The 60,948-nt window shown below is 43.0% G+C and overlaps 1 protein-coding gene and 1 non-coding gene across 2 annotated transcripts; both read right to left on the reverse strand.

The window, feature by feature from the left end:
- Positions 1–15,656: 15,656 nt before the first annotated feature.
- On the reverse strand, positions 15,657–60,171 carry LOC121567769 (CMP-N-acetylneuraminate-beta-galactosamide-alpha-2,3-sialyltransferase 4). The gene is made up of 11 exons (XM_041878030.2): positions 59,879–60,171; positions 36,307–36,378; positions 28,816–28,888; positions 28,391–28,480; positions 25,718–25,815; positions 23,365–23,428; positions 22,779–22,874; positions 20,336–20,525; positions 19,814–19,951; positions 16,281–16,433; positions 15,657–16,150 (listed from the first exon to the last, which is right to left on the reverse strand). Exons 2-11 carry the CDS (start codon positions 36,326–36,328, stop codon positions 16,061–16,063), a joined length of 1,014 nt encoding a protein of 337 aa, XP_041733964.1. The 5' UTR covers positions 36,329–36,378; positions 59,879–60,171; the 3' UTR covers positions 15,657–16,060.
- A 166-nt stretch (positions 60,172–60,337) lies between these two features.
- Positions 60,338–60,409, reverse strand: trnaa-cgc. Its single transcript has one exon. It is a non-coding gene; the product is annotated as a tRNA-Ala (tRNA).
- Positions 60,410–60,948: the final 539 nt, after the last annotated feature.

A 60,948-nucleotide genomic window follows, 5' to 3' on the forward strand; every position in this document is an offset into this window, starting at 1 on the left:
CAATTATGTAACTCAGTCAGTTGCATAAGAGAATAGAGAGAGAGTGAGAGAGCAGCCCATCAAGCATGACATGGTGAGCTCCACTCATCAACACATCAACACCGTGGCTGTTACGTGTATCAACAAACATCTGATTCTTTAGTTGTGACCAGTTGTGTCTCAGACAGAATATAGAGGGGACGGGGAGAACCCACTATAAGCTTTTAATCAGTCAATCCCCTCAACATATAATGGTAGTGCTCTGTGCCCAGTTTATCTGTCGGATAGGATTAAATGCAAAGAAATAGAATGAATAGAAAGGAAGAATCATTGACTTGAATGGGGACTCCCGTTCTATTAATTATATTTCTTTGCATTTAATTCTATACGATAACTGAAATCTGGATATTATAACTTTTGAAAAACTGGGCCCTGGAGACTGAAATTGAGGGGTAAAATGGATAAAGTGAATTCTTTGTTTGAACAGGCAGTATTAAATTGGTTTTAAATTGCATGAAATGGTGACGCTACAGTATCATACTCACAATTGTTACTGTTGATAAGGTGGGTGGTGAGATTAGCCTGGTCTCCTCAGCGAATGGGAGGTCTCTTCTCTTGCTGCACCACACGGTTATTGACAGTGTAAACAGATGGGCCAAGGCACAGAGACACAGAGGACATGCCTTGATCGAGCGGCAATGCATTTCAGACTCCATTTCAACTGAAATAAAAACCCTATTTTTTAATTTAGCAGTTTATTCATTTATGAGCAGCACAGATATGAGCCACAGGAGAACCTTTTTTTTAAAGTCTTGATACATCCTGTATTGAATAGAAAGCTGATAGACTGTATACAGACTACAGAGAGTATATATGACAGTCTGTGTGTCCCTGAGCAGCCTTTGCTCATCATCAGTTCACTCATTACAGCGGAGAGAAGCACTTAGATGTCTTTGATCCAGAAGAAAATAAATGTCCCTGTAATTGTAATCTATTTGTGCATCTCCTGAGTAGAGGGACATGGGCATGTGTAAGCACTGGCGGACTTACCATGAGGCAGAAGAGGCAATTGCCTCAGGCCTTACATCATTAAGGGGCCTCATGAGCTGGGCTCCGTCTCAATCGACTGCATCTGCCAATGTCGGCCTTCCACATCTGCGGTGGAAAGTGGCCGAGTTACAGCGGTTTTTGTCAGACCAGGAGACATCACGAAAATCGGTCTTCTCACAAAAATGTCTGTAGCGTCCGAGCACATTAATATGACCCCTCTATGGAAAGATGAGACTCTCACGAATACTTCAAAACATACTTCCTTTTGATTACATTTTTTACTATCTGTTTTTCCATGTATGAATCATTTGTTATTCAATGCATTTCTATGGGCTAATAGCAGTAAGGCCAAATTCAATGTTTCATCAAATACATTTTGTATATATATATATATATATATATATATATATATATTTATACTTACAGGGGTCTTAAAATTCAAAATAAAATAGCTAAATGATCCTTGGTATGACCATCTTAAAACAATTCCATATGTTAGCTTAGTAGAAACCCAGCCCCAGCCCCAGGCCCTTAAACTCTAGGGGGATACAATACGCTTCTCTTTAGTAAAAAGACAAGTGCTGCTGATAATACTGCCATTGTTGTCGAGGCAGAGGACATGTACTGTACGTGTAGCCCATAGAAAGTCTACACCTCCTTGAACTTTTTTAAAATTTTGTTGCGTTACAAAGTGGGATTGAAATAGGTAGAATTTGACTTTTTTTTGTCATTGATCTATACAAAATACTACATAATGTCAAAGTGAATTGAACATTCTACAAATGTTTACAAATTAATAAAGATTGAATAACATAAATAGTCATTGCATAAGTATTCACCCCCTTTGTTTAGGCAAGCCTAAATTAGTTCAGAAGTAAAATGTGGCTTAACAAATCACATAATAAGTTATATGGACTCCGTGTGAAATAATAGGGGTTGACATTATTTTTGAATGACTACCCCTTTCTCTGTCCCCCATACATACAACATCTGTAAGGTCCATCAGTCAAGTATTGAATTTCAAGCACATATTCAACTACAAAGAGAGGGATCTTTTCGAAAGCCTCATAAAAAAGGGCAGTGATTTGTAGATGGGTAACAATAATAAATCAGACATTGAATATATCTTTAGGCATGGTCAAGTTCATAATTATGCTGTGGATGATGTATTAACGACTTAAGGATCTGACCCTTTTTTTCAATTTTCACCTAAAATGACATACCCAAATCTAAGTAACCGTAGCTCAGGACCTGAAGCAAGGATATGCATATTCTTGATACCATTTGAAAGGAAACACTTTGAAGTTTGTGGAAATGTGAAATTAATGTAGGAGAATATAACACATTAGATCTGGTAAAAGATAATACAAAAACAAAAAAACATGTGTTTTCTTTGAAATGCAAGAGAAAGGCCACAATATAATATTGCAGTTGAGGCGCAATTTAGATTTTGGCCACTTGATGGCAGCAGTGTGTGTGCAAAGTTTCAGATTGATCCAGTGAAGCATTGCAATACTGGACTATTTTGTATCAAGTCTGCCCAAATGTGCCGAATTGGTCAATTGATACATTTTCAAGTACATAACCATAGAGAACATACGAAAATGATATGGTAATATAAAATGTAAGTATACACACTCCCAGGAATGTTATACATGATGGATCATTAGCTTATACACTAATTTTCACACATCTAGATGGCTGGGCGGGGTGGGTGTGGAGCCAGAGACAGAAGGGGTTCAAACTGTAGAACCCAGTTCCTACATTTGAATATAAAAATGGATTTTATCACACAAAACTATGCCACATTTTATCTCTGGGACCCTTAGGATGACAAATCAGAGCAAGATTACTGAATGTAAGTACATTATTTACCTTCAGAGGTGAATGTATCAAACCAGTTGCCGTCATAAGTTTTTTGTTGTTGTGCACTCTCCTCAAACAATAGCATGGTATTTTTTTCACTGTAATAGCTACTGTAAATTGGACAGTGCAGTTAGATTAACAAGCATTTAAGCTTTCTGCCCATATAAATTTATGTCCTGGAAAGTTTGCTGTTACTTACAACAGTCATGCTAATCACATTAGCGCACGTTAGCTCAACTGTCCCGTATACGGGACACCGATCCTGTAGAGGTTAAACCACCCAGACACATCAAAGATGCAGTCGTTCTTGAGCTGCAGGACATGAAGGAAACTGCTTAGGGATGTCACCATTTGTATTTATTTCATTTTACCTTTATTTAACTAGGCATGTCAGTTAAGAACAAATTCTTATTTACAATGACGGACGACACTGGGCCAATTGATGATTTTGCCATTGATGATTTTAAAACATTAACAGAGTTCAAAGGCTGTGATGGGAGAAAACTGAGGATGGATCAACAACATTGTAGTGACTCCACAATAATGATTTAAATGACAGTGTGAAAAGATGTATACAGGATAAAAATATTCCAAAACATACAGTCATTGAAAAAGTAAGAACACCCCCATGAAAGTTGTCATTTATTTGTACATACAGTTGAAGTCGGAAGTTTACATACACCTTAGCCAAATACATTTAAACTCAGTTTTTCACAATTCCTGACATTTAATCCTAGTAAACATTCCCTGTCTTAGGTCAGTTAGGATCACCATTTTATTTTAAGAATGTGAAATGTCAGAATAATAGTAGAGAGAATGATTTATTTCAGCTTTTATTTCTTTCATCACATTCCCAGTGGGTCAGAAGTTTACATACACTCAATCAGTACTTGGTAGCATTGCCTATAAAATTGTTTAACTTAGGTCAAACGTTTCGGGTACCTTCCACAAGCTTCCCACAATAAGTTGGGTGAATTTTGGCCCATTCCTCCTGACAGAGCTGGTGTAACTGAGTCAGGTTTGTAGGCCTCCTTGCTCGCACAATCTTTTTCAGTTCTGCCCACAAATTGTCTATAAGATTGAGGTCAGGGCTTTGTGATGGCCACTCCAATACCTTGACTTTGTTGTCCTTATGCCATTTTGCCACAACTTTGGAAGTATGCTTGGGGTCATTGTCCATTTGGAAGACCCATTTGCGACCAAGCTTTAACCAAGCTGCCAACCCCGTGCTTCACGGTTGGGATGGTGTTCTTCGGCTTGCAGGCATCCCCCTTTTTTCCTCCTAACATAACGATGGTCATTATTGGCAAACAGTTCAGAGGACATTTCTCCAAAAATATCTTTGTCCCCATGTGCAGTTGCAAACCGTAGTCTGGCTTTTTTATGGCGGTTTTGGAGCAGTGCCTTCTTCCTTGTTGAGCGGCCTTTCAGGTTATGTCGATATAGGACTTGTTTTACTGTGGATATAGATCATTTTGTACCTGTTTCCTCCAGCATCTTCACAAGGTCATTTGCAGTTGTTCTGGGATTGATTTGCACTTTTCGCACCAAAGTACGTTCATCTCTAGGAGACAGAATGCGTCTCCTTCCTGAGCAGTATGACTGCTGTGTGGTCCCATGGTGTTTATACTTGCGTACTATTGTTTGTACAGATGAATGTGGTACCTTCAGGCGTTTGGAAATTGCTCCCAAGGATGAACCAGACTTGTGGAGGTCTACAATTTTTTTTCTGAGGTCTTGGCTGATTTCTTTTGATTTTCCCATGGTGTCAAGCAAAGAGGAACTGAGTTTGAAGGTAGGCCTTGAAATATATCCACAGGTACACCTCCAGTTGACTCAAATTATGTCAATTAGCCTATCAGAAGCTTCTAAAGCCATGACATAATTTTATGGAATTTTCCAAGCTGTTTAAAGGCAGTCAACTTAGTGTATGTAAACTTCTGACCCACTGGAATTGTGATACAGTGAAATAATCTGTCTGTAAACAATTGTTGGAAAAATGACTTGTGTCATGCACAAAGTAGATGTCCTAACCGACTTGCCAAAACTATAGTTTGTTAACAAGAAATTTGTGGAGTGGTTGAAAAACAAGTGTTAAATGACTCCAACCTAAGTGTATGTAAACTTCCGACTTCAACTGTATTTGGACAGATGAATATGTAATCTTCACCTCAACACTATTGACAGATAAAGGTAACCTAATTTAACCAATGACATTGAAAGATTATACTTTGCAATCATTTAAAAAAATCTAGAGCAATATAATTCCATAGTGCGGAAAAAATAAGTACACCCTTAGCATCAATAGCTGGTGTTGCCCCCTTTGGCTGAAATAACTTCATGTAGCCGTTTCTTGTAACTGTCTATCAGTCTCTTACATCGACTGGGAGGAATTTTTGCCCAGTCTTCTTTACAGTACTGCTTCAACTGTGCCAATATGAAAAAAAGTTATGCACTCACTAACTGTAAGTCGCTATGGATAAGAGAGTCTGCTAAATGACTAAAATGTCAATGTAAATGTTCGAGGGCTTTCTTGCATGCACGGCCCGCTTCAAGTACCCCCACAGCATTTCGACAGAATTGAGATCTGGGCTTTGACTCGCCCATTCCATAACCCTCCATTTCTTATTTTTGAGCCATTCTGTTGAAGCTTTGCTTGTGTGTTTTGGATCATTGTCCTGTTGCAAGATCCATGTTTGGTTCAGCTTCAGCTTTTTGACAGATGGCCTCACATTCTCCTCAAGAATTCTCTGGTACAATATGGAATTCATGGTTGACTCAATGATGGCAAGTTGGCCAGGCCCTGAGGCTACAAAGCAGCACCAAACCATAATGCCACCTCCTCCATGCTTTACAGTTGGTATGAGGTTCTTCTGTTCAATGGCAGTGTTTTGTTTTCACCAATAATGGCATCTGGCATTGCGGCCAAACAACTCCACCTTTGACTCATCTGTCCAGACCACATTGTTCCAGTAGTTTTGATCTTTACCCAGGTGTTGTCTGGCAAACGTCAGTTGTGTCTTGATATTCTTTTTTGAGAGCAGAGGTTTCTTCCTTCCTGACCTCCCACGTAGGCCAAGTTTGTGCAGTCTCTTTCTGACAGTTGACTCTTGCACTTCGACATTGATTGTGGCAAGAGAGGCCTGTAGATCCCTTGATGTTACCCTAGAGTTCTTAGAGACTTCTATGAGCATCTTTTGGTCAGCTCTTGGGCTGAATTTGGTGGGACGACCTGTCCTAGGGAAGATTGCCAGTGGTCTGGAATTTTCTCCATTTGTAGGTGATCCGTCGGACAGTGGAATGATGCACTTCAAATTGCTTGGAAATGGATTTGTAACCCCTCCTAGACTCATGGGCATCAATAATCTTTCTTCTGAGGGCCTCGGATAGGTATTTTGATCTTGGCATGATGTGTTACCACACACCCATATGGTTAAGACCAAACCAGACCAAGTTTCTAATCTTTATGGAAGGCTGGACCCTCCCAAGTTACTCTAATGATTTTCTAATCATTTGTACCCGTTTTGGTGCATCTGATTCTAATTTTAGCCATTTTATGTGATGGTTAAGGTAGGGGTGTACTAACCTTTTTCCGCAGAAGGAATTACATTTTTGTTTATTTTAATTGCATAACATTTTCAAAGTAAAACACTTTTTGTGTGGTTTGTTAAATTGGGTTACTTTTTATCAATGAATGTGGTTGGAATTTAGCTCCAATATCCATGTGTCCAAATATGTTACAAAACTTTCCAGACGGTGTACTTACTTTTTCACATGATATATATGCAACAAGGCACTAAAGAACAACTTTTAAAAAGGAATACACTTTTTGGCCTAAATGCAAAGCCTTATATTTGGGGCAAATCCAACACAGCACATCACTGAGTAACTGCTTCCTTATTTTCAAGCATGGTGGTGGGTGCATCATGGTAAGGGTATACTTGACATCGGCAAATACTGAGTGGGGTGTTTTTCAGGATGAAAAGAAAAGGTATGGAGCTAAGCATAGACAAAATCCTAGAGGAAAACCTGCTTCAATCTGCTTTACACCAGACACTGGGAGAGGAATTCACATTTCAACAGGACAATAACACAAAGCCAAAATTTGCACTGGAGTTACTTACCGACTTTAAAAATGCTGTCTATACATGATCCCCAACACCTTGACAGAGCTTGACCATTTTTGAAAAGAATAATGGGCAAATATTGCACAATATACAGTTGAAGTCGGAAGTTTACATACACTTAGGTTGGAGTCATTTAACACTTGTTTTTCAACCACTACACACATTTCTTGTTAACAAACTATAGTTTTGGTAAGTCAGTTAGGACATCTACTTTGTGCATGACATAAGTAATTTTCCCAACAATTGTTTACAGACAGATTATTTCACTGTATCAAAATTCCAGTGGGTCAGAAGTTTACATACACTAAGTTGACGGTGCTTTTAAACAGCTTGGAAAATTCCAGAAAATGATGTCATGGCTTTAGAAGCTTCTGATAGGCTAATAGACATAATTTGAGTCAACTGGAAGTGTACCTGTGGATATATTTCAAGGCCTACCTTCAAACTCAGTGCCTCTTTGCTTGACATCATGGGAAAATCTAAAGAAATCAGCCAAGAAAAAAATGATAGACCTCCACAAGTCTGGTTCATCCTTTGGTAGCAATTTCCAAATGCCTGAAGGTACCACGTTCATCTGTACAAACAATAGTACGTAAGTATAAACACCATGGGACCACGCAGCTGTCATACCGCTCAGGAAGGAGACGCGTTCTGTCTCCTAGAGATGAACATACTTTGGTGCGAAAAGTGCAAATCAATCCCAGAACAGCAAAGGACCTTGTGAAGATGCTGGAGGAAACAGGTACAAAAGTATCTATATCCACAGTAAAATGAGTCCTATATCGACATAACCTGAAAGGCCGCTCAGCAAGGAAGAAGCCACTGCTCCAAAACCGCCATAAAAAAGACAGACTACGGTTTGCAACTGCACACGGGGACAAAGATTGTACTTTTGGAGAAATGTCCTCTGGTCTGATGAAACAAAAATAGAACTGTTTGGCCATAATGACCATCGTTATGTTTGGAGGAAAAAGGGAGATGCTTGCAAGCAGAAGAACACCATCCCAACTGTGAAGCACAGGAGTGGCAGCATCATGCTGTGGGGGTGCTTTGCTGTAGGAGGGACTGGTGCACTTCACAAAATAGATGGCATAATGAGGAAGGAAAATTATGTGGATATATTGAAGCAACATCTCAAGACATCAGTCAGGAAGTTAAAGCTTGGTCACAAATGGGTCTTCCAAAGTTGTGCCAAAATAGCATAAGGACAACAAAGTCAAGGTATTGGAGTGGCCATCACAAAGCCCTGACCTCAATCCTATAGAACATTTGTGGGCAGAACTGAAAAAGCGTGTGCGAGCAAGGAGGCCTACAAACCTGACTCAGTTACACCAACTCTGTCAGGAGGAATGGGCCAAAATTCACCCAACTTATTGTGGGAAGCTTGTGGAAGGCTACCCGAAACGTTTGACCCAAGTTATACCATTTAAAGGCAATGCTACCAAATACTAATTGAGTGTATGTAAAATTCTGTCCCGCTGGGAATGTGATGAAAGAAATAAAAGCTGAAATAAATAATTCTCTCTACTATTATTCTGAAATTTCACGTTCTTAAAATAAAGTGGTGATCCTAACTGACCTAAGACAGGGACTTTTTACTAGGATTAAATGTCAGGAATTGTGAAAAACTGAGTTTAAATGTAGTTGGCTAAGGTGTATGTAAACGTCAACTGTAGGTGTGCAAAGCTCTTATGAGTCTTATCCAAGAAGACTCACAGCTGTAATCGCTGCCAAATGTGTTTCTAACAGGGAGGTGAATACGTATCTAATCAAGGTATATTAGTGTGTTATTTTTCATTAATATTTAAAGAAAATACTATTTTCTTTGACATTCCTGAGTATTTTGTGTAGATCGTTGACAAAACACAATTAAATATATTTTAATCCCACATTGTAACACAATAAAATGTGAAGAAATCCAATGTAGGTGTAGACTATCTATAGGCACTGTATCTGATGTTGTCTGGCCAAAAAGATTATGGCATGTCACTCTTTTTGGCCAGACAGCGTCAGATGCAGTGCCTTGCAAAAGTATTCATCCCCCTTGGCGTTTTTCCTATTTTGTTGCATTACAACCTGTAATTTAAATGGATTTTTATTTGGATTTCATGTAATAGATATACACAAAATAGTTCAAATTGGTGAAGTGGAATGAAAAAAATAACTTGTTTCAAAAAATTCAAAAGAAATAAATAATGGAAAAGTGGTGCGTGCATACAGTGGGGAAAAAAAGTATTTAGTCAGCCACCAATTGTGCAAGTTCTCCCACTTAAAAAGATGAGAGAGGCCTGTAATTTTCATCATAGGTACACGTCAACTATGACAGACAAAATGAGAGAGAAAAAAATCCAGAAAATCACATTGTAGGATTTTTTATGAATTTATTTGCAAATTATGGTGGAAAATAAGTATTTGGTCAATAACAAAAGTTTCTCAATACTTTGTTTTATACCCTTTGTTGGCAATGACACAGGTCAAACGTTTTCTGTAAGTCTTCACAAGGTCTTCACACACTGTTGCTGGTAATTTGGCCCATTCCTCCATGCAGATCTCCTCTAGAGCAGTGATGTTTTGGGGCTGTCGCTGGGCAACACGGACTTTCAACTCCCTCCAAAGATTTTCTATGGGGTTGAGATCTGGAGACTGGCTAGGCCACTCCAGGACCTTGAAATGCTTCTTACGAAGCCACTCCTTCGTTGCCCGGGCGGTGTGTTTGGGATCATTGTCATGCTGAAAGACCCAGCCACGTTTCATCTTCAATGCCCTTGCTGATGGAAGGAGGTTTTCACTCAAAATCTCACGATATATGGCCCCATTCATTCTTTCCTTTACACGGATCAGTCGTCCTGGTCCCTTTGCAGAAAAACAGCCCCAAAGCATGATGTTTCCACCCCCATGCTTCACAGTAGGTGTGGTGTATTTGGATGCAACTCAGCATTATTTGTCCTCCAAACACGACGAGTTGAGTTTTTACCAAAAAGTTGACATTCTCCCAATCCTCTTCAGGATCATCCAAATGCACTCTAGCAAACTTCAGACGGGCCTGGACATGTACTGGCTTAAGCAGGGGGACACGTCTTGCACTGCAGGATTTGAGTCCCTGGCGGCGTAGTGTGTTACTGATGGTAGGCTTTGTTACTTTGGTCCCAGCTCTCTGCAGGTCATTCACTAGGTCCCCCTGTGTGGTTCTGGGATTTTTGCTCACAGTTCTTGTGATCATTTTGACCCCACGGGGTGAGATCTTGCGTGGTGCCCCAGATCGAGGGAGATTATCAGTGGTCTTGTATGTCTTCCATTCCCTAATAATTGCTCCCACAGTTGAATTCTTCAAACCAAGCTGCTTACCTATTGCAGATTCAGTCTTCCCAGCCTGGTGCAGGTCTACAATTTTGTTTCTGGTGTCCTTTGACAGCTCTTTGGTCTTGGCCATAGTGGAGTTTGGAGTGTGACTGTTTGAGGTTGTGGACAGGTGTCTTTTATACTGATAACAAGTTCAAACAGGTGCCATTAATACAGGTAACGAGTGGAGGACAGAGGAGCCTCTTAAAGAAGAAGTTACAGGTCTGTGAGAGCCAGAAATCTTGCTTGTTTGTAGGTGACCAAATACTTATTTTCCACCATAATTTGCAAATAAATTCATAAAAAATCCTACAATGTGATTTTCTGGATTTTCTTTCCACAATTTGTCTGTCATAGTTGACGTGTACCTATGATGAAAATTACAGGCCTCTCTCATCTTTTTAAGTGGGAGAACTTGCACAATTGGTGGCTGACTAAATACTTTTTTTCCCCACTGTATGTATTCACCCACTTTGCTATGAAGCCCCTAAATAATATCTGGTGCAACCAATTACCTTCAGAAGTCATAATTAGTTAAATAAAGTCCACCTGTGTGCAATCTAAGTTTCACATGATCTGTCACATGATCTCAGTATATATACACCTGTTCTGAAAGGCCCCAGAGTCTGCAACACCACTAAGCAAGGGGCACCACCAAGAAAGCGGCACCATGAAGACCAAGGAGCTCTCCAAACAGATCAGGGACAAAGTTGTGGAGAAGTACAGATCAGGGTTGGGTTATAAAAAAATATCAGAAACTTATAAAAAAAATGGAAAGAATATGGCACCACAACAAACCTGCCAAGAGAGGGCCACCCACCAAAACTCACGGACCAGGCAAGGAGGGCATTCATCAGAGAGGCAACAAAGAGACCAAAGATAACCCTGAAGGAGCTGCAAAGCTCCACAGCAGAGATTGGAGTATTTGTCCATAGGACCACTTTAAGCCGTCCACTCCACAGAACTGGGCTTTACGGAAGAGTGGCCAGAAAAAAGCCATTGCTTAAAGAAAAAAATAAGCAAACTCGTTTGGTGTTCGCCAAAAGCCATGTGGGAGACTCCCCAAACATATGGAAGATGGTACTCTGTTCAGATTAGACAGAAATTGACCTTTTTGGCCATCAAGGAAAACGCTATGTCTGGCGCAAACCCAACACCTCTCATCACCCCCGAGAACACCATCCCCACAGTGAAGCATGGTGGTGGCAGCATCATGTTGTGGGATGTTTTTCATCGGCAGAGACTGGGAAACTGGTCAGAATGGAAGGAATGATGGTTGGCGCTAAATACAGGGAAATTCTTGAGGGAAACCTGTTTAGTTATGCAAGCTCAAGTTTTTTTTGTTGGTCTTATTTCTTGTTTGTTTCACCCAAAACATATTTTGCATCTTCAAAGTGGTAGGCATGTTGTGTAAATCAAATGATACAAAGCCCCCAAAAAATCCATTTTAACTCCAGGTTGTAAGGCAACAAAATAGGAAAAATGACAAGGGGGGTGAATATTTTCGCAAGCCAATGTACATGGGCTACATACAGTGGGGAGAACAAGTATTTGATACACTGCCGATTTTGCAGGTTTTCCTACTTACAAAGCATGTAGAGGTCTGTAATTTTCTATCATAGGTACACTTCAACTGTGAGAGACGGAATCTAAAACAAAAATCCAGAAAATCATATTGTTTGATTTTTAAGTAATTAATTTGCATTTTATTGCATGACATAAGTATTTGATACATCAGAAAAGCAGAACTTAATATTTGGTACAGAAACCTTTGTTTGCAATTACAGAGATCATACGTTTCCTGTACGTCTTGACCAGGTTTGCACACACTGCAGCAGGGATTTTGGCCCACTCCTTCATACAGACCTTCTCCAGATCCTTCAGGTTTCGGGGCTGTCGCTGGGCAATACGGACATTCAGCTCCCTCCAAAGATTTTCTATTGGGTTCAGGTCTGGAGACTGGCTAGGCCACTTCAGGACCTTGACATGCTTCTTACGGAGCCACTCCTTAGTTGCCCTGGCTGTGTGTTTCGGGTCGTTGTCATGCTGGAAGACCCAGCCACGACCCATCTTCAATGCTCTTACTGAGGGAAGGAGGTTGTTGGCCAAGATCTCGCGATACATGGCCCCATCCATCCTCCCCTCAATACAGTGCAGTCGTCCTGTCCCCTTTGCAGAAAAGCATCCCCAAATAATGATGTTTCCACCTCCATGCTTCACGGTTGGGATGGTGTTCTTGGGGTTGTACTCATCCTTCTTCTTCCTCCAAACACGGCGATTGGAGTTTAGACCAAAAAGCTCTATTTTTGTCTCATCAGACATCATGACCTTCTCCCATTCCTCCTCTGGATCATCCAGATGGTCATTGGCAAACTTCAGACGGGCCTGGACATGCGCTGGCTTGAGCAGGGGGACCTTGCGTGCGCTGCAGGATTTTAATCCATGACGGCGTAGTGTGTTACTAATGGTTTTCTTTGAGACTGTGGTCCCAATTCTCTTCAGGTCATTGACCAGGTCCTGCCGTGTAGTTCTGGGCTGATCCCTCACCTTCCTCATGATCATTGATGCCCCACGAGGTGAGATCTTGCATGGAGCCCCAGACCGAGGGTGATTGACCGTCATCTTGAACTTCTTCCATTTTCTAATAATTGCGCCAACAGTTGTTGCCTTCTCACCAAGCTCCATGCCTATTGTCCTGTAGCCCATCCCAGCCTTGTGCAGGTCTACAATTGTATCCCTGATGTCCTTACACAGCTCTCTGGTCTTGGCCATTGTGGAGAGGTTGGAGTCTGTTTGATTGAGTGTGTGGACAGGTGTCTTTTATACAGGTAACGAGTTCAAACAGGTGCAGTTAATACAGGTAATGAGTGGAGAACAGGAGGGCTTCTTAAAGAAAAACTAACAGGTCTGTGAGAGCCGGAATTCTTACTGGTTGGTAGGTGATCAAATACTTATGTCATGCAATAAAATGCAAATGAATTACTTAAAAATCATACAATGTGATTTTCTGTATACAGGGAGGGAAAAAAGTATTTGATCCCCTGCTGATTTAGTACGTTTGCTCACTGACAAAGACATTATCAGTCTATAATTTGAATGGTAGGTTTATTTGAACAGTGAGAGACAGAATAACAACAAAAAAATCCAGAAAAACGCATGTCAAAAATGTTATAAATTGATTTGCATTTTAATGAGGGAAATAAGTATTTGACCCCTCTGCAAAACATGACTTAGTACTTGGTGGCAAAACCATTGTTGGCAATCACAGAGGTCAGACGTTTCTTGTAGTTGGCCACCAGGTTTGCACACATCTCAGGAGGGATTTTGTCCCACTCCTCTTTGCAGATCTTCTCCAAGTCATTAAGGTTTCGAGGCTGACGTTTGGCAACTCGAACCATCAGCTCCCTCCACAGATTTTCTATGGGATTAAGGTCTGGAGACTGGCTAGCTACTCCAGGACCTTACTGTGCTTCTTCTTGAGCCACTACTTTGTTGCCTTGGCCGTGTGTTTTGGGTCATTGTCATGCTGGAATATCCACCCACGACCCATTTTCAATGCCATGGCTGAGGGAAGGAGGTTCATCGTCCCTTTGATGCGGTGAAGTTGTCCTGTCCCTTTAGCAGAAAAACACCCCCAAAGCATAATGTTTCCACCTCCATGTTTGACGGTGGGGATGGTGTTCTTGGGGTCATAGGCAGCATTCCTCCTCCTCCAAACACGGCGAGTTGAGTTGATGCCAAAGAGCTCGATTTTGGTCTCATCTGACCACAACACTTTCACCCAGTTCTCCTCTGAATCATTCAGATGTTCATTGGCAAACTTCAGACGGGCCTGTATATGTGCTTTCTTGAGCAGGGGGACCTTGCTGATTTGTTTGACAATCAGATTAAAAATGTATGCACTCACTAACTGTAAGTCGCTCTGGATAAGAGCGTCTGCTAAATGACTAAAATGTAAATGTAAATGTAAAACATAATGACTGGTTCATGGCACTTTAAAAGATAATACATTTTTACAGTAAAATGTAATCTTTATTATAAATCCCATTATACTTTTTTTTTTGGCTTTAGACTGGCCTCTGCCTGTGGCCTCCAAATCACTAACTCCTGTGTGTAAGACTTACTGACTGCATAGGTTAGACTCTTACTGTGTGTGAGGCTGTGCTTGGCCACTTGCTGGCAGTGAGGATGTAGTGACAGGCAGAACTCTATTGATGTCAGCTCTAATAAGGATGGCACTGCATTTAGAGAGGTTAACAAACATCATTAGCATCTGTCGCTAGCAGAATTATTCAGTCACTCTGAATAAAGAGCATCTCACTGTCTTCTGGTGCTCCAGATGTTCAGGATTGGCTTTAGTACATGTACTGCACGGTACGTCTGGCTGCTAGTGCTGTTGTTGGAACTGCCCCAAGCTTCAGCTTCTATCTCTAAAGTGGCTGTGTTTGGGTGGCTGTGAACGGAGAGGCTACCTACCGAATCCTTCGCCACCTTTATGGAGTGCCTTAACGCCATCTAGTGGCCAAAATCTGAAACAGAACTTCCTCTGTAAATAGACTTTCGTGTTGGTAAGACAGGTCAACTATCGCTTTTCCCATAAACCAAATAACAATGAACTCAGCCACATACACTGTGTGCAAATCATTTAGAACACCTTCCTAATACTGAGTTGCACCCCCTTTTGCCCTCAGAACAGCCTTAATTCATCAAGGTATGGACTCTATAAGGTGTCGAAAGTGTTCCACAGGGATACTGGCCCATGTGGACTCCAATGCTTCCCACAGTTGTCTCAAGTTGGCTAGATGTCCTTTGGGTGGTGGACCATTCTTGATACACACAGGAAACTGTGAAAAACCCAGCAGCATTGCAGTTCTTGACACAAACCAGTGCATCTGGCACCTACGACAATACCCCGTTCAAAGGCACTTAAACATTTTGTCTTGCCCATTCACCCTCTGAATGACACACATACACAATCTATGTCTCAATTGTCTCAATGCTTAAACATCCTTCTTTTACCTGTCTCCTCCCCTTCATCTACACTGAAGTGGATTTAACAAGTGACATCAATAAGGGATCATACCTTTCACATGGATTCACCTGGTCAGTCTATGTCATGGAAAGAGCAGATGTTCATAATGTTTTGTACACTCAGTGTATGTCTCATAACAGACTAAACTATTCCAAACTAAAAAAACAACATCAATAAATTATGAAAACATTTGGAAAAATGTCTGACCATGGCACAGAAGAAATATCAGTCTTTGCTAAGAAATTGTAAACTGAACAGAGTGATATTTTCATTTAGATTTAATTTTATAAAAAATATTACATACAATAAAATATCCAGTGCTACCATTTCAAAGACAAAGATCTAAAAAAAATTAAGTTAATTAAAATAAGAAATTATTTTGTTATTTTCAATAAGAATGAGGTGAATTAAGATTGGCTCAATGAGTGAGTATGATGTTTGGACTGTATGGACCGTATTTTCAGCCGAGACGCTTCAAGTCCACAACTGACACCTGTGTGTAGCCCAGTCCATAAAACACCCGCTAGCCTCTACCATCTAGGCATGTGTGTAGATCTGAAGAAAAATAGGTATTAGTGCAGTGAAAATTCCTTGCAGATTTTGATGAAGTTCCTAGGAGGTAAGGGATAGAGGCTGTTTCTGGACTGTGTCCACGTGTGTATGTGTGTCAGGAGTGAGGGTGTAAGTACAGGATAGCGCCCGAATCCTCAAGTTTTTTTAAGGCTTCTGCTTCGTGGGTAAGGTCATGGTAGGAATCCTGGAACAGAACGAAAGCAGAGCCTAAACATAACATCACACTGTACTGAAAAATCTACTAGCATGGCGTATAACACTGAAGATTGTTGATATCTGTCATGGGAGTTGAGTAAACTCCCATGCACACTCACCTTCATGGATTTCATGGTGTCATATCCATAGTAGTGTATAGGATGCTTCTGGTTTTTGGACGCTGGATATCCAAACCCAGCTATGTGGACCACATCACAGTAGTTGAGTGCCACGAACACGGCTAGGATCCCTGTAGTGGGGTGTACTGGTTTCTGTAGGCGTGAGAACCAAAACCAATGAGACCTACAGTATCGTAAGACGTGTAGTATTATGTTTAAGGCACTAGGGGGCAGCAGAGACCTGTAAAAACTCATGAGTCATTGTTCTGCACTTTTAGTACATTAGTTGGCATGACTGGTATATTACAGAGCAGTGTGCCCCTTAATTACATTTACATTTACATCATTTAGTAGACTAATGTATACTTAGACAAATGGAGATGGTATTAGGCCTTTGGACTTCTCTCCAGTAAAATGTGAGGCGTGTCCCTGGTTTGTTTTCGCTATTGCTGTGTGTTAATGATTACCAATGTTCATAGGAGCAACAGAGGGGAATTGTTAAATAACATCCCCTTTTCCAAATGTTCCACTCTATTTCACTTTCCAATAGCCTTTCCATTCTGTCCTTTAGGGGACAGTGGGGTGAGTTGAGCCTTTTTTGACATTCAGCATCACTCCCATCAAGGGAAATACAGTATTCTTTCTAACAAAGATATATTTACATTTTAGTCATTTAGCAGACGCTCTTATCCAGAGCGACTTACAGTGAATACATATATTTTTTTTTATACTGGCCCCCCGTGGGAATCGAACCCACAACCCTGGCGTTGCAAACACCATGCTCTATCAACTGAGCTACATCCCTGCCGGCCATTCCCTTCCCTACCCTGGAGGACGCTGGGCCAATTGTGCGCCGCCCATTAATCTCCCGGTTGCGGCCGGCTGCGACAGAGCCTGGATTCGAACCAGGATCTCTAGTGGCACAGTTAGCACTGCGATGCAGTGCCTTAGACCACTGTGCCACTCAGGAGATGGTATCTACATATATTTCAGGATGTTGTGTATCCCTGGAAATAATCAGAATTCATGTAAACATTACAGTTTTGAAAAAAAGTGGTCTCTTGGCACAACTTATACCGGGTATGGGGTAAAATGAGCCGCGGGACAGAGTAAGTTAAGCCGCCTACACATTTCTGTACTGAATGAAATACTACCACTTCCTTTCTAAAACTATTTTATTTCCAAAACACAATTCTACACAACCACAACCGCTTTTTAACACAGGCTTAAGCATAATTTAACACAGGCTTAACACCTAACAAACAGTTTGTACTGAAATTATGACCTCTTCCTAAATATTTGGTCAAATGATTAATTGTGTATGGTTTCGTAGAAACAAGGGTGACTCAACTTACCGCCTTTGGCACAACTTACACCACTCTCCCTAATCTGTTCCATGTAATCATTACCATTGGTTTATTGAACTACCCACCATTTACAAGGAAGCTTCTTGTTCAGGCACATTATTCCACCCTACTTTCTCAATTCCTTCCAATAGACCCCTACTGAGGTGCTAGGGGTCTGCAGTATAAATCAGCGAAATAAAATGAAAATAAAACAACAATACATAAAACCTTCAAAATGGCAGACCAATACTGAGTGCAGGACCCTTTCCAAGGTAAATGTCTGAGTGAGGCACTTTTTAAATGACATCAATATTGTGACACAGGAATAAAACTGTCCGTCTGCTCCTCCTATAGGTACCATGCTTTCAATCTCTTTCCCCTGGCCAAGGTGAGACAGGTCGGATTCCTGCGTGGGAAAAGGATGCATCTGTCTGTCTGTCTATCTATCTATCTATCTATCTGTGAGCGTGGCCTGCAGGACTTTACAAGCATGCTGTCTGGCCTGGACAGCCATCCCCGGGCCCTAAAGAGAGAGAAACTGGACCAGACCAGCCAAGTTCTCAAACCCGTGATTCTCCTCTCTTCATCACACTGTACGGGACATTCCTCCAAACCTGGTTCCTAATGCACTTAGCATAAGTGCCTTTTTTCCTGAGCCTGGCTGGGCTAAATCTGACATTCTGTGTGCATTAGCCTCATGTGGTCGGTCACCGAGCGCTCCAACTTCTGTAGTGCTTCGCATAGTTTGGACATTGGCCCATGGAGCCTTGGTGGGGGGGGGTGAATATTGTCACTGCTGTTCGCCAACCAGACCAGAATGGTGGGAGTCGGACCTTTGTTTTGGAAGGGGGTGGGTTGGCGGTGGGGGCTGTCTCACTGGCAGGGGCATTAGTTAGCCCTCTAGCCTTCCTCATCTCAGTCAGCCTCTGTATTGTACCAGGGGGACTGCCTGCTGCTGCTGCTGCTGCCGCCTTCTCACAGGGCATGTGGATGACTGCCAACATGGCACCCACAGGGAGGGGTGAGAGAGGCCCGCTCAGACTCACGCTGGCAGCTGGCTGACCCAGGAAAGAGACAGGGGAGAGGAGAGAGAGGGGGGAGAGGAGAGAGAGGGGAGAGGAGAGGAGAGAGAGGGGAGAGGAGAAAGGGGCCAGGGCCGAGTGCTCGGCATGACACCCATCCAGCCAGGAGCCAGCCAGCCAGGGTTGAGCTCATCTGGCCTGTAGGGCCACGCAGATGGAGGAGGGGGGCTTTGGTCAGGCTGCCCCGTTGATCGCCTGCAGGACCCCTTCTTTCCCACTGTTCCCTCGGCACAGACACCGGCCAGTTGTGTTTGCGTTTCAGCAGTCCAAAGAGTGCACAGTCTCAGTCTCTGACACAGAGGCTTGCTGGGGGAACAAACTAAACCAAACTAAACCTGGCTTTGTTCCATCTCAAAGACAGCTCCACCATGCACTGAACAAGCCCTCTTGGCAGATGGACCTCTTGGCCAATGAAAACATAATTCCACATTAGTTATAGTTCAAATCAATGTATCATGTATTTCAAAACCCAGAATTCCTCAGCCAAACAGACAATTGTACTTCAATTTGTGAACAGAAAACAGCTCAATGGCTTACTATTCAAATGTCATCCGTCACAATATTCTATTCCGCAATCATTTTTATTGATTCCATTAGTTCTGTTGTTCCATTCTGCATATGTTCCACTGTTATTTTGTGGAATTCCCTGCAGTATCGTTTTTTCTTGCTCATCCATTTCTGGGTAATCAGTAGAGCGTTTGGAACTGACCTTCTCCTTTCCAAACTGCAGCTGGTAGAAATGTATACAGACAGCACAGAACACTGGCCCCTGTTCAACAACCAATTATTTCCTAAGGATGTACTGAGAGGCCTAGAAAACATTAAGGACTTATCTTGTAATGAGTTTGACGAAATGGCAAGAGGAACAAAATGTACATTTGTGTAGTTATGTGGTACAAACACCACTCTTGACCTCCCAAGTCAAAAAGCCTGTTAGCTAAATCATTTACAGCTAAATTATATTCACTTTTAAGTGCTGTCGCTAATAAAATATTGCACCTTTTCGAGTACTGCAGTCTTATTCAAGTCCACTTCACATGGATTTATTTTCTTCCCATTTCCTGGTTCCCCAAGTGGCTAGGAGTAAACTGAGCTGGTCCCTTACCTGTTTGCTCTTTGGGTGAAGGGGGATTTGTAGCAGACTGCTGGCCGTCCCATACAGGAAGTGAGGGTCCAGCACCCGGATGTGACTTGTCCTGCCCAGCCAGATCTGTGGAGGGGGCTTCCAGAAACCTTTCCTCACCTGACACACACACACACAGGGCCACACACACACACACGCAAACACACACACACACACACAGGGAGGGAAAAGGTGTGTTGATTAGTGAGTGCGTACACAGAGCCCGTGTCTACACAATTGAGGCCCTGTTTAAGTCTCATTCTCCTCAGTTTCTCAGGGCAATGAAGGAGTAACGACCCTGTTCCTAATCGTGCTAATAGCGACCATAGCAGCCTGAGCTAAACCAGAGAGTGGGGGTGTTGGGGCTGCTGAGACTACAGTTGCATTTTCAAGTAGGTTTGGCAAGGCTGCCATTGATACTGTCCATTCTGTCACTTCGCGGATGGATTGCAAGTACCAGGGAAGCAGCTAAAATTGAGGTGTGTGTGCGCACACATCCAGTACCCTCTTCTCGTCGTACAGGATCTCTTTGAGCCAGCGGAGGTCCTGCTGTTTGAAAGGCACTAGGACCATGAGGGTGTCGGGGTCGTTGTGCATGCTGGGGTTGTAGTAGGCCGACTCGGGGTAGAAGAGACGCATAGTGGTCTTGTTCCCCACATCGTCCTCATAACCTCTGACAGGGGCGTCATTCAGCCTGCACACGGACACAGAGAAAGAGAAACCTTAGCCATTCACTTCTATAAAAATAGTCATTAAACAGAGTAAAAATACCACCACACGGTTCCTGTAGTGTAAATAGCAACATTCCAACCACAAAGGGTTTTTCTTAGTGAGGCTTATTTATCCTCTTTCCCCATGACGTTCCTTGTATCCTGCACCTATGTAAATTTGTTGGATTGTGTGTATCAATTTTGAATAAAAAGCCATTAAAAGGGTTGCCAAGTAACAGTGCTACACTGGACAAAAATAGCATGTAGGTGTTGCTAAGTTAATTCTACCGTTGCCACCTTAACAGTCGCAGCTCAAGTAGCCTTGTGTGACAAGCATATCACTCACACCATGGCTGGTGAAATTTACTACAGTTCAAGTGACCTTCATACTCTGAGTGATAGCATTTTAAGTTGAGAACTGTTCTACCCTCCCTCTTATGTAACAGAATGCACTGTAGTATGTATCAAACCATGTATCAAAACATGAACAGGGGTGAAAACCCCTGTCTAGTTTCTAGTGTTTAGGATTTCATACTTTAATACAGGATTGCTCTAATTGTGTCTGGCATTTTAAGATTTCTCCAGCCTAATGCAAGCGTGGGGAACATCAGGCTTGGTAGGAGAACAGAGCACCAAATGTCAATTAACTCAATTTCCTCTGCCTGTGAGATTAGCTTCTGAGAATGGGAGAAGTAAGAGCTGAGCAGAACAGAGCAAAGCAGAACAGAGCAGAGCAGAGCAAAGCAGAACAGAACAAAGCAGAACAGAATAGAGCAGAATGTAGCAGAACGAAGCAGAACAGAGCAGAGCAGAACAGAGCAAAGCAGAACAGAACAGAGCAGAACAGAACAGAGCAAAACAGAGCAGAGCAGAACAAAGCAGAGCAGAACAAAGCAGAACAGAGCAGAGCAGAACAGAACAAAGCAGAGCAGAACAAAGCAAAACAGAACAAAGCAGAACAAAGCAGAACAGAGCAAAACAGAACAGAGCAGAGCCGAACAAAGCAGAGCAGAACAAAGCAGAGCAGAACAAAGCAGAACAGAGCAGAACAGAGCAAAACAGAACAGAGCAGAGCAGAACAAAGCAGAGCAGAACAAAACAAAGCAGAACAGAGCAAAACAGAACAGAGCAGAACAAAGCAGAGCACAACAAAGCAAAACAGAACAAAGCAGAACAGAGCAGAGCAGAACAGAACAAAGCAGAACAGAGCAAAACAGAACAGAGCAGAACAGAGCAGAGCAGAACAAAGCAGAGCAGAACAAAGCATAACAGAGCAGAGCAGAACAAAACAAAGCAGAACAGAGCAGAGCAGAACAGAGCAGAACAAAGCATAACAGAACAGAGCAGAGCAGAACAGAAAAAAAGCAGAACAGAGCAGAGCAGAACAGAGCAGATCAAAGCAGAACAGAACAGAGCAGAGCAGAATAAAGCAGAACAGAACAGAACAAAGCAGAACAGAACAAAGCAGAACAAAGCAGAGCAGAACAGAACAAAACAGAGCAGAGCAGAGCAGAGCAGAACAGAGTGCATTGTGCCTGGATATGACCTAACCCTGGATATGACCAGGCAAAATTGCCTGGGCTGTTGGTAAGAGGCTTATAAAAACCAAAAATGCATGTGTTCATTCAAAGGCTATAAATCTGATTTGAAGAGGACGCTGGGGTGTTTTTCTGCAGGGTAGACCAAATCCCCCTTTTAAGAGACTGAGTTAACCCAACAGTTGACTGATTGCATAGAGAAAGGCATTAAAGCAAGGTCACCAGTCTGAGCTGGCCATTATGGTACAGCCCATTGACTGCATTATGCTTTCATGGGCAATACGAATTAGACTATCCCTCTTTTGAGGACAATGCATCATAGAAAATATTTAGTTTTGTACTGGATTACGGGAATTGCTATGGAAAAGGGCATTGGGGGACTGGCTAAATGCTATTGCAGTTATAGAATGTACTCTGAGCCATATTTAGATATCAAATGATATGGCTCTTGACTGTACTGTCTGCAATATAATGCACTCTATATACTGATATTGATTAGGAACACCATTCATTGTGCAGGAACATCATTGGGTCAATGTGGAAATAGTCCATCATCAAACGTAGTGCATCAGATAGATCTGAGAAATAAAACAGAAGTGGTGAGTCGTAGCAACAGTTCAACAGAAGAGGAGGGAGGATGGACTTAATGAAGATTTTTGTGGTAGAAAACAGGACGGAACCATTAGGCTTTATACTTACCGGATCACCACATCGTACTCGTTGATGACGCCCCCCAAGGAGCTGTTTTTAATGGCAAACCCATTTCCTATGACTGCACACGTTCTGCAGTCTAGACTGAGGAAATAAAACAAAATAAATTAAGTTCAGTATAATTCACTGCTTCCTATTATTACAATCCATTTACTTTAGTATTGCCTATACTATCCTTTTAGAGTTCAAGACCACTTTCAGAGGGGTGGCTGTAACTGCACACTACAGTACATTTTCCAACACTGCCATTGTAATAGTGACTGGTCACACTGCTTGATTTGACATTTGGCATTCTTGCTTGACATTAAGTTAATGAAGTAAGGCAGCTTCCTTGTGGCACAGTAGTCCACCCATTAAACACACACCACTGGGACAATGAGTCATTATGTTAACACAGCATTTACACTACAATACATTTTGGAGAGTTATTTTTTTATATTGCTCTCAGACACATATCAGCCATCGGTGGTTCTTTGCAATCGTAACAATTATTGTAAGAAATAAAGTGGTTCATACGACACACCAGAGGTTAGCAGCCTTGCTAATGTGGCTAAGAAACACTCATCACACTTACCTATCAATGCTGGCTGGCATTTTGTAATTGGCAATAACGGCTAAAACCTTCAGCAGCAGTAACTCTGGAAAAGAGAGAGGGATTAAAAAAGGTGTGATCACTTGGACTTACTGTAGATGCTGAGGACAGTTTGTTTTCACATAGAGAAGTCCATATTGAGAGGACCAATGACCCAGTACTGTTTCCAACTAACTAGTTGTAAACTCAACACATGTCACACATGTTTTCTGGAAAGGGAGCATAAACCTAGTGGACATTGACTCCATAATGCTTCTCAATCAAATTTATTTTATAAAGCCCTTTTTCCATCAGCAGTTATCACAAAGTGCTATACAGATACCCAGCCTAAAACCCCAAAGAGCAAGCATTACTTTATAGCAGGGGAACAGTGGTGACTTTTACAGCAGTAAACAGTATTACAGTATATTAATAATATTAATGTGATTGGAGCCAATTCCTATACAGTGGAGAAAAAAAGTATTTAGTCAGCCACCAATTGTAGGATTTTTAATGAATTTATTTGCAAATTATGGTGGAAAATAAGTATTTGGTCAATAACAAAAGTTTCTCAATACTTTGTTATATACTCTTTGTTGGCAATGACACAGGTCAAACGTTTTCTGTAAGTCTTCACAAGGTTTTCACACACTGTTGCTGGTATTTTGGCCCATTCCTCCATGCAGATCTCCTCTAGAGCAGTGATGTTTTGGGGCTGTCGCTGGGCAACACGGACTTTCAACTCCCTCCAAATATTTTCTATGGGGTTGAGATCTGGAGACTGGCTAGGCCACTCCAGGACCTTGAAATGCTTCTTACGAAGCCACTCCTTCGTTGCCCGGGCGGTGTGTTTGGGATCATTGTCATGCTGAAAGACCCAGCCACGTTTCATCTTCAATGCCCTTGCTGATGGAAGGAGGTTTTCACTCAAAATCTCATGATACATGGCTCCATTCATTCTTTCCTTTACACGGATCAGTCGTCCTGGTCCCTTTGCAGAAAAAACAGCCCCAAAGCATGATGTTTCCACCCCCATGCTTCACAGTAGGTATGGTGTTCTTTGGATGCAACTCAGCATTCTTTGTCCTCCAAACACGACGAGTTGAGTTTTTACCAAAAAGTTATATTTTGGTTTCATCTGACCATATGACATTCTCCCAATCCTCTTCTGGATCATCCAAATGCACTCTAGCAAACTTCAGACGGGCCTGGACATGTACTGGCTTAAGCAGGGGACACGTCTGGCACTGCAGGATTTGAGTCCCTGTTGGCGTAGTGTGTTACTGATGGTAGGCTTTGTTACTTTGGTCCCAGCTCTCTGCAGGTCATTCACTAGGTCCCCTCGTGTGGTTCTGGGATTTTTGCTCACCGTTCTTGTGATCATTTTGACCCCACGGGGTGAAATCTTGCGTGGAGCCCCAGATCGAGGGAGATTATCAGTGGTCTTGTATGTCTTCCATTTACCTAATAATTGCTCCCACAGTTGATTTCTTCAAACCAAGCTGCTTACCTATTGCAGATTCAGTCTTCCCAGCCTGTTGCAGGTCTACAATTTTGTTTCTGGTGTCCTTTGACAGCTCTTTGGTCTTGGCCATAGTGGAGTTTGGAGTGTGACTGTTTGAGGTTGTGGACAGGTGTCTTTTATACTGATAACAAGTTCAAACAGGTGCCATTAATACAGGTAACGAGTGGAGGACAGAGGAGCCTCTTAAAGAAGAAGTTACAGGTCTGTGAGAGCCAGAAATCTTGCTTGTTTGTAGGTGACCAAATACTTATTTTCCACCATAATTTGCAAATAAATTCATAAAAAATCCTTCCATTGTGATTTTCTGGAGAAAAAAATCTAAATTTGTCTGTCATAGTTGACGTGTACCTATGATGAAAATTACAGGCCTCTCTCATCTTTTTAAGTGGGAGAACTTGCACAATTGGTGGCTGACTAAATACTTTTTTCCCCCACTGTATGTTCCAAGACAGACCAGAGATATGACCATTCTAGTCTATCAAAAGCTTTTTCTGCATGGAGAGATAATACAGCCCAAGGAGCTGTTGTTTCTGATGAAGCATCTAAGATATGTAATAGTCGACAGAGGACATCCGAGGAAAAACGCTTTTTAACAAACCCGCTTTGGTCCATGTGGATCAATTTGGGTAAGTAAGTCTTGAGACAACATTTTGGAAAAAACATTGAATATCGATGTTTATCAAAGATAGTGAGAACACTTGGTGGCATCCTTACCTTTTTTGAATAAAAGCGTAATTAGAATGAAATGCAATTTCATAAACATGTTCCATTAAAGGCTTTGTGGGAAAGAGAGGAAACAAAGCAATTACACAATGAAATGAGAGAACATACCACTTCCTTTAATACCGTAGGGTAACGCTAATGTGGACTGATGCTGTCGCCAGAAGAAATCATCCAGTTTGAAGAAGAGCTGTGTTTGTCTGCTAATACTGTATTATAAACAGGGGAGAAAATAATTCACATTACAACCCGGAAATACGCAAGGATATACTGTACAGTTCCTACAAAATATTCCATACTGCCAATGGCATGGGGATATAAAGTATACGACCTTAGCCGTAATTCCTTCTCATAGTTCAGTGTAATCAATCCCCATGTCTATTAGGCAGAGAAATCATATTCATTATACGCAAAGCCGATTTCAATAAATGTTTCCCCTCTCAAAAAGTAATGTGTTTACATGATGTCATTCAGCAAGCATGCCCCTGCATAAAATCAACTGTTGGCATTTTTCCTGCCAAGAAGAAGAAGAAAATAATAAGTTCCAGTGCATTGGGAAAGTATTCAGAACCCTGCACTTTTCCCACATTTTGTTACGCTACAGCCTCATTCTAAAATGGATTAATTGTTTTTTTATCCTCATCAATCTACACACAATACCACATAATGACAAAGCAAAAAACAGGTTTTTAGAATTCATTAGCAAATGTATTAAAAATAAAAAACGGAAATATCAGTACTTTGTTGAAGCACCTTTGGCAGCAAATACAGCCTTGAGTCTTCTTGGGTATGACGCTACAAGCATGGCACGCCTGTATTTGGGGAGTTTCTCCCATTCTTCCCTGCAGATCCTCTCAAGCTCTGTTAGGCTGGATGGGGAGCGTCGCTGCACAGGCTATTTCAGGTCTCTCCAGAGATGTTTGATCAGGTTCAAATCCGGGCTCTGGCTGGGCCACTCAAGGACATTCAGAGACTTGTCCCAAAGCCACTCCTGCGTTGTCTTGGCTGTGTGCTTAGGGTCGTTGTCCTGTTGGAAGTTGAACCCTCACCCCACTCTGCGGTCCTGAGCCCTCTGGAGCAGGTTTTCATCAAGGATCTCTCTGTACTATGCTCGGTTCATCTTTCCCTCTCCCAGTCCCTGCCGCTGAAAAACATCCCCACAGCATGATGCTGCCAACACCATGCTTCACCGTAGGGATGGTATTGGCCAGGTGATGAGCGGTGCCTGGTTTCCTTCAGACATGGCGCTTGGCATTCAGGCCAAAGAGTTCAATCTTGGTTTCAGCAGACAAGACACTCTTGTTTCTCATGGTCTGAAACCACTTTAGGTGCCTTTTGGAAAACTCCAAGCGGGCTGTCATGTGCCTTTTACTGAGGTGTGGCTTCCGTCTGGCCACTCTAACATAAAGGCCTGATTGGTGGAGTGCTGCAGAGATGGTTGTCCTTCTGGAAGGTTCTCCCATCTCAACAGAGGAACTCTGGAGCTCTGTCAGAGTGACCATCGGGTTCTTGGTCACCTCCCTGACCAAGGCCCTTCTCCCCCCGATTGCTCAGTTTGGCCGGGCGGCCAGCTCTAGGAAGAGTCTTGGTGGTTCCAAACTTCTTCCATTTAAGAATGATGCAGGCCACTGTGTTCTTGGGGACCTTCAATGCTGCAGAATTGTTTTTGTACCCTTCCCCAGATCTGTGCCTCGACACAGTCCTGTCTCGGAGCTCTGCAGACAATTCCTTCGACTTGGCTTGGTTTTTGCTCTAACATGTGGGACCTTATATAGACAGGTGTGTGCCTTTCCAAATCATGTCCAATCAATTGAATTTACCAAAGATGGACTCCTATCAAGTTGTAGAAACATCTCAAGGATGATCAATGGAAGCAGGGTGCACCTGAGCTCAATTTCGAGTCTCATAGCAAAGGGTCTGAATACTTATGTAAATCATTTCTAAAAACCTGTTTTCGCTTTGTCATTATGGGGTATTGTGTGTAGATGTAATCCATTTTAGAATAAGGCTGTAACGTAACAAAATGTGGAAAAAGTGAAGGGGTCTGAATACTTTCCGAATGCACTATACATTACTGAGACTCCATGTGAAAAATGACATTCTCATCATATGAATCACAATCAGTTGGTAAACAGTGAGAAAATGTAGCGTTGTTGATCTCTATATTTTACAGGTCCTGTCTGAACTGAGCTGAGGAGGCCAACTGAACTGCATCGTCTAGTGGTTAGAGAAACAAATGGCTGACCCCAAGGTTGCTGGGCCAGGAGAACACAGATGGAGCATATCACTGTTGCACCCTTGAGCAGGGCACACAAACAGAACAGTTCCAGTACATACCCAGTTGAATAAATTGATAATAGCATAGAGTAAAAATAAATAGAAGAAGTGTCCTGGACAAAGGTACTCAGCAAGCCAGAGAAATAGATTTGTCCATTGTCCTCCTGAAAAAGTTGAATTGTTTGAATCGAAAGCTCCTTTAAAAACAGACTTGCTCTTAGGGGTCTGTTTTCAATGACGATCCATCAGCAGTTTCAACTTAAACGATTGTTCCAGAAAATGTACTTTACTGAGTCTTTGGGTAGAAAATTATTTCCTTTCATAATAAAAAATTGTTCCTACTTACAAAAAAATGCTGAATTTTACTGGTGACTGGGTGAAAACAGCCCCCAATTTCCAAAGAAGCTGGCACCTCACATTCCAGTAAAAGCATTGGAAGAAATTAGTTAGACTGAAACCCATCATCCCCACCCTCCTCGTTTTAAAGACAGACACTCCATTACTCACTTAAAATGGAGGCTCTCCCACTTCTGCTTTAGCCAGCCGCCGCACAGTGACTTGCTCGGAGTTGTAGGAGACTTGCTGGTGCCTCCATAGCTGAAAGACAAGCACACAAATCACCACAGTTGGAACAGAAACTGCTGACTTTTTAAACACTCAAATGCCCAGTGACTGTGTGGGTATCTATTGAAGGCCTAAATTGACTGCCATTTACCCACTTAAAGCTGTGGGTAGAACAGATGCTAGGCTAGGTGAATGGAGTGGGTTGTCAACATGTTGTGACTCAGCAGCAGGCCTTATTTCAAGGTTTCTCTTTTAGTAAAGCATAGATGAGCATCTGTGTGATTGCTCTGCCTGCCACTCCACAGAGAGGGAGCTTCCAGGCAGTAGACCAGGGCTGAGGGCTGAGGGCCGAGCAGGAGAAGCCTTACCTCTGGAGGATAACGTGGGAGCAGTAGTAGGAGACTATGAACAGAACAACAGCGAACAGTCTAAAGCACCATGCTGGAGAGGGAGAGAGAACAACCACATGCAATAAATTAGAAACCATCATATTGCTTTTCTTGTATAGCCTGTGGTAAAATCCTATTTTAATTATGGCATGAGATTGCATGAGATCCAATCTGCAGGCAGGCAGGCAGATTTTCACTTCCTACAGTATCACTAACATAACATCCACTGGAGTGGAACGGAGGAGTGCTATTAATTGAGCAGTAAACAAACAAACAAAAAAGCAGCCCCTAGAACTATCAGTTCCCATATCAAACAACTCTGCCGAACAAAAGTCCCCTCTACCTCTACACCAGCAACATGTCAATGACCATAACCATTCTCTAGTCTGGTAGATAAACACTCCCCAGCCCAGACAGTGGTCTACATGTATAGGGGCTTGGGAGGGAGGGAGGGGGGAGGGAGGGCAATCCTCCAGCTCAAACACATACTTCCCACACGTTTGTTCCAGGAATACAAAAGGCTACTTATACATAAAGGCAAACATTTAGTGCCAAACTAAACACGGTCTCCATCGAGCTGAATCTGCTTTCTGGGACTGCCATTAACTGAGCCAGAGAAACCTTGGACTGGCTTTTCATTTTCAATACAGCAGCTATGATCAAACTGAAATGAGCTGGGCAGAAAAAGGTGTAAATGACTAAAGCAAGCACCCGGCTCTGAAGGCAAGGCCAGTGTATTCTGTCAAAGCTAAAATGAAGAGAAAATTAGAAGGCCAGATCAAGGCAGCGCCAAGCAGTGTGTTTCTGTATGATCATCATAACACATCCAGGAACATCTGGATTATACATGACAGGCTTGGAATGTGTCTAATAGTACAGTGGCTTGCGAAAGTATTCACCCCCCTTGGCATTTTTCCTATTTTGTTGCCTTACAACCTGGAATTAAAATGGATTTTTGGGGGGCTTGTATCATTTGATTTACACAACATGCCTACCACTTTGAAGATGAAAAATATGTTTTATTGTGACACAAAAAAACAGAAAACTTGAGAGTGCATAACTATTCACCCCCCCAAAGTCAATACTTTGTAGAGCCACCTTTTGCAGCAATTACAGCTGCAGGTCTCTTGGGGTATGTCTCTATAAGCTTGGCACATCTAGCCACTGGGAATTTTTCCCATTCTTCAAGGCAAAACTGCTCCAGCTCCTTCAAGTTGGATGGGTTCCACTGGTGTACAGCAATCTTTAAGTCATATCACAGATTCTCAGTTGGATTGAGGTCTGGGCTTTGACAAGGCCATTCCAAGACATTTAAATGTTTCCCCTTAAACCACTCAAGTGTTGCTTTAGCAGTATGCTTAGGGTCATTATCCTGCTGGAAGGTGAACCTCCGTCCCAGTCTCAATTCTCTGGAAGACTGAAACAGGTTTCCCTCAAGAATTTCCCTGTATATAGTGCCATTCATCATTCCTTCAATTCTGACCAGTTTCCCAGTCCCTGTCGATTAAAAACATCCCCACAGCATGATGCTGCAACCACCATGCTTCACTGTGGTGATGGTGTTCTCGGGGTGATGAGAGGTGTTGGGGTTGCGCCAGACATACAGTGGGGAAAAAAAGTATTTAGTCAGCCACCAATTGTGCAAGTTCTCCCACTTAAAAAGATGAGAGAGGCCTGTAATTTTCATCATAGGTACACGTGAACTATGACAGACAAAATGAGAAAAAAAAATCAAGAAAATCACATTGTCGGATTTTTAATGAATTTATTTGCAAATGATGGTGGAAAATAAGTATTTGGTCAATAACAAAAGTTTCTCAATACTTTGTTATATACCCTTTGTTGGCAATGACACAGGTCAAATGTTTTCTGTAAGTCTTCACAAGGTTTTCACACACTGTTGCTGGTATTTTGGCCCATTCCTCCATGCAGATCTCCTCTAGAGCAGTGATGTTTTGGGGCTGTCGCTGGGCAACACGGACTTTCAACTCCCTCCAAATATTTTCTATGGGGTTGAGATCTGGAGACTGGCTAGGCCACTCCAGGACCTTGAAATGCTTCTTACGAAGCCACTCCTTCGTTGCCCGGGCGGTGTGTTTGGGATCATTGTCATGCTGAAAGACCCAGCCACGTTTCATCTTCAATGCCCTTGCTGATGGAAGGAGGTTTTCACTCAAAATCTCACGATATACAGTGAGGGAAAAAAGTATTTGATCCCCTGCTGATTTTGTACGTTTGCCCACTGACAAAGACATGATCAGTCTATAATTTTAATGGTAGGTTTATTTGAACAGTGAGAGACAGAATAACAACAAAAAAATCCAGAAAAACACATGTAAAAAATGTTATGAATTGATTTGCATTTTAATGAGGGAAATAAGTATTTGATCCCTCTGCAAAACATGATTTAGTACTTGGTGGCAAAACCCTTGTTGGCAATCACAGAGGTCAGACGTTTCTTGTAGTTGGCCACCAGGTTTGCACACATCTCAGGAGGGATTTTGTTCCACTCCTCTTTGCAGATCTTCTCCAAGTCATTAAGGTTTCGAGGCTGACATTTGGCAACTCGAACCTTCAGCTCCCTCCACAGATTTTCTATGGGATTAAGGTCTGGAGACTGGCTAGGCCACTCCAGGACCTTAATGTGCTTCTTCTTGAGCCACTCCTTTGTTGCCTTGGCCGTGTGTTTTGGGTCATTGTCATGCTGGAATACCCATCCACCCATTTTCAATGCCCTGGCTGAGGGAAGGAGGTTCTCACCCAAAATTTGACGGTACATGGCCCCATCCATTGTCCCTTTGATGCTGTGAAGTTGTCCTGTCCCCTTAGCAGAAAACCCCCCAAAAGCATATTGTTTCCACCTCCATGTTTGACGGTGGGGATGGTGTTCTTGGGGTCATAGGCAGCATTCCTCCTCCTCCAAACACGGCGAGTTGAGTTGATGCCAAAGAGCTCGATTTTGGTCTCATCTGACCACAACACTTTCACCCAGTTCTCCTCTGAATCATTCAGATGTTCATTGGCAAACTTCAGACGGCCCTGTATATGTGCTTTCTTGAGCAGGGGGACCTTCCGGGCGCTGCAGGATTTCAGTCCTTCACGGCGTAGTGTGTTACCAATTGTTTTCTTGGTGACTATGGTCCCAGATGCCTTGAGATCATTGACAAGATCCTCCCGTGTAGTTCTGGGCTGATTCATCACCGTTCTCATGATCATTGCAACTCCACAAGGTGAGATCTTGCATGGAGCCCCAGGCCGAGGGAGATTGACAGTTCTTTTGTGTTTCTTCCATTTGCGAATAATCGCACCAACTGTTGTCATCTTCTCACCAAGCTGCTTGACGATGGTCTTGTAGCCCATTCCAGCCTTGTGTAGGTCTACAATCTTGTCCCTGACATCCTTGGAGAGCTCTTTGGTCTTGGCCATGGTGGAGAGTTGGGAATCTGATTGATTGATTGCTTCTGTGGACAGGTGTCTTTTATACAGGTAACACACTGAGATTAGGAGCACTCTCTTTAAGAGTGTGCTCCTAATCTCAGCTCATTACCTGTATAAAAGACACCTGGGAGCCAGAAATCTTTCTGATTGAGAGGGGGTCAAATACTTATTTCCCTCATTAAAATGCAAATCGATTTATAAAATTTTTGACATGCGTTTTTCTGGATTTTTGTTTTGTTATTCTGTCTCTCACTGTTCAAATAAACCTACCATTAAAATTAGAGACTGATCATGTCTTTGTCAGTGGGCAAACGTACAAAATCAGCAGGGGATAAAATACTTTCTTCCCTCACTGTATGGCCCCATTCATTCTTTCCTTTACACGGATCAGTCGTCCTGGTCCCTTTGCAGAAAAACAGCCCCAAAGCATGATGTTTCCACCCCCATGCTTCACAGTAGGTATGGTGTTCTTTGGATGCAACTCAGCATTCTTTGTCCTCCAAACACGACGAGTTGAGTTTTTACCAAAAAGTTATATTTTGGTTTCATCTGACCATATGACATTCTCCCAATCCTCTTCTGGATCATCCAAATGCACTCTAGCAAACTTCAGATGGGCCTGGACATGTACTGGCTTAAGCAGGGGGGACACGTCTGGCACTGCAGGATTTGAGTCCCTGGCGGCGTAGTGTGTTACTGATGGTAGGCTTTGTTACTTTGGTCCCAGCTCTCTGCAGGTCATTCACTAGGTCCCCCCGTGTGGTTCTGGGATTTTTGCTCACCGTTCTTGTGATCATTTTGACCCCACGGGGTGAGATCTTGCGTGGAGCCCCAGATCGAGGGAGATTATCAGTGGTCTTGTATGTCTTCCATTTCCTAATAATTGCTCCCACAGTTGATTTCTTCAAACCAAGCTGCTTACCTATTGCAGATTCAGTCTTCCCAGCCTGGTGCAGGTCTACAATTTTGTTTCTGGTGTCCTTTGACAGCTCTTTGGTCTTGGCCATAGTGGAGTTTGGAGTGTGACTGTTTGAGGTTGTGGACAGGTGTCTTTTATACTGATAACAAGTTCAAACAGGTGCCATTAATACAGGTAACGAGTGGAGGACAGAGGAGCCTCTTAAAGAAGAAGTTACAGGTCTGTGAGAGCCAGAAATCTTGCTTGTTTGTAGGTGACCAAATACTTATTTTCCACCATAATTTGCAAATAAATTCATTAAAAATCCTACAATGTGATTTTCTGGAGAAAAAAAATCAAATTTTCTCTGTCATAGTTGACGTGTACCTATGATGAAAATTACAGGCCTCTCTGATCTTTTTAAGTGGGAGAACTTGCACAATTGGTGGCTGACTAAATACTTTTTTTCCCCACTGTAGCGTTTTCCTTGATGGCCAAAAAGCTGAATTCTAGTCTCATCTGACCAGAGTACCTTCTTCCATATGTTTGGGGAGTCTCCCACATTCATTTTGGCGAACACCAAACGTGTTCGCTTATTTTTTTCTTTAAGCAATTGCTTTTTTTCTGGCCACACTTCCGTAAAGCCCAGCTCTGTGGCATGTACGGCTTAAAGTGGTCCTATGGACAGATACTCCAATCTCCGCTGTGGAGCTTTGCAGCTCCTTCAGGGTTATCATTGGTCTCTTTGTTGCCTCTCCGATGAATGCCCTCCTTGCCTGGTCCGTGAGTTTTGGTGGGCGGCCCTCTCTTGGCAGGTTTGTTGTGGTGCCATATTCTTTCAATTTTTTAATAATGGGATTGAATGGTGCTCCGTGGGATGTTCAAAGTTTCGGATATTTTTTTATAACCCAACCCTGATCTGTACTGCTCCACAACTTTGTCCCTGACCTGTTTGGAGAGCTCCTTGGTCTTCATGGTGCCGCTTGCTTGGTGGTGCCCCTTGCTTAGTGGTGTTGCAGACTAGGGGGCCTTTCAAAACAGGTGTATATATACTGAGATCATGTGACACTTAGAATGCACACAGGTGGACTTTATTTAACTAATTATGTGACTTCTGAAGGTAATTGGTTTCAACAGATCTTATTTAGGGGTTTCATATGCTGTCACGCCCTGAGCTAGAGAACTCTTGTTGGTTGGGTCAGGGTGTGAGTTTCAGTTGAGATCTATGTATTGTATATCTATGTTTAGATCTAGTTTTGTATTTCTATGTTTGGCCGGGTGTGATTCCCAATCAGAGGCAGCTTTCGCTCGTCGTCTCTGATTGGGGATCATACTTAGGTAGCCTGGTTGCCTACCTTAGTTGTGGGATCTTGTTTGTGTTCCTGTTTAGCTTGTTGTGTGTATAGCCCATAGGACTTCACGTTTTCGTTGTTTTTGTGGACAACACAGTATGTGAGAGCTACAGTTGAAGTCGGAAGTTTACATACACCTTAGCGAAATACATTTAAACTCAGTTTATCACAATTCCTGACATTTAATCCTAGTAAAAAGTCCCTGTCTTAGGTCAGTTAGGATCACCACTTTATTTTAAGAACGTGAAATGTTAGAATAATAGTAGAGAGAATTATTTATTTCAGCTTTTATTTCTTTCATCACATTCCCAGCAGGTCAGAATTTTACATACACTCAATTAGTATTTGGTAGCATTGCCTTTAAATTGTGTAACTTGGATAAAACGTTTCGGGTAGCCTTCCACAAGCTTCCCACAATAAGTTGAGTGAATTTTGGCCCATTCCTCCTGACAAAGTTGGTGTAACTGAGTCAGGTTTGTAGGCCTCCTTGCTCGCACAACTTTTTCAGTTCTGCCCACAAATTTTCCATAAAATTGAGGTCCGGGCTTTGTGATGGCCACTCCAATACCTTGACTTTTTTGTCCTTATGCCATTTTGGCACAACTTTGGAAGTATGCTTGGGGTCATTGTCCATTTGGAAGACCCATTTGTGACCAAGCTTTAACTTCCTGACTGATGTCTTGAGATGTTGCTTCAATATATCCACATAATTTTCCTTCCTCATGAAGCCATCTATTTTGTGAAGTGCACCAGTCCCTCCTGCAGCAAAGCACCCCCACAGCATGATGCTGCCACCCCCGTGCTTCACGGTTGGGATGGTGTTCTTCTGCTTGCAAGCATCTCCCTTTTTCCTCCAAACATAACGATGGTCATTATGGCCAAACAGTTCTATTTTTGTTTCATCAGACCAGAGGACATTTCTCCAAAAAGTACAATCTTTGTCCCCATGTGCAGTTGCAAACCGTGGTTTGCAAATGGTGTTTATACTTGCGTACTATTGTTTGTACAGATGAACGTGGTACCTTCAGGCGTTTGGAAATTGCTCCCAAGGATGAACCAGACTTGTGGAGGTCTACAATTTTTTTCCTGGGGTCTTGGCTGATTTCTTTAGATTTCCCCATGATGTCAAGCAAAGAGGCACTGAGTTTGAAGGTAGGCCTTGAAATACATCCACAGGTACACCTCCAATTGACTCAAATGATGTCAATTAGCCTATCAGAAGCTTCTAAAGCCATGACATTATTTTCTGGAATTTTCCAAGCTGTTTAAAGGCACAGTCAAATTAGTGTATGAAACGTCTGACCCACTGGAATTGTGATACAGTGAATTATAAGTGAAATAATCTGTCTGTAAACAATTGTTGGAAAAATTACTTGTGTCATGCACAAAGTAGATGTCCTAACCGACTTACCAAAACTATAGTTTGTTAACAAGAAATTTGTGGAGTGGTTGAAAAACGAATTTTAATGACTCCAACCTAAGTGTATGTAACCTTCCGACTTCAACTGTATAACACAAGGATGTTATTGTGTAACACTACATCTACCAAAAGTTGAGCGAATTGAAAGAATGGAACTGTACCGGGCTAGAGTTGTACAAATACTGTAAACCTTCTATAAAAAGAAAAGTAAAGAAAACAGAAGATAACGAAACTATCCCATGTTTTTCATTTAATGTACAACTACCACAAATGAAGAGACAGGGGTTAAATGTCTGATTAAAGTATTGTATGTACAGGTGTGTATTGACCACCTCCTGTAAGGAAGCAGCGGGGGAGCTTACTTTTAGCAGTGTTTAGGGACATCTTCACATGCTCCTTTGCCCTCTCATCTCGGTACCGCGCATGATGTTACCCTGGGGAAGGAGGAGGAAGAACAACCTATTAGCACCTCTAACATCTGGCTCAATCGGACAGGAGTGGCGCAAGCCAATGAAATTAACCAAGCGCCTTAATCGGCACAATAAATGACATCTTTCAGATGATAAATGAGAAGCAGGGAGTGAGATGAAACACCAAGGCAATATGTAGATTACACAGCCACTTCAGGGGACTCTGGAGCACTGACTGATGGTAATCGTTGCAGTGTTTCTCTGGCTCTGTGCTCATTGTGAAAAAAGTGGAATTGGCTGTGTCCAGTTACCATCCACCAGACAGTGTGGGGAGAGCCATAGAGATAGCAAGAGAGAGGCATAGGGAGCAAGAGAGGAACATAAAATTCGACATTTCATTTAGGATCTGGCTAAAAATACTTGAATCAGTTATAGAACCCATTGCCCTTTATGGTTGTGAGGTCTGGGGTCCGCTCACCAACCAATAATTCACAAAATGGGACAAACACCAAATTGAGACTCTGCATGCAGAATTCTGCCAAAATATCCTCTGTGTACAACATAAAACACCAAATAATGCATGCGGGGCAGAATTAGACTGATACCCGCTAATGATTAAAATCCAGAAAAGAGCTGTTCAATTCTATAACCACCTAAAAGGAAGTGATTCCCAAAATGTCCATAACAAAGCAATCACCTACAGAGAGCTGAACCTGGAGAAGAGTCCCTACTAAGCAAGCTGGTCCTGGGGCTCTGTTCACAAACACAAACAGACCCCACAGAGCCCCAGAACCGCAACACAATTAGACCCAACCAAATCATGAAAAAACAAAAAGATAATTACTTGATACATTGGAAAGAATTAACAAAAAAACTGAGCAAACTAGAACGCTATTTGGCCCTAAACAGAGAGTACACAGTGACAGAAAACCTGACCACTGACTTTGACTATGTACAGACTCAGTGAGCATAGCCTTGCTACGGAGAAAGGTCGCCGTAGGTAGACCTGTCTCTCAAGAGAAGACAGGCTATGTGCACACTGCCCACAAAATGAGGTGGAAACTGAGCTGCACTTCCTAACCTCCTGCCAAATGTATGACCATATGTTTCCCATGCCAATAAAGCCCTTTGAATTGAATTGACAGAGAGAGAGAGGCATAGCGAGAGAGGTACACCTACAGCTCATCCCTTGGAAGTAGTACTGTAGATTACTTTATCCCTGACCTCAACCCAGAGTCTCTCAGAGAGTTCCCAGTCAGCCCATTGACACCCCTATCAGATCACAGCAAAATCACAGTCTACTTGAACAGAGCAATACTCAATCATGAGGCATCAAAGCCAAAGGAACTGCATAATATTAAGAAATGCTATAGATGGAAGGAAATTAGTGTAGAAACCTACCAAAAAACAATTAGGCAACCACAAATTCAATCTCTTTTAGACAACTTCCTAGACAAAACGTTTCACTGTAATAATGAAGGTGTAAACTTGGCAATAGAAAACCTAAAAACAGTATATTTGACCTCTCAGGTTCCCTATCAAATCTAAAAATGTCAAGCAGAGAACCTAAGAAAATTAACAACAATGACAAATGGTTTGATGAAGAATGCAAAAACCTAAGAAAGAAAGTGAGAAACCTAGACAGTGTCACCAGCAAAGCACCCTCACACAATAACACCTCCTCCTCCATGCTTTATGGTAGGAAATACACATGCAGAAATCATCCGTTCACCCACACCGCGTCTCTCAAAGACACGGCGGTTGGAACCAAAACTCCAAAGGACAAATTTCCACCAGTCTAATGTCCATTGCTCGTGTTTCTTGGCCCAAGCAAGTCTCTTCTTATTATTGGTGTCCTTTAGTAGAGGTTAATTTGCAGCAATTCGACCATGAAGCCCTGATTCACGCAGTCTCCTCTGAACAGTTGATGTTGAGATGTGTCTGTTACTTGAACTCTGTGAAGCATTTATTTGGGCTGCAATTTCTGAGGCTGGTAACTCTAATGAACATATCCTCTGCAGCAGAAGTAACTCAGAGTCTTCCATTCCTGTGGCGGTCCTCACGAGAGCCAGTTTCATCATAGCGCTTGATGGTTTTTGCGACTGCATTTGAAGAAACTTTAAAGGTTCTTGACATTTTCCGTATTGACTGACATTCATGTCTTAAAGTAATGATGGACTGTCATTTCTCTTTGCTTATTTGAGCTGTTCTTGCCATAATATGGACTTGGTCTTTTACCAAATAGGGCTATCTTCTGTATACCATCCCTACCTTGTCACAACACAACTGATTTGCTCAAATGCATTAAGAAGGAAATAAATTCCACAAATTAACTTTTAAGAAGTCACACCTGTTAATTGAAATGCATTTCAGGTGACTACCTCATGAAGCTGGTTGAGAGAATGCCAAGAGTATGCAAAGCTGTCATCAAGGCAAAGGGTGGCTATTTGAAGAATCTCAAATATATAATATATTTTGATTTGTTGAACACTTTTTTGGTTACTACATGATTCCATATGTGGTATTTCATAGTTGTGATGTCTTCGCTATAATTCTACAATGTAGAAAATAGTTTTAAAAAATAAATAAAAACCCTTGAATGAGTAGGTGTGTCCAAACTTTGGACTGGTAGTGTATGTACAGACTCAGTGAGCATAGCCTTGCTATTGAGAGAGGCCGCCGTAGGCGGACCTGGCTCTCAAGAGAAGACAGGCTATGTGCACACTGCCCACAAAATTAGGTGGAAACAGAGCTGCACTTCCTAACCTCCTGCCAAATGTATGACCATAATAGAGACACATATGTCAGATTACACAGACCCACAAAGAATTTGAAAACAAATCCAATTTTGATAAACTCCCATATCTATTGGATGAAATACCACAGTGTGCCATCACAGCAGCTACATTTGTGACCTGTTGCCACGAGAAAAGGGCAACCAGTGAAGAACAAACACCATTGTAAATACAATCCATATTTATATTTATTTTCCCTTTTGTACTTTACCTATTTGCACATTGTTACAACACTGCATATAGCCATAATAATAATGTCTCTATTCCTTTGGAACTTTTGTGAGTGTAATGTTTACTGTTTATTAATTGTTTTATTATCTATTTCACTTGCTTTGGCAATGTAAACATATGTTTCCCATGCCAAAATAGCCCTTTGAATTGAGAGAGAGAGAGAGAGAGAGAGAGAGAGAGAGAGAGAGAGAGAGAGAGAGAGAGAGAGAGAGAGAGACAGAGAGAGAGAGAGAGAGAGAGAGAGAGAGAGAGAGAGAGAGAGAGAGAGAGAGAGAGAGAGAGAGAGAGAGAGAGAGAGAGAGAGAGAGAGAGAGAGAGAGAGAGAGAGAGAGAGAGGTCAGATCAGTAAGAGGATGAACGGGAGTGATGACACTTCATCATCACCATCCAGGGACATTTTCAATCCCACACCGTTGCATATAGCTCACCGCAATCTGCTCCTTTAAATTGTGCTTTGGAGTGGCCGAGTTTAGATAACGGACTGAATGAGATTATAGGTCACTGATGTCAATCACATCAGTCATTCATTCAGACAGACAGACATGGACACAGATCTTCCACGGACTCCCCGTCTCTGGACATAATCTGACCACAACCCCCATTGTCATTGTTCAGAATCATATGACGGTTTGCCCAGCCTGACAGGTCGTTCATTTTGAAAACAAAATAAACACTTCACTCAACTATAGATGTTGTTTTTACATTTGGAACAATACATTGACAATTAAATATATCCATGTAAGATGTGTGTTAGTTTTTGCTTAGCAACAACAGTTAAATAGAGCTGGTGTCAATCATGCATGCCCAACCTGGCAGAGTGTGGCGGAGCAAAGACCACATTATCTTTTCAAACCACAACAGGCTCTCGTTGTGGACTTAACCCAGGTTCTGAGAGACTTGAGCCTCCACCAGCTAAACAAACTGCTCTTTCACAGTAGTAGCACTCCTTTGGGGTGTCGGTCTCTCTTTCAGTTCACCTTAATAGACTGAAGCTGTTTTGAAAGGAGTATGGGTGGCGCAGGATTAGGATGTGTGGTCACTGTGTGATTGAATGCACAGCTATTGTAAAAGAAAATAGCTAAGAAAACAAGCATAGGAACACAAGCCCCTAGTGTCCGTTTTTTGTATTGTATTTGTATTTATTAGTGATCCCCATTAGCTGTTGTCAAGGCAGCAGCTAGTCTTCCTGGGGTCCAAACACATTAAGGCACTTACATTACATACAAAACAAAAGATAAAACAGTACATCATATAACATTATTACACCACTACATATCTACAATACAAAATGTATAATACCACCATACAACAATATTACAATGTACGTGTGTGTAGAGTGCATGTGCTAGACCTTGTGTGTGTATGCGTGTGTCTGTACCTTTGTGTGTGTCTCTTCACAGTCCCCGCTGTTCCATAAAGTGTATTTTTACCTGATTGTATTTTAAGCTGATTCAACTGCTTGCATCGATTACCTGATGTGGAATAGAGTTCCATGTAGTCATGGCTCTATGTAGTACTGTGCGCCTCCCATAGTCTGTTCTGGACTTGGGGATTGTGAAGAGACCTCTGGTGGCATGTCTTGTGGGGTATGCATGGGTGTCCGAGCTGTGTGCTAGTAGTTTAAACAGACAGCTTGTCAACACTTCTTACAAAAACAAGTAGTTATGAAGTCAATCTCTCTTCCACTTTGAGCCATGAGAGATTGACATGCATGTCATTAATGTTAGCTCCCCGTGTACTTTTAAGGGCCAGCCGTGCTGCCCTGTCCTGAGCCAATTGTAAGTTTCCTAAGTCCCTCTTTGTGGCACCTGACCACACGACTGAACAGTAGTCCAGGTGCGACAGAACTAGGGCCTGTAGGACCTGCCTTGTTGATAGTGTTGTTAAGAAGGCAGAGTACGACTTTATTATGGACAGGTTTCTCCCCATCTTAGCTACTGTTGTATCAATATGTTTTGACTATGACAGTTTACAATCCAGGGTTACTCCAAGCAGTTTAGGCACCTCAACTTGCTCAATATCCACATTATTCATTACAAGATTTAGTTGAGGTTTAGGGTTTAGTGAACGCCAGGGTAGTGGGTTCGATTGTAGTGGGTTCGATTCCCGGGACCACCCATACGTAAAATGTATACATGCATGACTGTAAGTCGATTTGGATAAAATGTATATACAGTGGGGAGAACAAGTATTTGATACACTGCCGATTTTGCAGGTTTTCCTACTTACAAAGCATGTAGAGGTCTGTAATTTTTATCGAAGGTACACTTCAACTGTGAGAGACGGAATCTAAAACAAAAATCCAGAAAATCACATTGTATGATTTTTTAATAATTAATTTGCATTTTGTTGCATGACATAAGTATTTGATCACCTACCAACCAGTAAGAATTCCGTCTCTCACAGACCTGTTCGTTTTTCTTTAAGAAGCCCTCCTGTTCTCCACTCATTACCTGTATTAACTGCACCTGTTTGAACTCGTTACCTGTATAAAAGACACCTGTCCACACACTCAATCAAACAGACTCCAACCTCTCCACAATGGCCAAGACCAGAGAGCTGTGTAAGGACATCAGGGATACAATTGTAGACCTGCACAAGGCTGGGATGGGCTACAGGACAATAGGCAAGCAGCTTGGTGAGAAGGCAACAACTGTTGGCGCAATTATTAGAAAATGGAAGAAGTTCAAGATGACGGTCAATCACCCTCGGTCTGGTTCTCCATGCAAGATCTCACCTTGTGGGGCATCAATGATCATGAGGAAGGTGAGGGATCAGCCCAGAACTACACGGCAGGACCTGGTCAATGACCGGAAGAGCGCTGAACCACAGTCTCAAAGAAAACCATTAGTAACACACTACGCCGTCATGGATTAAAATCCTGCAGCGCACGCAAGGTCCCCCTGCTCAAGCCAGCGCATGTCCAGGCCCGTCTGAAGTTTGCCAATGACCATCTGGATGATCCAGAGGAGGAATGGAAGAAGGTTATGTGGTCTGATGAGACAGAAATAGAGCTTTTTGGTCTAAACTCCACCCGCCGTGTTTGGAGGAAGAAGAAAGATGAGTATAACCCCAAGAACACCATCCCAACCGTGAAGCATGGAGGTGGAAACATCATTCTTTGGGGATGCTTTTCTGCAAAGGGGACAGGACGACTGCACCGTATTGAGGGGAGGATGGATGGGGCCATGTATCGCAAGATCTTGGCCAACAACCTCCTTCCCTCAGTAAGAGCATTGAAGATGGGTCGTGGCTGGGTCTTCCAGCATGACAAAGACCCGAAATACACAGCCAGCGCAACTAAGGAGTGGCTCCGTAAGAAGCATCTCAAGGTCCTGGAGTGGCCTAGCCAGTCTCCAGACCTGAACCCAATAGAACATCTTTGGAGGGAGCTGAAAGTCCGTATTGCCCAGCGACAGCCCAGAAACCTGAAGGATCTGGAGAAGGTCTGTATGGAGGAGTGGGCCAAAATCCCTGCTGCAGTGTGTGCAAACCTGGTCAAGACCTACAGGAAACGTATTATCTCTGTAATTGCAAACAAAGGTTTCTGTACCAAATATTAAGTTCTGCTTTTCTGATGTATCAAATACTTATGTCATGCAATAAAATGCAAATTAATTACTTAAAAATCATACAATGTGACAGACCTCTACATGCTTTGTAAGTAGGAAAACCTGCAAAATCGGCAGTGTATCAAATACTTGTTCTCCCCACTGTATATACACACTACATGTCAAAAGTTTGGACACACCTACTCATTCAGATGACCTGGCCTCCACAATCCCCCGACCTCAACCCAGTTGAGATGGTTTGGGATGAGTCGGATGGCAGAGTGAAGGAAAAGCAGCCAACAGGTGCTCAGCATATGTGGGAACTCCTTCAAGACTGTTGGAAAAGCATTCCAGGTGAAGCTGGTTGAGAGAATCCCAAGAGTGTCAAAAGCTGTCATCAAGGCAAACGGTGGCTATTTGAAGAACACTCTTGGCATTCTCTCAACCAGCTTGGACACACCTACTCATTCAAGGGTTTTTATTTATTTTTTAAAACTATTTTCTACATTGTAGAATTATAGCGAAGACATCACAACTATGAAATACCACATATGGAATCATGTAGTAACCAAAAAAGTGTTCAACAAATCAAAATATATTATATATTTGAGATTCTTCAAATAGCCACCCTTTGCCTTGATGACAGCTTTGCATACTCTTGGCATTCTCTCAACCAGCTTCATGAGGTAGTCACCTGATATGCATTTCAATTAACAGGTGTGACTTCTTAAAAGTTAATTTGTGGAATATATTTCCTTCTTAATGCATTTGAGCAAATCAGTTGTGTTGTGACAAGGTAGGGATGGTATACAGAAGATAGCCCTATTTGGTAAAAGACCAAGTCCATATTATGGCAAGAACAGCTCAAATAAGCAAAGAGAAATGACAGTCTGTCATTACTTTAAGACATGAATGTCAGTCAATACAGAAAATGTCAAGAAATGTGAAAGTTCTTCAAGTGCAGTCGCAAAAACCATCAAGCACTATGATGAAACTGGCTCTCATGAGGACGTAATAGGAAAGGAAGTTACCTATCCTGCAGAGGATAAGTTCATTAGAGTTAACTGAACCTCAGATTGCAGACCAAGTAACACTTCACAGATTTCAAGTAAAAGACACATACAGTGGGGAAAAAAAGTATTTAGTCAGCCACCAATTGTGCAAGTTCTCCCACTTAAAAAGATGAGAGAGGCCTGTAATTTTCATCATAGGTACACGTCAACTATGACAGACAAAATGAGAAGAAAAAAAATCCAGAAAATCACATTGTAGGATGTTTAATGAATTTATTTGCAAATTATGGTGGAAAATAAGTATTTGGTCAATAACAAAAGTTTCTCAATACTTTGTTATATACCCTTTGTTGGCAATGACACAGGTCAAACGTTTTCTGTAAGTCTTCACAAGGTTTTCACACTGTTGCTGGTATTTTGGCCCATTCCTCCATGCAGATCTCCTCTAGAGCAGTGATGTTTTGGGACTGTCGCTGGGCAACACAGACTTTCAACTCCCTCCAAAGATTTTCTATGGGGTTGAGATCTGGAGACTGGCTAGGCCACTCCAGGACCTTGAAATGCTTCTTACGAAGCCACTCCTTCGTTGCCCGGGCGGTGTGTTTGGGATCATTGTCATGCTGAAAGACCCAGCCACGTTTCATCTTCAATGCCCTTGCTGATGGAAGGAGGTTTTCACTCAAAATCTCACGATACATGGCCTCATTCATTCTTTCCTTTACACGGATCAGTCGTCCTGGTCCCTTTGCAGAAAAACAGCCCCAAAGCATGATGTTTCCACCCCCATGCTTCACAGTAGGTATGGTGTTCTTTGGATGCAACTCAGCATTCTTTGTCCTCCAAACACGACGAGTTGAGTTTTTACCAAAAAGTTATATTTTGGTTTCATCTGACCATATGACATTCTCCCAATCCTCTTCTGGATCATCCAAATGCACTCTAGCAAACTTCAGACGGGCCTGGACATGTACTGGCTTAAGCAGGGGGACACGTCCTGCTCTGCAGGATTTGAGTCCCTGGCGGCGTAGTGTGTTACTGATGGTAGGCTTTGTTACTTTGGTCCCAGCTCTCTGCAGGTCATTCACTAGGTCCCCCCGTGTGGTTCTGGGATTTTTGCTCACCGTTAATAATAATAATAATAATGATAATAATAATAATATGCCATTTAGCAGACGCTTTTATCCAAAGCGACTTACAGTCATGCGTGCATGTCATGCGTGCATACCGTTCTTGTGATCATTTTGACCCCACGGGGTGAGATCTTGCGTGGAGCCCCAGATCGAAGGAGATTATCAGTGGTCTTGTATGTCTTCCATTTCCTAATAATTGCTCCCACAGTTGATTTCTTCAAACCAAGCTGCTTACCTATTGCAGATTCAGTCTTCCCAGCCTGGTGCAGGTCTACAATTTTGTTTCTGGTGTCCTTTGACAGCTCTTTGGTCTTGGCCATAGTGGAGTTTGGAGTGTGACTGTTTGAGGTTGTGGACAGGTGTCTTTTATACTGATAACAAGTTCAAACAGGTGCCATTAATACAGGTAACGAGTGGAGGACAGAGGAGCCTCTTAAAGAAGAAGTTACAGGTCTGTGAGAGCCAGAAATCTTGCTTGTTTGTAGGTGACCAAATACTTATTTTCCACCATAATTTGCAAATAAATTCATTAGAAATCCTACAATGTGATTTTCTGGAAAAAAAATTCTCAATTTGTCTGTCATAGTTGACGTGTACCTATGATGAAAATTACAGGCCTCTCTCATCTTTTTAAGTTGGAGAACTTGCACAATTGGTGGCTGACTAAATACTTTTTTTCCCCACTGTATTCTGATTTGTTTAACACTTTTTTGTCTACTACATGATTCCATATGTGTTATTTCGGAGTTGTGATGTCTTCACTATTATTCTACAATGTAGAAAATACTCAAAAAGAAAGGAAAACCCTTGAATGAGTAGGTGTGTCATAACTTTTGACTGGTACTGTATATACACACTACCGTTCAAAAGTTTGGGGTCACATAGAAATTTCCTTGATTTCCATGAAAACATACATGAAATTAGTTTGAATAGGAAATATAGCAATATGATTTGGAAATGTAGTCATTGACAAGGTTAGAAATAATGATTTTTAATTTAAATAATAATTGTGTGCTTGTGTCAAAGAAACCTCCATTTGCAGCAATTACAGCCTTGCAGACCTTTGGCATTCTAATTGTCAATTTGTTGAGGTATTCTGAAGAGATTTCACCCCATGCTTCCTGAAGCACCTTCCACAAGTTGGATTGGCTTGATGGGCACTTCTTACGTACCATACGGTCAAGCTGCTCCCACAACAGCTCAATAGGGTTGAGATCCGGTGACAGTGCTGGCCACTCCATTATAGACAGAATACCAGCTGACTGCTTCTTCCCTAAAATGTTCCTGCATAGTTTGGAGCTGTGCTTTGGGTCATTGTCCTGTTGTAGGAGGAAATTGGCTTAAATCAAGTGCTGTCCACAGGGTATGGCATTGCAAAATGGAGTGATAGCCTTCCTTCAAGATCCCTTTTACCCTGTACAAATCTCCCACTTTACCACAACCAAAGCAGCCCCAGACCATCACATGTTCCTCCACCATGCTTGACAGATGGCATCAAGCACTCCTCCAGCATCTTTTCATTTGGTCTGCGTCTCACAAATGTTCTTCTTTGTGATCCGAACGACTCAAACTTTGATTTGTCTGTCCATAAAACTTTTTTCCAATCTTCCTCTGTCCAGTATATGTATTATTTTGCCCATCTTTTCTTTTTATTGGCCAGTCTGAGATATGGCTTTTTCTTTGCAACTCTGCCTAGAGCGTCAGCATTCCGGAGTCACCTCTTCACTGTTGACGTTGAGACTGGTGTTTTGCGGGTACTATTTAATGAAGCTGCCAGTTGAGGACCTGTGAGGCGTCTGTTTCTCAAACTAGACACTAATGTATTCGTCCTCTTGCTCAGTTGTGCACCGGGGCCTCCCACTCCTCTTTCTATTCTGGTTAGAGCCAGTTTGCGCTGTTCTGTGAAGGGAGTAGTACACAGCGTTGTACAAGATCTTCAGTTTCTTTGGAATTTCTCGCATGGAATAGCCTTCATTTCTCAGAATAAGAATAGACTGACGAGTTTCAGAAGAAAGTTATTTGTTTCTGGCCATTTTGAGCCTGCAATCGAACCCACAATTGCTGATGCTCCAGATACTCAACTAGTCTCAAGAAGGCCAGTTTTATTGCTTCTTTAATCAGCACAACAGTTTTCAGTTGTGCTAATATAATTGCAAAATGATTTTCTAATGATCAATTAACCTTTTAAAATGATCAACTTGGAATAGCAAACACAACGTGTCATTGGAACACAGGACTGATGGTTGCTGATAATGGGCCTCTGTACGGCTATGTAGATATTCCATTAAAAATCAGCCGTTTCCAGCTTCAATTGCCATTTACAACATTAACAATATCTACACTGTATTTCTGATCAATTTGATGTTATTTTAATGGACAAAAAAAATTGATTTTCTTCCGAAAACAAGGACCTTTCTAAGTGACCCCAACCTTTGGAATGGTAGTGTATACACAGTGCATTCGGAAAGTATTCAGACCTCTTGACTTTTCCCACATTTTGTTACTTTACAGCCTTATTCTAAAATTGATTGAATTGTTTTTTTCACCTCATCAACCTACACACAATACCCCATAATGACAAAGCAAAAACTGGTTTTTAGAAATTGTTGCTAATTTATTAAAAATAAAACACTGAAATATCACATTTACGCAAGTATTCAGACCCTTTACTCAGTACTTGTTGAAGCACCTTTGGTCTCATCGAGTCTTCTTGGGTATGACGCTACAAGCTTGGCACACCTGTATTTGGGGAGTTTCTCCCATTGTTCTCTGCAGATCCTCTCAAACTCTGTCAGGTTGGATGGGGAGCGTCGCTGCACAGCTATTTTCAAGTCTCTCCAGAGATGTTTGATCGGGTTCAAGTCCAGGCTCTGGCTGGGCCACTCAAAGCCACTCCTGCATTGTCTTGGCTGTGTGCTTAGGGTCATTGCCCAGTCTGAGGTCCTGAGCGCTTTGGAGCAGGTTTTCATCAAGGATCTCTCTGTACTTTGCTCCATTCATCTTTGCCTCAATCCTGACTAGTCTCCCAGTCCCTGCAGCTGAAAAACATCCCCACAGCATGATGCTGCCACCACCATGCTTCACCGTAGGGATGGTGCCAGGTTTCCTCCAGAAGTGATGGTTGGCATTCAGGCCAAAGAGTTCAATCTTGGTTTCATCAGACCAGAGAATCTTGTTTCTCATGGTCTGAGAGTGTCACGATCGTCTGAAGGAGCGGACCAATACGCAGCGCGTGGAGTGAACATGATGACTTTATTTAATTAAAGCAACCACGAAAAAACAACAAATGACGATACGTGAAGTCCTCTGTGACACCGACAGAACATACAACACTGGAACAATAACCCACCAAACAAAGGAGAAAACACACAGAATATATATGGCTCCCAATCAGAGATAACGAGCCGACAGCTGACACTCGTTACCTCCGATTGGGAGTCATAGACCAATCACCACTAGACACAAACAAAATGAAACTCACCCATCCCCAACACCACCAAATGAAATACACCCAAACCAATGACAATGAACAACCCTGGCTCAAATATCAAAGTCCATGGAGCCAGAGTGTCACAGTACCCCCCCCTAAAGGTGCGAACTCCGGGCGCACCAATATCAGGACTAGGGGAGGGTCTGGGTGGGCGTCTGTCCACGGTGGCGGCTCTGGCCCCGGTCGTGATCCCCACCCCACCACAGTCACAACCTGCTTCGGTAGCCTCCTCCCAATGACCACCCTCCAACTAACCCCACCTGGACTAAGGGGCAACACCGGACTAAGGGGCAGCATCGGCCTAAGGGGCAGCACCGGGATAAGGGGCAGCACCGGGATAAGGGGCAGCACCGGGACAAGGGGCAGCACCGGGCTAAGGGGCAGCACCGGACTAAGGGGCAGCACCGGACTACGGGCAGTACCGGACTAAGGGGCAGTACCGGACTAAGGGGCAGTACCAGGCTAAGGGACAGCACCAGGATAAGGGACAGCAACAGGATAAGGAGCAACACCGAGCTAAGGGGCAGCACCTGACTAAATGGCGGATCCTGGCTGGCTGGCTCTGGCGGATCCTGGCTGGCTGGCGGATCCTGGCTGGACGGCTCTGACGGATCCCGGTTGGACGGCTCTGGCGGATCCCGGCTGGACGGCTCTGGCGGATCCTGGCTGGACGGCTCTGGCGGATCCTGGCTGGACGGCTCATGGCTGGCTGACGGAACTGGCTGCTCATGGCTGGCTAACAGATCTGGCTGCTCATGGCTGGCTAACGGATCTGGCTGCTCGTGGCTGGCTGACGGATCTGGCTGCTCATGGCTGGCTGACGGATCTGGCTGCTCGTGGCCGGCTGACGGATCTGGCTGCTCATGGCCGACTGACGGATCTGGCTGATCCTGTCTGGCGGAAGGCTCTGGCTGATCCTGTCTGGCAGAAGGCTCTGGCTGATCCTGTCTGGCAGAAGGCTCTGGCTGATCCTGTCTGGCAGAAGGCTCTGGCTGATCCTGTCTGGCGGAAGGCTCTGGCTGATCCTGTCTGGCGGAAGGCTCTAGCGGCTCCTGTCTGGCGGAAGGCTCTGGCTGATCCTGTCTGGCGGAAGGCTCTAGCGGCTCCGGTCTGGCGGACGGCTCTGATGGCTCATGGCAGACGGGCGGCTTTGCAGGCTTTGGGCAGACGGGCAGTTCAGGCCCCGTTGGGCAGACGGCAGACTCTGGCCGTCTGAGGCGCATCGTAGGCCTGGTGCGTGGTGCCGGAACTGGAGGTACCGGGCTGAGGACACGCATCTCAGGGCTAGTGCGGGAAGCAGCAACAGGGCATGCTTGGCCCTGGGGGACGCACCGTAGGCCTGATGCGTGGTGCCGGAACTGGAGGTACCGGGCTGAGGACACGCATCTCAGGGCTAGTGCGGGGAGTCGGAACAGGGCATGCTGGACCCTGGGGACTCCCATAACGCCTAGTGCGGGGAGCCGGAACAGGGCATGCTGGACCCTGGGGACTCACCTCACGCCTAGTGCGGAGAGCAGGAACAGGCCGGGCGGGGCTGGCGACGCGCACCGTATCCCTGGTGCGAGTGGCCGGAACAGGCCGGGCCGGGCTGGCGGCGCACCGTATCCCTGGTGCGTGGAGTAGGAACAGGCCGGGCTGGGCTGGCGAAGCGCACCGTATCCCTGGTGCGTGGAGTAGGAACAGGCCGGGCTGGGCTGGCGAAGCGCACCGTATCCCTGGTGCGGGGAGTAGGAACAGGCCGGGCTGAGCTGGCGACGCGCACCGCATACTTGGTGCGTATGGCAGGAACAGGCCGAACCGGGCTGGCGACGCGCACCTTACACTTAGTGCGAGGGACCGGAACAGGCCGTACCGTACGGGGAACACACACTACTGGCTGCACCTCGGGACTAGGAACGGGCCGGACCGAACTGGTTACACACCCCAGTACCTCACGCCGTGCCTCAACACCTTCCTTCCCTGCTTTACCCAGTAGCCCCCTTGACCTGGTAGCCCACTGAATCCGTCCCTTCTCTGCCTCCGTCAGCCCCCTTAACCTGGCAGCCCTCTGACTCTGCCTTGTGGCAGCCTCCTGCTGCTCCGTCGCCCAAGCCATGTGCCCCCCCAAAAAATTTCTTGGGGTTGCCTCTCGTCCTTCCGACGTTGGCTCTGCCGACGCCGTTGCTCCTCTCTCCGTCGCCTCTCCTCTGTTTCGCTCCATGGACGGCGATCCATGCCGTCCAGGATTTCTTCCCACGTCCAGGACCCTTTACCGTCCAACAGTTCCTCCCATGTCCAGACCCTTTGCTCCTGGACGCGCTGCTTGGTCCTTTTTTGGTGGGTTATTCTGTCACGATCGTCTGAAGGAGCGGACCAATACGCAGCGCGTGGAGTGAACATGATGACTTTATTTAATTAAAGCAACCACGAAAAAAACAACAAATGACGATACGTGAAGTCCTCTGTGACACCGACAGAACATACAACACTGGAACAATAACCCACCAAACAAAGGAGAAAACACACAGAATATATGGCTCCCAATCAGAGATAACGAGCCGACAGCTGACACTCGTTACCTCCGATTGGGAGTCATAGACCAATCACCACTAGACACAAACAAAATGAAACTCACCCATCCCCAACACCACCAAATGAAATACACCCAAACCAATGACAATGAACAACCCTGGCTCAAATATCAAAGTCCATGGAGCCAGAGTGTCACAGAGAGTATTTTGGCAAACTCCAAGTGAGTTGTCATGTGCCTTTTACTGAGGAGTGGCTTCCGTCTGGCCACTCTACCATAAAAGGCCTGATCGCGGGAGTGCTGCAGAGATGGTTGTCCTTCTAGAAGGTTCTCCCATCTCCACAGAGGAACCAGAGCTCAATTTCGAGTCTCATAGCAAAGGGTCTGAATACTTATGTAAATAAGGTATTTCTGTTTTTTATTTGTAATACATTTGCAAACATTTCAAAAAACCTGTTTTCGCTTTGTCATTATGGGGTATAGTGTGTAGATTGCTGAAGATTTTTCTATATTTTATCCATTTTAGAATAAGGCTGAAACGAAACAAAATGTGGAACGAGTCAAGGGGTCTGAATATTTACTGAAGGCACTGTATATTATTGAGCAGTCCTATAACCAATCAAAGCCCTGTCGATAGCTTAAATCTCATACCTTTGCCTTTCTGCATGGGTTAACCATTTCCCATATTGGTTTGTTGGTTCCAAAATGATATGCATACGTATAAATAGTTCAAAACTTGGATATCTTATCATGGCTGTAGAATGAGGAAACCTATAGATGAGACAGGCCTATGCCTATTACGAGATAACACAATAATAAATGATTCCACTGTAGCCAGGAAACCCTTGTGATTGCCAGTCTATTGAGACAATTGGCATCGCTACTTGTATTGTATTCTGTTCTTTGATAACGCCGCCCTTTACCAGGCTACCAGCCATCCTACACCAAATGAGTAGTATGGTGAATGAAGTGGGCATGGATCAGTGGTGTAGCCAAAACTTTGTTGGTGGGTTGGCTTGTATACATTTGGGTGGTGTGACGACCCTCCCACTCTGTCTGCCGAATTCTCTCTTTGTTCTTGTTTTCCTTAATAGGATGTCGGTGGGCATCCACTCACTTACACTACTGATTACTGACTACACACACCATTAATTGTATATAGTTTGCTTTAGTTAATAAATATATTTTGTTATTCCTTATCTCCACGTTGTCTCCCTATTTCTTACGGGCTACGAGCCGGTTCGTGACAGTGGGCCCCCCAAAAAATATATGTATTTTTTGTTTGTGAACACAGCTAACTTCCTGCAATTGTACACATTTGTCATAGGGCAAAGAGGAAAATGTGCAGTTCATGCTATTCTACACATTTTTCCATGAGGCTGAGAGACCATTTAGCATTTGTAAAGCTAAAATATATGTGGATGTGTTGAGACATCTTGTACCTCCCTGTAAAACAAAGGAGATGATTAAGACAATGGAGAACGATATAAAGTGGTAACTGATGTGGTAATCAAATGTATGACTATAAGAAGAGAATATCCTCAATAGTGGCTTATACAATGACGACAACCGGTATTAGAAATTGTCAAACTGAGTGCATGACTGGCAGAAAACAGTAAGAAAGGATGCTTGCTTTATCTCCATGCTAAGAACATGATCATTCCTCAACTTTAAGTGCAGCATGCTGTGATCTCATCATTCAACCTACTATCTTTCATTGGTATTTCTAAACATGATTCTGACTCACAAATCATTAATAGGCAAACTGACCATCAAACCATAACCAAATTGAATCATTTACCAAGTGGCTTAAAATTAACCCGAATTCCAATGCTAACCGTTCCGCCCTTGAGTAAGCACAATTGTGAAGCACATTTAGCACTGTCTTTAAGTTGTAACCAAAATGCCAACGTCATACTGTCCACAATCACATAACTCCCTCTCCTCCTCCTCCATAGGCAAACTCACATGTGAACAGAGACCCACAGAATCACTGACACTCAAACAGACAAAGTCAGGCACACATGATTGTTCCATTCATCAATTTGGATTATCAACCAACAAGGAAGTTATGAAGATATAGACTGATTGACCTAGTCTGGGTACCAGTATCTGTAACATTCCACTCATTGTGTCTTTGGCAAATGAGATGGAGTAGGCCTACAAGGAGTGGAATGTAATAGCTGAACAGAGACGCAACCAGGCTATCTTTGACCAATGTTTTTAAAGTTTCCCACTATTTTACCTTAGGCTACGTCATCTTTATTAACAGGGTAGCCTGCTAAATTGTAATCATGAAATAAGCATATGATTGGAGGGGAAATTATGAAAAAGCTTTGAATAGTCTGGTCTGGCTAATTCCACAGTTTTAAGCACTATGATTTATACAATTACATGATAACAAAATGAGTGATAATGAAAATAGTCGACATGAGTACTAGAGTAATCAATGAAAAAGATAAGCATTGTATAGGCCTAACCAACGGTGCCAAATGCTACCTGACAACTCTTGCATATATGCGCCCCAGTGCTCTTTTCCATGACGCAGAGTGTGAGAGGACTTCATTGAGGGAGCTCTAACCAGCTCCACATGCCTGCTCTGAGCAGGAGGCACAGGTCCTCAGAGGCAGTACAATGACTGTCTGTGTGGCATGTGGGGAGCAGCCTGGGAGAAGAGAGGGTCAAGCGCTGGGTAGGATACAGTGGGGCTGGCAGAGGCCCAAGTCTTCAGGCCCCTTAGCATACTTGTAGGGGTTCCGATCCAGGGCTGTCTGAGGCACCACACAGCTACCGCTGATATTTTTTCCGACTTTACTGTAAGTGCTCTACCTGTGGATGGGAGCTAGGCTGTTTGGCCAGGCTGAGGCGAACTCAAACACAGCAGAGCTAAACATGTCAATAGTCTCCCTAAGGAGTCATGCAACGTGAAATGATAGGCCAATATTATTGGATTTGAGATTAAGTCTTTAACTGAGAGAAATTACTTTCATGGGAAAAATAACTGCTACATTTTGAGATAAGCATTATTCTGTAAGTCTACTTAAGTTTCAATGTCATATGCACAAGTACAGTGAAATGCCTTTCCTGCAAGCTCTAACCCCAACAATGCAGTAATCAATAACAATGTAATACTAAAAGTAACAAGGTAGAACAAAAACACACAAGATATAAAAATAAGAAGAACACGATAAAGTAAGTAAGCATACTATATACAGGGTCAGTTTCAGTACCATATTTACAATGTGCAGGGATACTGGATCGATAGAGGTAGATATGTATAGAGGTATGGTGACTAGGCATCAGGATATATGATAAACAGAGTAGCAGCAGCGTATGATGATTGCATGTGAGTGGGTATGTGTAGAGTCAGTATAAATGTACAGTATTAGCATATTATGTGTGTGTGAGCAAATGATGGCGTGAGTGTTTGTATGTGTGTGGTAGTATCAGTGTGCGTAGGGTGTAGGGCCTGTGAGCGTGCATAGTGACAGGGCAAAAATAAGAAAAAAATACAAAAGTCAACTCAAATAGTCCGTGTAGCCTTTTTGTTAGCTATTTAGTTAGCTATTTAGCAGTCTAATGGCTTGGGGATGGAAGCTGGTAACAACGCTTTACATTAAGGTATAGCCTACTTTATGAATGATTTACAAAGGGTTTATAAGTAGTTGGGCTGTTTATTATTAGTTTATATATTATTTATAAATAATAATAATAATCTGTAATAAACCATTAGAACACATTAGTTGAAATTGTTTGATTATCATCATTAGGCCTACTTATTTTAGTATCTTGCTAATATTAGCAAGAAGGCTACAGGCCTTGATCCTTCAGTCAATATGAAAATATGCTGAAGGAACATTACCTTCTAATCCGAAAATTACTGGCCATCTGATTTCTCTCAATCCTGAATAAAACAAAGCCATTTGTGCATGTATTCAGCTCACACAACTCAATCCATAAAACAAAACAATGCAACATATCCAGCCATGCCAGGCAACTTTGGAAAATAGCCTAACAGTAATGTTATGACTGTGCTTTTATGGGAGAAAAAGCTTTCAAGTATGCATTAGGCTAGGTAAGGTCTGAACAGGGTGCTTTGTATCTGAAAAACAGGGGCCTTTTTAACTGAACAGCTCTTCCAAAGAAGTAAAAGGAACACTACTTTGCGAGAGACACCAGACTTATCCTAATCATCACTGCGAGCCACACCCTGTACGTTACATTGAGAGAAACAAACGATGGGTCACGAACACAACCGGAGGGCCTCAGAGGAGAGTGAAGAATGAGGTAATGCAGCAACACCAAGAACAGCCTTTCCTTTTAACATTAGGCATAACATAATGGAGGACGCTTGGAGAGTGATGCCATCATGTTCCTGAGTTAGGCTAACAACAGATGACTCCCTGACTGAGAAGATAAAGTTTCAGCAGGACAGCATATTTTCTCTCCAGTTCCCTGGGCTCTGTGGTGTGGCATTTTGTCACTGTGCAAACTTAGCATCACACTAAAAAAGACAAACCCATGTAGTCTACTGTACAGAGCAAGTCTGCATCCCTAGGCTAAGTATCATTCTGGTCTGACACAGTACATTGCTTAGCCTACTTCTTATGTCTTATTACAATGTTATAACAAACCTTCATTTTTTAAGAAAATGTAGTCTGCACAAACATGATGCACCGATGTTGTGACAAACCACATGGGTTAACCATTTCCCATATTGGTTTGTTGGTTCCAAAATGATATGCATACGTATAAATAGATCAAAACTTGGATATCTTATCATGGCTGTAGAATGAGGAAACCTATAGATGAGACAGGCCTATGCCTATTACGAGATAACACAATAATAAATGATTCCACTGTAGCCAGGAAACCCTTGTGATTGCCAGTCTATTGAGACAATTGGCATCGCTACTTGTATTGTATTCTGTTCTTTGATAACGCCGCCCTTTACCAGGCTACCAGCCATCCTACACCAAATGAGTAGTATGGTGAATGAAGTGGGCATGGATCAGTGGTGTAGCCAAAACTTTGTTGGTGGGTTGGCTTGTATACATTTGGGTGGCGTGACGACCCTCCCACTCTGTCTGCTGAATTCTCTCTTTGTTCTTGTTTTCCTTAATACATTTACATTTTAGTCATTTAGCAGACACTCTTATCCAGAGTGACTTACAGGAGCAATTAGGGTTAAGTGCCTTGCTCAAGGGTACATCGACAGATCTTTCACCTAGTTGGTTTGGGGATTAGAACCAGCGACCTTTCGGTTACTGGCACAACGCTCTTAACCACTAAGCTACCTGCCGCCCCAGGTAGCTTAGTGGTTAGTATGTCGGTAGGCGGAGCCGGGAGGTAACTTCCTGCAATTGTACACATTTTGTCATAGGGCAAAGAGGAAAATGTGCAGTTTATGCTATTCTACCCATTTTGCCATGAGGCTGAGAGACCATTTTGCATTTTTATAGCTACAATATACACTGCTCAAAAAAATAAAGGGAACACTTAAACAACACAATGTAACTCCAAGTCAATCACACTTCTGTGAAATCAAACTGTCCACTTAGGAAGCAACACTGATTGACAATACATTTCACATGCTGTTGTGCAAATGGAATAGACAACAGGTGGAAATTATAGGCAATTAGCAAGACACCCCCAATAAAGGACTGGTTTTGCAGGTGGTGACCACAGACCACTTCTCAGTTCCTATGCTTCCTGGCTGATGTTTTGGTCACTTTTGAATGCTGGCGGTGCTTTCACTCTAGTGGTAGCATGAGACAGAGTCTACAACCCACACAAATGGCTCAGGTAGTGCAGCTCATCCAGGATGGCACATCAATGTGAGCTGTGGCAAGAAGGTTTGCTGTGTCTGTCAGCGTAGTGTCCAGAGCATGGAGGCGCTACCAGGAGACAGGCCAGTACATCAGGAGACGTGGAGGAGGCCGTTGGAGGGCAACAACCCAGCAGCAGGACTGCTACCTCCGCCTTTGTGCAAGGAGGAGCAGGAGGAGCACTGCCAGAGCCCTGCAAAATGACCTCCAGCAGGCCACAAATGTGCATGTGTCTGCTCAAACGGTCAGAAACAGACTCCATGAGGGTGGAATGAGGGCCGACGTCCACAGGTGGGGGTTGTGCTTACAGCCCAACACCGTGCAGGACGTTTGGCATTTGCCAGAGAACACCAAGATTGGCAAATTCGCCACTGGCGCCCTGTGCTCTTCACAGATGAAAGCAGGTTCACACTGAGCACGTGACAGACGTGACAGAGTCTGGAGACGCCGTGGAGAACGTTCTGCTGCCTGCAACATCCTCCAGCATGACCGGTTTGGCGGTGGGTCAGTCATGGTGTGGGGTGGCATTCCATGTGCTCGCCAGAGGTAGCCTGACTGCCATTAGGTACTGAGATGAGATCCTCAGACCCCTCGTGAGACCATATGCTGGTGCGGTTGGCCCTGGGTTCCTCCTAATGCAAGACAATGCTAGACCTCATGTGGCTGGAGTGTGTCAGCAGTTCCTGCAAGAGGAAGGCATTGATGCTATGGACTGGCCCGCCCGTTCCCCAGACCTGAATCCAATTGAGCACATCTGGGACATCATGTCTCGCTCCATCCACCAATGCAACGTTGCACCACAGACTGTCCAGGAGTTGGCGGATGCTTTAGTCCAGGTCTGGGAGGAGATCCCTCAGGAGACCATCCGCCACCTCATCAGGCGCATGCCCAGGCGTTGTAGGGAGGTCATACAGGCACATGGAGGCCACACACACACTACTGAGCCTCATTTTGACTTGTTTTAAGGACATTACATCAAAGTTGGATCAGCCTGTAGTGTGGTTTTCCACTTTAATTTTGAGGGTGACTCCAAATCCAGACCTCCATGGGTTGATAAATTTGATTTCCATTGATAATTTTTGTGTGATTTTGTTGTCAGCACATTCAACTATGTAAAGAAAAAAGTATTTAACAAGATTATTTCATTCATTCAGATCTAGGATGTGTTATTTTAGTGTTCCCTTAATTTTTTTGAGCAGTGTAGGTGTGTTAACTGTAATAAAGGCACTGGATTATGAGATGTCTTGTTTGCTAACTGAACAAATGAAATAGGCAGTGGCATGGTGCAGATAGCCATAGAAGCATAGTGACATATTCCCCAATGCGGTCATATTCTTGACTTATTGGGGGTGTGACTTTTAGTTAGTTATCTTTGGCAACCCATCATGTGAGTGAATGTCATTCCAGTTAATCTGTTCTGTTACATTTAATCAAATCTCTAACTAACCCAGTGCACTGCTTGCTATGCATTCTATCTGATGGTCTTTGCATGTTTAGGTAAAAATACAAATAATGTCCCGTTTGGACACTGACAAGTAAGGAGCATACATTTTTTTTTGCTAAATTGATCCTTGCTCCCCAGTGGGTGAGTCAACTCCCCAATGCAACCTTTGCACATTGATTTAGGCTGTGTTTACACAGGCAGTCCAATTCTGATCTGTTGGTTGCCTGTGTAATAAACACAGCCATAGTGTGCTGTCCAGAGGACTGATGTGAGTTTGTTTAATTCAACTGTGAGGATCAGAATGGTAGATAGCCAGATGGGCAGAGGGCAACTCATCCAATAAAGACAGCCCACCGGCACTTAAGAAATAACACAATGCCCACTGTGTGTGTTGCTGTATAACACTATGGGCGGCAGGTGGCTTAGTGGTTAAGAGCGTTGTGCCAGTAACCGAAAGGTCACTGGTTCTAATCCCTGAGCCGACTAGGTGAAAAATCTGTCGATGTGCCCTTGAGCAAGGCACTTAACCCTAATTGCTCCTGGATAACAGCATCTGCTAAATGACTATTTATTTACTATAGGCCTATAAATTGATCCGTTTTTTATAATGCCTAATCCAAGATTGCTGGGGACACTAAAGTCATTAATATAAAGGAGAAGAGGACTGTTAGTAAAAATATAGCCTACGAGTGTATTACATTTTCCCTGTTGTGTGGAGCTTCACCAGTTTGCTATCTTCTTTCAAAATCAAAACACAATGATTTAGCCGAATATAACACAATGGACATTGCATGTTGCTCAACGTGCATTACATTTTGCGGACAGTCATAACTGCCAAGGCCAACCTCATTGCGCTCCATTTCAGGGGGCAGATTTCATTTCAGCAGGGGGCAACTCACGACATGTCCTTGCTGACAGACAGCATGTGGGGAATCAAACTCAGATTAGACGCTCTCAACAATCTGTCAACACACTGTTCAGGGAAATTATAGGAAGGTTAAAATGAAAGGAAAACATCTTCCACCATCCCTGACTGCATTTTCAATGTTACAAATTCCACAACCATTCTGCAAACATTCCTAGAACAATTGTGAATCCATCAAACAGCCTTGTTGCACTTGTTTTTCACTTTTAATTTTTGGAAAGTATTTCCAACAAAATATTGTTGTGTTCATTATTTATTTAAAAAGATGACCAAGTTGAGTGTGCCTCAATTGATGTGCTGTAACTTGCCAACCAACCAACAGCATCAAATCGACAAATTGGTTATTAGCTACAAAGTATAAATCCTATGATAAACAAAGCCATTCGCAAACAGATGTCAAAGTAAGTTAATGTTTTCAGAAAAGTATACACTTTTAAGTAAATTAACATTTTAAAATAAAACAGATATATTTGAGTTGCCTCTCTATGCGATTGCTGGGCATGCAACCGCTATTTTCTGAATGATTAAAATTAGCCAGCTAGCTCAGGTATTTGGCAGCTGTGGTTGCTAGGAAAAAAGCTTGAAAAAGCAAATGTAAATTCACTTACCAGCAATGTAGTTAACACATTTGGCAATCCGAAGCACAAGCAGAATAGCATAGGCAAGTAAGCAAACGTTAGTAACGTTAAGCGCTATCTTTGAGATGCAAGACATAGGCGTTTTTATGCGCCGAATGGGAGGCGCCGTGGGATCCCTTTCATTGATTAGGCCTACGCGACTTGAAAACATATGGTCACATACCACATTTAAGAAGCAAATACATTTTTCATAGCAAATTAATAATTGGTTGGCAATAATCTAACTGGTTGCTAACTCCGCAGGCAGAGTGCACGTTCCATTGGAATGTAGTTAGTACAACGCGTACCCTTTTAAAAAATATTTTTGACGCATGCGCAGCGCATGCAGTTCTTGAGACAAACCATCACAAAAGGATCCATCATTTACATTTTAGTAGACGCTCTTATCCAGAGCGATTTACAGTTAGTGAGTGCATACATTTTCATACTGGCCCCCCGTGGGAATCGAACCCACAACCCTAGCGTTGCGAACGCCATGCTCTACCAACTGAGCTACACGGCATTTGATTGATTTAATGCTGATATACATATTTTAATAAGTTCTGAAGTTAAGTAAAACTAAATGTGCTTTTTTCTGTGAACTACAAACAATTTCATCCACCAACAGCATGGAAATGGACTCAGAGCTGTGGTTTAGATGGTGGTCATACGGGTTGGAGTAGCAACCTGTACTTTTCGAAGTGCAGTAAATGTGCTGGACTCAGGCTCTCTCCCTCCACACAGCCAAAGCAAACAGTTGACCTCTGATGGATGAGACTTTAGTTGTGTGGGTGATGGATGAGTGAATGGATGATCAACTACTTTCTGATACTTTGAAACCTGGGGCATGGGGCTGTATGTATCAAGAGTCTCAGACTAGGAGTGCTGATCTAGGATCAGGTTGCCCCTGTCCATTCAATCTTGTTCATTGTGGTCTAAAAGGCTAAACTGATCCTAAATCAGCACTCCGACTCTGAGACACTTAATACATACAGCCCCAGGAATCTGGTCTACCCAAGTAAAGAACTGTCCAGAATGACGTTCTCCCCTTTTACTGTGCC

This window comes from Coregonus clupeaformis, chromosome 6 (genome assembly GCF_020615455.1).
Source record: "Coregonus clupeaformis isolate EN_2021a chromosome 6, ASM2061545v1, whole genome shotgun sequence".
Taxonomy (NCBI): Eukaryota; Metazoa; Chordata; class Actinopteri; order Salmoniformes; family Salmonidae; genus Coregonus; species Coregonus clupeaformis.

Excerpts from the sequence above, each read along its gene's own strand:
- LOC121567769 (XM_041878030.2), bottom strand. The coding sequence starts at position 36,328 with ATGTCCCTAAACACTGCTAAAA. Across the intron at positions 23,429-25,717 it reads CTACGGTATTAAAGGAAGTG|AGTTACTGCTGCTGAAGGTT; the intron begins GTATGTTCTCTC and ends TCTCTTTTCCAG. Across the intron at positions 16,151-16,280 it reads ACACCATGAAATCCATGAAG|GATTCCTACCATGACCTTAC; the intron begins GTGAGTGTGCAT and ends GTTCTGTTCCAG.